At 34.8% G+C, this 70,137-nt stretch overlaps 1 protein-coding gene across 1 annotated transcript; it reads left to right on the plus strand.

Annotated features, from left to right (window-relative positions):
* Nucleotides 1–5,925: 5,925 nt before the first annotated feature.
* SRFBP1 (serum response factor binding protein 1) lies at nt 5,926–58,999 on the plus strand. The gene is made up of 8 exons (XM_045566520.1): nt 5,926–6,029; nt 17,365–17,453; nt 18,415–18,487; nt 38,391–38,462; nt 52,987–53,068; nt 53,842–54,556; nt 55,814–55,851; nt 58,208–58,999. The coding sequence occupies exons 1-8, from the start codon at nt 5,994–5,996 to the stop codon at nt 58,390–58,392; spliced, it is 1,290 nt and encodes a 429-aa protein (XP_045422476.1). The 5' UTR covers nt 5,926–5,993; the 3' UTR covers nt 58,393–58,999.
* The last annotated feature ends 11,138 nt before the right edge of the window (nt 59,000–70,137 follow it).

Raw genomic sequence — 70,137 nt, forward strand, 5'->3', positions numbered from 1 at the left:
GGGCTACAAGCATGTTCTTCCCCCATACAGTGTGTTCCACTTCCATTAGCTGTGGGTTTGTCCCCCGACCCCCCTACCTGACCGGCACCCCAAGAGTATTACTACCATGTGAGCACCTTAGTGTTGATCAGTTAGTACCAATTTGATGGCAAGTACACGTGGTGAATGTTTTTCCATCCTTGTGATACCTCACTTCGAAGGATGGGCTCAATCTCTACCCAGGAAAATATAAGAGGAGCTAGTTCACCATTGTTTTTTGTAGTTGAGTAGTATTCCATGGTATACATATACCACATTTTATTAATCAACTCATGTATTGATGGGCACTTGTATTGTTTCCAGATCTTTGCAATTGTGAATTGTGCTGCTATAACCATTAGAGTGCAGATGTCTTTATTATAGAACGTCTGTTTTTCCTTTGGGTAGATGCCTAGTAGTGGGATTGCTGGATCAAATGGTATTTCCATTTTTAGCTCTTTGCGGTATCTCCAAATTACTTTCCACAAGGGTAGTACTAATTAAGGGTGTCCAGATAGGGGCAGAAGAGGTCAAACTCCCACTCTTTGCTGATGATATGCTATTATATCTAGAAAACCCCAAGGATTCAATCAAGAGACTCCTGGAATCGATAAACGAATTCAGTAAAGCCTCAGGATACAAAATTAAAGCACAGAAATCAGTGTCATTCATATACACCAATAACAGTTAAGCTGAAAATCAAATCAAAGATGCAACACCTTTCACAAGGGCACCAAATATCTTTTTTTTTTTTTTTTTTTTTTGAGACACAGTCTCGCTCTGTTCCCCCGGCTAGAGTGAGTGCCGTGGCATCAGCCTAGCTCACAGCAACCTCAAACTCCTGGGCTTCAGCGATCCTCCTGCCTCAGCCTCCCGAGTAGCTGGGACTACAGGCATGTGCCACCATGCCTGGCTAATTTTTTCTATATATATTTTTAGTTGGCCAGATAATTTCTTTCTATTTTTAGTAGAGACGGGGTCTTGGTCTTGCTCAGGCTGGTCTCGAACTCCTGACCTTGAGCGATTCACCTGCCTCGGCCTCCCAAAGTGCTAGGATTACAGGCGTGAGCCACTGCGCCCGGCCTCATTTTAAATTGTGAAATGTTAAAGCCATTCCCATTAACATAAGGAAAAAATAAAGGATACTTACTATCACTGTTATTAGTTAGCATTGTTTTGGAAGTTCTAGTAAATGTAATCATACAAAAGAAAAAAATAATTGTTATAAATACTGAAAAAAAGAGGTAATTATCTTTCCAATAATATGGGGCATACTTAAAAAATCCTCCTCCCCTCAAAAAAGAAAAACACTTGAAAAGTGATTGGATAACAAATATACAAAAAAATTCACAATCCATAGTTTGTATACATACTGGCAATAACTAGACAGAAATGAGAGAACATATTCCATTCACAATTGCAACAAAAATTATGAGAATATATATTAAATTTTATTTGATTTAAAAGTTAATAACACATGGTACAATATTCAAAAGGTACAAAATGAAACATGGTAGAAAGACTTTACCTGTGGCCCCTAGGCACTGACTTCTTCTCTAAGAAACAAAGATATTATTCAAACAAGCAAATGTGATCTGTGTATGTATATGTGTGTAAACATATCCTTTCTCCAAACACATACAAACACTACCATACTATAGGGCAGTGACACTTGATTTATTCATTATGTAATATATCATGAAAAGCCTCTCATTCCAGTAAATAAAGAGCTGATTATTCTTTTTAATGGCTCCTTAATCAGGTATGTGTTGATGGACAAGTTTCCTTCAACCTTTTATTATTGTAAACACTTATGTAATGAATAGCTTTGTGCATGCATCATCAATAATTTGTACTAGTATAACTGTAGCATATTTTTCTAGAAGTAGATTGCTAATTCAAGGGTAAGAGTATTTATTTTACAGCTTTATTGAGGTATAACTGACACAAAATAAACTTCATATATTTAAAGTATATACTTTAATAAGTCTTGACACATGTATACACTGTGATACCATCACCAAAATCAAGATGATGAACATATCAATCACCCCCATAAGCTTCCTCATTACACTTTATAATTTATCCCATCCTTCAGTCCCTCCTATCCCATTTCCCCCACAAAACTATCAATCTATTTTTTGTCACTATACATTAGTTTACATTTCCTAGAAGTTTCTATAAATTGAATGATGTAGTATGGACCTTTTTTGTCTGGATTCTTTCATTCAGTGTAATTATTTTGAAATTCATCCATGTTATAGTGTATCATTCTTTTTATTGCTGAATGGTGTTCATCTGTATGTGTATCTATATGCACACACATCCATGCAGTAAATTGTGATATACACACACACATATCACAATTTATTCACTTGCCTATTGAATGGAATTTTGCATTATTTCTATATTTGGGCTATTACAAGTAAAACTTCTCTGAATGTTCATGCACAAGTCTTCCATTTCTTTATTGATCTAGGAGGAGAAAGCCTATATTATATGGTGGATTTATAATTTCTTAAATAACTGCCAAACTTTTTCTAGAGTGGTCATACCATTTTACATTCCCACCAGAGACGACAGCCTAGCCAGCACTTGGTATAACTTTTTAATTGTAGCTATTTGAATAAGTGCATAATGAACTCCCATTGTGGTTTCAATTTATATTTCCCTGATGACTAATGACATTGAACATATTTTCATGTGCTTATTTGCTATCCACATATCTTTTTAAGTAAAATATTTAGATCATTTGCCCATTTTTTATTATTTATTTTTACTTATTGAGTGTGGTGTGTTCTTTATATATTCTAGATAAAAGTCCTTTATAAAATATGTAATTTAAAAAATTTTTCTTTTAATGTGTGGTTTCTCTTTTTACTATCCTCACAGTGTCTTTTGAAGAGTACAAGTTTTATTGTTGATTCAGTCCAATTTATCAAATATTTTTATACAGATTTTGTTTTTAGTCTGACATCAAGAAATCTTTGCCTAACCTAATGTCACAAAGTTTTTGTCCTATTTTTTGTTCCAGAGGTTTTAGATTTTACATTTAGATACATGAGCCACTTTGAGTTGGTTTTATATACGGTACTAGATATAGGTCTAAGTGGTATGTGAGTGTGTGTGTGTGTGTGTGTGTGTGTTGCATATAGATATCCAATTATACAGACACAATTTGTTGAGAAAATTACCTTTCCCTCACTGAAATGCCTTTGCAACTTTGTCAAAAATCATTTCTCCACATATGCGTGGGTCTATTTCTTAATTCTGTTCTGATTGCTAAACATCAACGTTTAGTTGTGATGTATAAATGTATGACTACAATTTAAGAAAAGTGCAAAACGAGAAAAATAGCAGTAATCAGGCATATTAGAAAAGGAAAATATTACTTTTGTTTGAGGTAACCATGGATAAATTCTCAAAGAAAGTGGGTGTTACAGACTGAATTGTGCCTCTCACCTCCAATTCATATGTTGAAGCTCTAACCCTCAATGTGATCCTATTTACAGATAAAGACTTTAGAGAGGTAATTAACATTAAAGAAGGTCATAATGGTGGAACCCTAATCTAATAGGAAGAGACACTGGAGAGCTCTCTCACACATGTGCAGAGGAAAGGCCATGTAAGATTGTAGCCACAAGAAGGAAGCCATACGTAAGCCTAGAAGAGAGCTGTCACTGGAAACTAATCCTGATGACACCTTGATCTTGGACTTCCAGGCTCCCAAACTGTGAGAAATAAATTTCTGTTGTGTAAGCTACCCAGAGCAGTATTTTGGTATGGTAACCCAAGCAGACTAATACAGTGGGGATTTGATAAACTCTTGAGGAACTTGTAACGGAAAAATCTGAGTCCCTCTTGACAGTGTTTGTGGATCCTTAGTTCCACTAATTGGACCACTGTACTAGACAGGAAAAGTGTCTCAAACTGGTTGCATTTAATGATAATAACTTTGTCATTTCATACACCAAATAGAATTTAATTGATCAGTCCTTCAGGAATAAAATGGGGAGGCGGTTTGATATATTGCTTTCTAGACAAGGTTACAGCCCAATTGATAGAATAAATTATTATCACTAGAGAAAACATGCATACCTAATGACAGCAATTTAGCAGAACCACCTTTGTAAACAAATAAAAATAATTTTTGAGATTGTAGAATCAAAAGAGGGAGGTAGGTTGAGTTGAAGGTGATATATCTGGGACAAATGATTTCACATTAATATTGTGAAAATGAAAAAAATACTAGTCTCTAAAAACAAGAGCATCTAAAATTGCTGAGAGATTTTCACATAAAAGAGTAGCCAAATTAAAGCAGATGATCATAAATACTATAAATATGAACTGCTGGTGAGAAAAAATTAACTTCTCTTCGGAGCTTTGGAAAGAATTCTTCAAAGGGATGGATGGAATTTGACCTGGTCTTGAGAAGCAGCACTTGAGAAAGCAGATGTGTCAGAGGAAGCATCACAGGCAAAGGAGAGAGCATAGGCTAAGAAAGGGAAGAAAACAAATCCTGGTCTTGAGGAGACTATAGTGGCTTGAGAACTGAGGTCTTGGGAAGCAAAAGGTATAGTCAAGAGCCTTTAAGAGCTATAGAGAAATTTTCTATTAATAATACATTTTATGAAGCTTTATGGGGTCATAATAACACTTTTCTCCTGAATTAGAACACACATTTTCCATAAAGCTCTACATTTAACTTTATTATTTGGCATTCTTTCCTATGTATCCATAGGAGAAGTGTCTATGACCCACCTGGAGCTGAAAAAGCTCCTACACTCCAGGGGCTCAATTTTAATGAGGGGAGGTAGACAAAGGAAAAAATTACAATTCAGTGTATGAGTTCGTAATGGCAAAACTATTTTCATGCAACACTAGTCAAATGGAAAGTCAGCAGTTAAATACATTTGTGGGCAAACCACATATCAAACTAAAAGAATACCAATCCAAATACAAGTCAGACCTATTCCAAGTGGAGGACGGTATCACAAGTTAAGAGCATTGCTCTGGACAGGGCTGGTTTCTTGAACAAATGCTCAGAAGTAGGCGGCCTTGGTTAAATGTGCTTTGATCACAGTCTCGAAATTATTAATAATCTTATTTTTGAATTTGAGTTTTGTAAGTGAAGTCCAGTGGGACAAGGGAACATGTGCCAAGCACTTAGTCTCAGGTCACGTGTGGTCTTGCCCCTGGACAGCCTCCTCAGATGTGTTCTCTGGCTTCCTGCTCCCCCTGGCCCCACTCATTTTAATGGTCAATACTAAAAGGTGTGAACTACAAATTAATGTATTATTTAATTCAGACTCACTGCCTTAGGTCTCTTCTGCTTGCAGGCCAATACTTAAAACAACCATTTCCACCGGCAGTAGCAAATGTGCATCCTGGTTTTCCTTCAAATGTTCATTATCTAAATTTAAACCTTTCCACAGTACGCAGGGAAAGACGTCCACGTATCAGCTGCAATGTGAGGCTGGAAAGAGAAGTTGAGAGGTTGTAAATAAGCCTGCTTCTTAGAAACGCAATCTTCACAAACACTGGATTTAAAACATCCGCCCGCCATTCGGGCTTTTGAACCTTTCACAAATTTTCACCCCCATTAGGAGACAAAAACCAAGGCCCCTACAATGCCAAACCCAGTACGTACAAATGAATATAATAAAAGCTACATCTTGAAAACCTAAATATTGCAACTAACATCAGCTAACACCTCGTCCTCTGGGCAACCCGCCCTCGCCTGGTTTCCATAGGAACGCGCAATTCCGGCGCGTCGCCCTCTGCGCCGGAAGTTGCTGTCCTTCATTTCCGTTCTTCCCCTGTAAGCGTCAGCGTCCCCCTTACTCAGGCGGCGGCTGAAGCAGACGACGGATGAGTTTTGGACTGAAGAGGCTGCCGTTGGGGGCGGGACGACGCAGCCGCGGTGTGACGCAGTTCCCGTGCCGGCAGCGGCGGCTCCTGTGCCTTGATCTACCATGGCCCAGCCCGGAACTCTGAACCTCAATAACGAGGTGAGCGCCGGGGGCTGAGGAGCCGGGGCGGCCCTGGAGGGCCCTCGGAACCGGCCTGTCCGCGCCTTTCCGACGGACGCGTGGTCTGGCCGGCGCGGGGCTGGAGGGTGCGGCCGGAGGAGCTGCTTTGTGGGCCCAGGCTGATTTTCCTAAGCTCGCAGTTTGGCAACGGGTAATTCCCCTTCTCGGGGTTTAGGTGACTGAAGCACGAGGCATGTGTCTGGTCCTTGGGCCCCACGAATTTTACGTGCGGAGACTTTGGGAAGACGATTTAATTTGTACGTACAGTGTTGTCGGCTGTAAAACAAAGCTATTGATAGTCGTCACAGGGTGGTTGTGAGAACTGAATTAACTGAGTTATGTAAAGAGTTTGCTTGCAAGTGCCTGACCCTTAATAAACTCTCTGTACACTTCACCTGCTTTTTATTGGCTGCCGAAAATGAAGGGATTAAGGGCTGTTGCTGAAATTGCTTACCTTGAATTAGACTGTGTACGCTCATTAACGCATTTCCTCCTGCAGTTACTGTCCTATTTCTCTGCTTCCATACGGCAAAACTTTAAGAAAGGGCTGTTTATACTGCTGTCCTCAATTCCTTTTTTTCTTAAATCCAGTCTTTCTTAAATTCAGTCTCATCAGATATTTGCCCTCGCCACCATCTCCTCAGTAACGTATTTATGTCACCAGGCTACCATTTCTGCCACTTACCCCTTTCCAGTTTCTGCTTCTGTTCAGCGAAATAATGCTATTCAAAGTGTTGAAGTAAGCTGGAAAAGCAAGGATCAAATGAGGCCTCACAGCTACATACAGCAAAGGAAGTTCTTTATCGTCCTCGTTCTGTGTATGAGCAAGTCACTGTTGAGATTTCATAGTTGTCTAAGATAGGCTTTCTTTATATCTTATAGTAACCTATGCTCAGGTAGGGAAGCTTAAACAACACCCATCTATGATACAGAAGGATGTATGAAAAATGCCCAAAAAACCTAATAGTGCAGAAAAGTTTCCAAAGAAGGCAAAATGAAGTGGGTGATGTTTGTCCTTGGTCTGCAGGAATCTTACACAGGCATTGCAGTCAGTGATTCGATAAAGGGACAAGAAGACGTTCCTGGCAGAGGGACTACTATAAGCAGAAAAGGGGTGATAGTAAGAAACTTTTTGGATGCTGTGGGGATAACTCTTCATTGATACAGGTTTCTGGTATGAAGTAGAAAGTAAAACTGAAATATGTTACTTGTTACTCCCTGATTGGGTCTGGATTTCAGTAGGCAGTGGAATACGGGATATATTGAAGAGGGAAATTGAAGACATTTATTATAATATTCATAAACATACCTTAAGCTTGTGCTTTGTGCCAGACAGCATTCGGTGGGCTATTAATATTTTCTATTTAGATTACCTGTGATGTATAAAAGATATTAACTCAATGATAAATTTGAGAATTCAATACTAGTGTGCTTCCTGTCCAATTTTGAAATGACTTTGATGGTGGAAATGGTAGGGAATCAGTCATTTAAGACTTGCTATTTTTCCACTTAGCTAACTTCCAGGCTTCTTCAAAACAGTTAAAATTTGACCTTTAGGAAGCTTTCACTAACTCACCTCAGTCTAGGTTAGGTGTCTATTCTTTGTGCAACCAAAGTGCTTTCTACTCTGGAAACACTTATTTACCTTTCTCTGTCTTCCTGTGTTTATGTGTCTATCACCTGCAACATATATGTTCTATAAATGTTTGTTGGATGACAGAATGAATTTATCAAATCAGGAAGTATACACATCCCACGCTAACATCCAATATGTTCTAATACAAAGGGGATGAAAAGGACAGAATAAAAGTAGAGCTGATGGAGGATGTTATAATTTAAAATATTAATATATGAGGAAAAAAGGCAAATTTATCTACATAAAAATGGAATAATATACCAAAGAAAAAGGGACAAGCAGCCAGGTGCAGTGGCTCACACCTATAATCCCAACACTTTTGGAGACCAAGGCACGAGGATTGCTGTGGCCAAGAGTTTGAGACAGCCTGGGCAACAGTGAGACCATGTCTTTACAAGAAATTTTAAAAATTAGCCAGGCATAGTGATCTGTGCCTGTGGTCCTAGCTACTCAGGAGGCTGAGGTGGGAGGATCACTTGAACCCAGGAGTTCAAGGCTGCAATGAGCTACGATCATGCCCCTGCACTGCAGCCTAGGCAACAGAGCAAGACCCCATCTTGGAAAAAGAAAAATTACCACCATCTAGGAAAAAAAATGACAAGATGACAAAGGGCTAATACCGGTACTATAAAATAGTTCATGGAAATTAAGAAAAACTGATTCATAGAAAATGGGCAGAAGATAGCTTCAAAGAGGAATATATCTGAGAAAGGGCATATGATAGCAAAAATTTAGTGTTCTTTCCATCACCATAGCTATCATAGTTCAAATTACATTTTCAACCTAGCTTCCCAACTACTTACGTTGACTCTTCTCAGACTTCAATCTGATCTCCATACTGCAGCTGGAGTGTTCTCTTCAAAATCTAAATCTAATTGTGTCACTCCCTTGCTTAAAATCCATATGGTGGCTTCTTGTTGATTTTGGTGAAGACCAATACAAACAAGGTCAGTCTCTCCACTTTATATTATCTCTTACACCTCAGTCTCTGTACTTGATCTGCCCTGGCTTTCCTCTGCTACCAGCATAGCCCTCTACAGATCTTTGGCACATGCTGTTCCTTTTACCTGAAACTCCTTTTTCTCTCAATAGTCCCATTTAATACCTACTCTTACTTCATTTGTCACTTTGTTAGGGAAACCATTCTTGCCTTTCATTTACCCGTTTTATAAGCTCTTGTAGCACCTTTTACTACTTTTTCTCAGCACTTGTAACAGTGCTTCGTGTGTTAGAGTTTATGTGTGTATGTGAGAGAGATTTCTTATCCCCTTCACCTGACTATAAATTTTTGCTCCCCATCATATCCCTGATACCTGTCTGTTAAATGAATAACATGAAGCATCATTTTTATGGTTCTTAATGTCTTAGATTAGCTCTTCTAAACTGGAATTTAGGGATGTGTTTCAGAGGTCCTATCCTGTAACTGCCTGAAATTAACATGTAAATTTGTGTTTTTAATTCTGTCTCTGTTGGGGAAAGAGTCCGTATGTTTCATCAGGTTTGCAAAGGTTTGTATATCTCTGGTACTGTCTTTAAGCTATTGGTACTCACACTTATGACTTTATTATATAGGAATCCTTGTTTCATAATTTTTACTGATAGCTTTTTCTTTTAAAAAGTTACATGATTTAATTTTATAACAATATTTTACAATGTATTTAATTTCACAGAACGTCTTCTGTCCTGAGGCACCCATTATATTATGCCAACTTTTAATGTTTTCTACCCTTAATAGTTCTATTCTTAGAAATAAACCATCACTTTTTGTTTCATCTTATGATTATTTATTGTATATTTTATCTTCCTCAGTACTTCATGTACATTTTGAAAGGAGAATTTTAACTGCTTTATTATAGCAACCTCTAGCATAGTACCTTGTCTGCAGATAATAATAAGTAGAGATATATTGGGTAGATGAAGGTATGGATAGCACAGCTGTGACAACTAATGTTCAAATGAGAGGGAAAAAAAATCTCCTAAATGTGAACTTGTTTTGTCCCTTTCCATTAGAACCAGAGAACGAAGGATGCATAATTGAAAACAACAGTGCCACAGCATTTAGTGAATTGCAAAACTAGAGCAAGATTTTCTCTACTCATTTGTATCTTTGGGCAGCGATCATATGTAAAATCAGAATTAAGAGGTGAAGCAATCTGATGGAGTACTTTAATTTCATAGGAGGGTCAGGGGCTTTGTATAAAACTGACATTATTTATTTTTTGATAGAAAATTAGCAATAAGCCCATTAGAAAATTGCTTTCCATTTCTTTCAAGACAGTAAAGGTGGAAACTGAAGTGCCAAAAAACAAAATGATTTTCTTCCACATATTATAAAAGATAAGAATGTCAAGAACCATGTTTGTATGTACTTAACGAAGTTATAAAACTTCTTTGTCATGATTGGGTGGTATAGTACTTTTTAATAATTTTTTTCTAAGTTAAAGTCCATAAGAAGATAACCAGTTTGTTTTTGGTTATTAAACTCTTCTGTAAAGTTTTGCTAGGTGGCAGCATATGCTCAATAATAGTTAAGTTGTAGATAATTACTAAGTACTCTAGATTTTTTAGATTGTTGCTCATCAGAAATAAAAAGTATAATTCAACAATAAGTGACACAAATGGCCAAATCAGAGTCCTCTTTATAAAACCATAATTAATTTTGTTATCTATGAAATACTTCAAATAGATGGAAAATAATATAACAAATGTCCTTGTGATCTACTTCCTATATTTAACAAATGTCAGTGTTTTGCCATCTCTTAATGTTTAATTCCACTGACCTTCTTTTCTACCTGTTACTCTTTTGGTATGTGTTTTTCTAATATTTTTCATAATTTTAATAACATATATATACATACATATACCCAGTGTATAGGATCATGTCATATATTTTTAAACTTTGCATATGTGGTCTCATACAGTATAAGTGTGATATCGTACATATCATTCTACAAGCCACAGTAGTCTCCCCTTATCTGTAGAGGATACATTCCAAGACCCCTGGTGCGTGCCTAAAGCCTCAGACAGTACCGAACCCTATATTCACTGTTTTTTCCTGTACACTAATAGGTAGCATTTACATCCTGGACACACTGGACAAAGGGATAATTCACATCCTTTGGGGATGAAGTCAGATAATGCAAGATTCCGTCGTGCTACTCAGAGTGGCTCACAATTTAAAATTTATAAATTATTTATTTCTGAAATTGTCCGTTTAATATTTTTGGACCACAGCTGACCATGGGTGACTGCAACCACTGAGAAAAACTGCAGATAAGGGGACTTATTTTTACCAAAACATTATTTTCAAAATTTATCCATGTTAATGTATGCAGATCTCCTGCACTGATTTAAAATACTACATTGCTATATGCTTTATACATAATATTTTATCTCATGCAACATTTTATAAGAATGCTGCAATGGATAATCTTGTGTGTAGCTTTTTCCTATTGTTAAAAGTGTTTCTTCTGGGTAGACTCCTAGAAGTTGGATTTGTCTTAAATATTGCCAAATTTTCTTCCAGAGGAGTGTACCAATGTGCATTTCTACCAGCAATATATGAAAGTGCCTGTTTCCTCACAGCCTTGTGAACAGAATATGCTATCTCATTTTTTTTTATTTACTAATCTGATGGGTAAGTAATAACCAGAAGTTTTAACATACGCTTAGAAACAGAGATATACTTAGATTTCTTTCTTACCACTGCAAGTTCTCCAAGAACAATGCTAGCTTATGGAATAATTGGTTTCTAATAACCACAGATTTTTGTCACAGGCTAATTCAAATACATGGCAAAGTCAGTGCATTACCAATCAAGGCTCATTAATTGACAAGCTAGCAGATTGCCACCCAAGAGTCAGTTCAAAGTAGCATTTAGTTTTGTCTACAAACCAAAGTCTGCCATTAGCATTGAACATCGGAAACTTGGCTATCATTGCCATCATTGTCATCCCAAAAACTCATTCTTTCAAAAGCAAATTCACATTAAACAAACTTTTAAGAGAGTGTGTAAATGAGAAACCTAGTTTATTAAGAAATATATCTAACATAGACAATGCTCATATTGTAGAACACGTTCTTTTCCTGACCATTGGTCATCAGCTGCTTGGAATGTAGAACTACAGAAAGGGGTTTTAGTTGCATGATTCAGTGTTGGGCTGTGATACATCTATCCCCATAATCGAGTTATTCCACAACAGATTGGATTTCTAAAGTCTCTGAGCTGGGCAACCCTTTATTTGGAATTTCCTTGAGTTGGGCAGTGCCAGCTTTTGCTTTCTGTGGTTCCCTTTCCTATGTTTATGTTGACTCTTCCCAATCTGCTCAAATAGTCTTTTCCCAAATAGCTATATTTGATTTCTACTTTATTTATGATCATATTTGTATACTGTCTACCCAAGAGGTTCCCTGTGTTCAGATTTTACCAGGTTAATTCTGCGAACATCTGTATGCCTAAATTCTAGGTGACAGCTCACTGTCATCATATGTGTATTCTGTGTGTAAGCCTTAACTCTATTCCTTCTGATCTTGTATGTTATCTTAAATACATTCTCTTGCTGTGTAGACACCCTCAGCTTGACTTTGTCAGTCTTGGTAGTGATAGCTTACAGATTTTTCCTTCAGTTTTTGTCTTCAGGCTCATCTACTTCTCTTTCATTTTCTTCTGTGTCAGGATATTTCATTTCCATTATTATGCCTCTGTTTTGTCCTTGCTCACAGTATTCATCTCTTCTTTCCCTCCCAACAATGATCACACTGTTTTCACAATTCTGACATTTATAGTTCTGCTTGCTTTTTATTGGAGAATTTGCCAAAGTATATTGCCAGTGCATTGGGCTTCTGACAGTATTGGATGTTTTAGGACTTCTTGTTGATTTCTGGGTTTTCTGTCAACCAACTTTATAATTCCTGGGTGACAAATGAATTGGCAACCTTATAAATCCTAACTAAAAGGCTATTGGTGGTCAGTTTTACAAAAATAATTCTAAATGTTTGAAGAAAGCTAAGTCCTTGGAGTGGACAGTTATGAGAAAAATAAAATTTTAATTTCAGTTTAACATAAAGTGAATATATATTTTTATACCCTAAACTTATTAAATCTCCTACCTATACACAAATACTGAAAAAGTTAATAAGCTAGAAAAATGTATTTTGGTATTGGCATGAAACTAAGTACGTGGAGCATTCCATTTGCTTTTAGAATTCCCTTTTCCAGTAATGACAAACATAGTACTTCTTAAATTGGAATTTTAAAATTGGAGACTAGCTTTCCCATGGTTGGAATGTAACCAAGGACCAACTCTGCCCGTTGCAACTTATTAGTTAAGTTTGGTTAACAGTGGTTAGCAAATGGTATATTATTATCTCACACACCTGCAAAGTTCAGCAATTAGAAACGTATTAATATATTTTAATGCATAGTTTATTGCTTGCTATTTATTTTATGAATGACTCAACTTTCAAAAAGTTAAGTCATTCTTACTATAATTTTGCTTATAAAATGTAGCAATTCTTTTTTCACTTAAACCTTGTCTAAAGGACTTTTCATTTATGCAAAGTATGATTTTTTTCCAAATGGATCTAAATTTGAAACAAATTTCAAAGAGGTTAACATATATAATGGGAAAGAAACTTGATTACTATACATTCTTTTAATATATTATGCATTGGGAACAGTGAATGAACAGTGCACATTGCCATATTTCTGGTCATTTATTTAACTAATATTTATTGAATACATACTGTGTGCCATGTACTGTGTTAGGTGTCAAGATGCAATGTTTAGTAAAACCACTAGGGGAAAGATGTGTTAAACATAATAAGGTTAAAAATAAAATATTAAGGGTCATGATAAGTTCCAGAGGTACTAGGTACCTAAGGTCCTTTTAGTGGGGAATTTGTGACCCTCTCAGGGAAGCCAGAAAAAACTTTCCTTGGAAATGACAGTTGATCCTAAATTCAATATGAACACATATTAGCAAGCTAACATGGGAAGAAAAAATATTACTATTAAAGGAAATGGCAGCTGGTAGATGTGAGCATAGTGAGGAAAAGGGATGAAAAGAAGGCCCATGTGGCCATCCCAAAAGCAATAAGTAACCATTAAAGAGAATTAAATAAAGGTGTGGCATTAGATCTATGCATTAAAAAAATTTATTCTGACTGCATTATGGATAAGTGATTGGAGAAGGACAAGAATAGGTGTAGAGAAACTAGTTAACAGTAACTCAGCCAAGCTTGCTAAAAGGTCAAGATAGAAAAAAAATGTACAATTTGAAAAGTAATTAGTAGATAAAATTAACATGTCTTGGTTATGGATTCATCATGAGAGATTTAGGAAAGCTACCTACAATGACTCCTAGGTTTGTAACTAAAAGGATCATTCCATTGCTTCAAATATGAAACACAAAAAAGGGGTGGGGGGCTCTAGTTGGGGATGAATAACATGAATTCAAGTATGAATTTGAGGTGATTTTGAGCATACTCAAAAAGAAATGTCAGGCAGTTGCACCTTTAGGTCTGCTAAAAGGTGAGATCTCAGCCAAAGGCAAAATTTTTGAGTCATCTTTGTTTAGGTGACAAATTAAACCGGTATGTGCATACAGGATCTCTTAAGGCTAGAAAATATATTTGTGAAAAGAAACACTGGCCGAAGACTGCCCCTTGAACTCTAACATTTCATGGCTGGGTAGATGGATAGTCTTCAAAGAAGACCAAGATAGAGTCTAAGAAAGGAAGGAAGAAAACCAGAAGATTCATGGAAAAACCAAGGGAAGAATATTTCAAGAAGGAAGAAGTGGTCAACAAAGTCAAATACTGCTGAGATTTTAAGTACAATGAAGCCGAAAAAAATCACTGGTGTCCTTAGTTCCTTAGATACAGCTCTTAGTATACTAATGAGAATGGAAATCAAACTGGAATTGTGTGGCATGTAGAAATGGAGATAGTGAATTCAGACATCTTTTTCTAAATGCTTAGCTCTCAGGGCAGTTAAAGAGAAGGTGCTTCTAGTGAACTATGTAGTATGGATGTTTTGTTTGTCTTCTATTTAATCAAAATGACTCAGACATGTTTAAAATCAGTGGGAAATGAATCCATTAAGAGGAGCAGAATGACAGTGCTAGAGTAAGAGGGATAATCCGTAGTAAAGGTTCTAGGAAGGCAGAAGAGGATGGATTCTTAAACACAACTAAGAGATTAACCTTAGATTATACGTAGGGATGTTTCTTATTGTAACTATTAATAGAGAAGCAGGGTGATGTAAGTAAATTGGCATTCATGGTAGTGGAAAGAGATGATATAGTTCCCAACTGGTACTTGTTTTTTCCATGAAGTTGAAAGAGAGGGGAGGAGAGAGACCAGAGGATTTCAGAGAGTGGGCAAAAGCTAAAAATAGTCATTGTAAAATAAATTGACTAAAAAATACAATAGGATTGCTATGAAGTGTTGGGGTCCATTTGAAGTTAGTTATGATGAATTTATAATAGACAGCATGTTGCAAGCATCTCCTGGCTATTGGTTTGCAATCATGAAGAACCCAGAATGTTACTTTCATTCAAGATTAATGTTTGGCTAACCAAAGGGATAGTGTTCATCATGTACCTAAACTGGATAAAAGGAAGAATATTAAAACGAAGAAGACTGATTATTTAAAAGAAAGTACGGGTGTCAGTGGACTGGTAGTCCCAAGAAGTCAAAGATGGTTGTGGTAGGTGGAGTTTAACAACCAACCTGATGGAAGAAGTTGTGATCACAATATGGAATATTTGAATTAATGGTTTTAGAAATGGAATAGTTATGAGTGATGGACGAGGTTTACAATGGAACTGTGGAAGTAGGTGGCTGAGATGTAATAGATTAGGTCATTAAAAAAGAAGTCAAGAAGTGAGGATATAATTTTTGAGTGGGCCATCAAGTGGACATGTAAGTCACTCAAAATGATGGCAGAACTTAGGATGGAAAGAAATTGTAAGTTGTTTGCCAATGTCTTCAATGAATAAGGGGGTGAATAACATTAATAAAGGGTAAGAGAAGATGTTACAGCCAAATGCAAGAGCCTTTAAGAAATAGGATGATGTTGGTGTTATTATTTTGACAAGAAGAATTTGGAGGATTGTGTATGCTAGGCACCCTTACAAGGCACAGAAAACACTGTAAGGATCCTGTTTTCTAGAAGCTCACAGTCTATAGAAAAAGACAGCCACCTGAGCAATTAATGAGATAAATGCTTTACTATCAGAGACTATAAAGTGCAGTGGGGACCCCAAGGGTAGAGTGATTATCTCTAACTGAAGAATTCATTGAAGATTTCACTGGAAAGACTGTATCAGAACTGAATTTTACGTAGTTCCTAAAGTGGAAAAGGGGAGGAAGGACATTCCAGGAGGAGTTATAAGATATATGACTCCCAACCATGGTAGACAAAACATAAACTTAGTGATAACATGCCATTTGTACTGAATGCTATTATAATGTGTAGTTGTTTGTAATTAGAATATTTCCATGTCTTGACCTATAGTTCTATTTTTTGTTCTTGGAGTTCAGCATTGTTCTCTGATAGGGTGATTTAAAGTGTGTACCTGTGTATATGTGTGCACTCCCATGTGTATGTGCACGCACATGTTCTTGCACATAATGTGTGCTTGTGTTTGTGGAGTTTGTTTTAAAGTTATGCTTGAAATAATTTATTACTAAAAAATAAGTGCAAAGGTTGCTTTATAAATAAATAAAAGCAGTCATGTCCTTACAGTTTCTTTTGTTAATTCTCAAACACTCATTCAGTAAATTAAATTCCTACCATTATGGGTAGGTTTTTTGAGGCTCTGTTTTAAACCTCAGGAAAAAAGTCATTTTATCAAAGAGACACTTGGACTCAAATGTTTCTCGCAGCACATTTCACAATCGCAAAGATGTGGAATCAACCCAAGTGCCCATCAGTGCACGAATGGATGAATAAAATGTGGTATATGTATACCATGGAATACTATTCAGCCATAAAAAATGGTCAACTAATACCTTTTGTAACAACCTGGATAGAACTGGAGACCATTCTTCTAAGTGAAGTATGGCAACAATGGAAAAACAAACAACACATGTACTCACTATTAAATTGGAACTAATCTATCAACACTCATGGACACATATGAAAGAAAAACTCAATGGAAACCAAGCAGGTGGTATGGGGGAGGAGGAGGTGGATAAATGCACACCTAACAGGTATAACGTGTGCTATCTGGGTGATGGGCATACTTACAACTTTAACTCAAACTACACAAAAGCAATTCATGTAACCAAAACATTGTACCCCCGTAATATTCTGAAATTAAAAAATAAAAATAAAACTCAGGAATACAAAGATGAATATGATAGTCTCTGATCTTAATGAACTCACAATTTATTATGTTCCAGGCTCACCAAGATGTAAATTTAACATTAAAATATTAATCATTGGAATGCTGTGACTTTTTAAGAAATCATAACCTGTTTCTTTTAAGCCCTCAGATTCATTTTTAGACTGTTATTCCTTCACTGTTTATGGAAAAAGTTTGATTTTGTCAAACTATAAATAAACAAAAACTTAAAGTGGTAGACCAAGTCTATAATATTAAGACTCAAAATAAAGTATATTTGTTCCTGAATTAAGTGCTTTTCTAATTTTGGCTTTACTTTTTAAAGGTTGTGAAGATGAGAAAAGAAGTGAAGAGAATCCGAGTTTTGGTTATCCGAAAACTTGTCAGAAGCGTTAGCAGACTGAAGTCAAAAAAGTTAGTCATTGAAAATAATGATCTTATGACTAATAAAATGTCAAAATTTGAGGTTTTTTTAATATTTACAATATTTGAGGGTGGAATATAGAGTAGTAATTAAATATCTTACTCATGCAGCACTTTGTTTTATATGTAGAGATGATCTGAGTTAGATAGAATGTGCTGTGTCAGCATGTCCTTGTATGGTTTGGACCATACTCAAGATGCACAAGGAATTCTTCTGCTTTTAGTCTTTTTGGAATGAAATTCCCTTGGGGTTAGGCGTTTTATGTTATTAGAAGTTATTTTAAGATGTTGATATAGTTTAACCTTGAATCAATTATGAAAATTTTCTGTCACTTTTTTCCTTGAATTGCTAAGTAATTTGAAATCTTCAGTACCTTGTATAAGTGTTAATCAGAACCTGTGTTCCGTGTAATTTTTTGAAAAAAGATAGTGTTTTGTATTTTCAGCATTACTAGCGTTAGTGAAAAAGTATTTTATAGTTCTTATGATTTAAGCATGAATACTTACAAAGTCTTGTTCCTGATTAACTTTCTGTTCTTTCATAAATGTTTCAGAAGATAGCTTTTTTTTCCTGTAATTCCACAGAATAAACTTTAATTTGATAAAATTATATCCAACCTTTAATTGTAGCTTATGATGTTTATATTACATTAAATACAATGTGCTATTGACTGATAGATAAAAAGTATTATTACTTTCCCATTAAGGAACTAGGGAAGGCAAACTATCAGTGGTAATAATAGTTAATACAATGCTAGGACAATGCTTATTTTTGTCAATTTCTAACACCTTAGGTTTGTAGATGAAATTGGAGTGAGTGTGTGTTGGGAAGAGGGGGGAATGGGCAGGACGATGGTGCTTTTCTAAAAGAAATGAAAAGACTTTCATTATGATATGAATCTAAAATTAATGCTTTGCCTGGCTACATATTGTAATATATTATTTTTTGCAGGGGTACTGAAGATGCACTGTTAAAAAACCAAAGACGGGCACAACGATTACTTGAAGAAATCCATGCAATGAAGGTAGGAGAGAGACTTACGTGGGTGTGTGTGTATATCTTTCTGTGTTAATTTTCTTAGCCTGCATTTTGTGTGTGTGGTATTACTTATTTGATTATTCTTGAGAGTTGCCTAAAACTTATTTTGTATGAGTCTGTTTGGTGAAGAATGTAGCACGTTTAGAAAATTGTACTGTGTTTAAGCTTGCATTTTTCCATGTTTTTAACTGAAATTGTTAAAGTGTTAGACTAATTTGAGTCAAAATTCTGCCAAACTAAACTCATCTATGTTTAATAATGCCTCATGCCTAAAATTTTTATTTTTACTGTAACTTTAGGCATGAAGTCAGTTCAAGAATTTAAGTGTTCATGCTATTTGGGAATGTGGATGGTGCTATTGGTGGCTGACATCATGCTTTGCCCATTGCCAACTCAATAAATTTTTATGTGGTTGTGTCAGCATTTTATTCAGTTCTGTAGTAACTTGAAATAAAATTAGTGTTGGATCAACATGATCCATATTTTTGTTTTTTTCAGCCAGACTCTTCACTAGTGTAATTTTTAGGTCTTCTTGCTGCTCTTACTTTGTGGACACTTTCATTTACCAAATGACATACCATTAAATGTCTGGGAGACTGTTTTATTGTAGAACTTAAAAACAGCATTTGGTACCAGCAATTATCTTAATTGCAGGGTCTTTTTGCATGCATATTTGACTATTATATTTTGGTATAACTTTCAAGTTTTGAGTTAGATAAAATAACAAGAAAATTCTCTAACAATATTTTAATTGAGTTCAGTTACCAAAGCTTCTCATCTTTACTTCCTTTTAATGGGATGGTAAAGTAAAGTAATCTCAGTTAATCTGAATAAAAATAGATGTAGGAAATGACTCTTTGATAGGAGGTATACTTGTTTCTTGTGTTTGTTCCTCTTCCCCTAACCCCCAGGACTGCAAAATTCATAGAATCTATTTGATGTATCTTTTCTTCTTCCAACTATTGTATATATAATCCCTTTTTTATCTTGTCATTAAGGAAAAAAATGCTGAGTTGATTCCTAATGATCATTTATGTTTCTTTGGTTTGCAGATCACTTAGGCTTTCTCATACACCTTTTTTTTTTCATAATATTCCTACTGGAAATAAAATCTTAACAGATTTTTGTTTTGAGGATAGCACTAATATAGGAGGTCGTGATTTCTCTCTCTTTCACTTTCTCTTAACCAAGGTCCTTACTAAATTACATTGCCTACCTAAATTTTTCCCTGTAATTTCTTCTGAATAGTCATCTTTGTAGTCCTAAATTATTCAGAGGCTTTGAGCTGCTATATAATTGCTGATTTTATTTTACCATGGAAAGAATGCATTATATATATATAAGCTTATATGCAGTATATGAAAATTTTGAGAACAAAAAATAATCTTTAAAATACTTCTCTTTTGTAACTCTTAGTAATGAATTTGATTTAATTAGAAAGAAAAGTCCTATTTGATCTATATTTGAAGCTTGTTTTCCGTTATTCTTAAATTTCATCAGCAAAAGAAAATCAGACTCAATGATAAAGTTCATAGGATTACAAGATTACTGTGTCACTAGCATAGTTTATATTGTTTTCTGTTTTTCCCTGTGATTATATATGACCACTATGGAATTGTTGCCTCATAGAAAGCCAAAATCTATAGCCTGTATAATTCTTGAACTCATATAGTATGTATATTCCTTGAATTTGTGGCAGTGGTTACAGTGGGCTGTGTTGGCTCTGTCCTCAGCTTCTTTTGTAATGCCCTTTAAAAACTAGATTAAATTTAAATATTAGAAAACCAGAATAAAAAGAATACTAGAAAGACTATATGTTTGCTTTTCTTAGGTATCAAATTTCATTCCTCATTTATGGTTCTTTTACAAACGTAGTCTTCTTTTCTAAAAGAAACAAATATATATAGCATTTTTCTTAATTGTAAGGCCGTTTTTAATTTGCTCAGGGAGTGTTTATCATATACTTGGGAGTATCAAAGAAATAGTGACAAAACAGTAAACTCACAGTCTCAATTAATTTGGGAGAAAAACTTCTACTTATTCATTTTTCCAGAGGAATTTTTTTCTTGGCTCATATACCACTACATTTTTATAATCTTATTCATGACATACTGTCCTATACTTACATTCTATGATAATAGGGTATTTTGTTGCCAGAGGACTTCCTCATGAAGAAAACCTGAGATATTTTTAGAAATGTGAGTTTGTTTTTTCTAGCCAAGGAAAAAAAGATGGCCTGATCTTTATGATGCTATAAAATCATAGGTTCTACTTTTATAGACTATGATGTATTAAATTCCAAGTCTTTGCTGCCTTTTCTAATAGGCTTCATGCTTTTAACTTTGATACTACTTTAAGTACTGGCTTCTAAAACAGTTCCTTTTTCTTTGGAAGTTAAAGTAGCTTATCAACACTTATATATATCCCTGTTATTTAGCTGGAGAACCAGATGGTAAAATTAAAGCATACGCTGGAAGTATTCAAAATGTTCAAGAAATCCCTTCCTCAATACTAAAAGTAATAACTAGCTTTTACTGAACATTTAATATGTTCCAGGTACTATATTATGTGTTTTTATATACTGTCTTACAGGATAGATAGAATTTTTAAATCCCTGTCTTACAGAATAAGAAACTGAAGGTTAGAGAAATTAGGTACCTTGCCCAACATCAAATGATAGTTAAGTGATGGAATACAAAATTAACTGTAAAGCTAATGGTGTTAGCCACTTTGCTATACTGCTTCAGTAAGATGAGAACTTCCTAAAATATATTGAGTCACTTCCTAGAGATTGGATGAGATAATTTAGTAAACATAATAACTTGCCCTGTAGAGAAAAAGGCCCAAAGATATGCAACATGTTTTCAGATTCTTTAATTCCTCACAGCTAAATATACACAGTTAGCTATGTCATCTGCATTTTTTTTACCTCTTCCTCTCTGAGACAATGACAACTTCTTATGCTGAATATTCTTAAGAGAATTTGTAAACTCTGTGAGACCTGCCTGCTGCCTCTTCTCTATTTTAAAACTCTCTCCTTTTGTTTTATTCTTTTCCTGTTTTTACACGATCAAGTCTATTATTAAAACCATCATTTGAGCTTATATCAGCAGTTAGGATCACCTTGTCTCATGCTTCTTAATAGCCTATTTCTAGATAGTTGTCGTATGTGGTCGTGGAAAAATATTGTAATCTGTAGAAGCATTATGTAAAATCAAGTAAAATGATACATCATCAAAATAATATAATAATTATATCATTTGAACCTCATCACAACTCTGTAAAATAGGGAGAATCCTATTTCAAAGGACATGTTCAAAAGTATTCTAGGCTCCATGTACCTCTAGATTAGAGGTTTTTCATCATATATATTCATATATTATTTAGAATTTTGTGATGTATCTAATTATGTATGCTTTTTAAAAATTTGAGGTTTTTTTCCTGTAATTTCACATACTATGATTTTGGTAAGTTTTTTCCTCTGATTACTTAAAAAAATTTCTCCATGGGGTAAAAGATGCCTTATTATGTTCTGTAAGTATACGGTACTGTGTTAATTAGCTGTGCCAAATTAACATTTAGTTCATTTATTCTACAAGAAATAATACTAAGATTATTATTGATCTTAGACTATAATTATTTTTGACAATTTATCTTTTATTTGTGAGCCAAGACAAAGTATACTGTCAAATCAGACTCGCGTTAGAGGTCTTATCTAGAATCCAGCTTTACTGATAATTTCAAGGATTTAACCAATCAGAAGGCACAGGTGAAGCAAGGATAGATCTGGGACTCTGTGCGATTCCATAAGTCCTTCCTTTCCGCATCAGATATGTAATTTCTAGCCAAGAAGAATCTTCGGATGAGGAAGTCTAATTACTAACACATAGCAGGAAACATTAAGATTTTGAAACTTCTCCACTTGACACCTCAAAGTTGTATAGCTTTTCTAGTGTGCCATGCCTCATAAATCCATAGATTCTAGGTTTGTTTATTGTAAGCATCCTTAACAAGGGATGTCCTACCAAGAGCATTCTTCAGATAAGGATCTTACTCCTAACAAAAATCATTAGCCTATTTACCAGGAGGACCGGTTATCAGCATATTAACAGGTAGAGTAAACTGCATCACCTTCCTTTCCTTTAGTTTCCTTCTAGCAAAGGAAGTGAATAGATTCCAGGACAATTACTCTAATTCTTTCCTTCCTGATTTATAATAATCTTTTATTTCTTTTTTTGATTTTGTGTTATATAAACTTTAATAATATCATATTTACACTTTCCCTCCAACTTTTTGGAAACTATTTCAAACCTATAGAAAACCTGGAATAATAGTGTCATAATAATAATACTATCATGTCCATATTTGTCCCTTTACTGTCAATGCTGAGTTTTAGTACTTGTTTTAGATGTTGTCTGCCAGATTTCTCTATTATAAAGGTACCTTTTTCTGTTTGCAATTATTAAGTAATCTGTGAAATGATACTTTGAGACTATGTGAATATCCTGTAGTCTTTCACCCATGGATTGGTGTTCTGTGGCTGAATCAATTAAAACTTTTTGTTTATATTTCTCTGCTGGGATAATTTATTTCTCTGTTAATATTTTTATTCCTTGAGAGGAGTTTTCTTTTTTGAGCATCATGGAGAATAATGATAAAAATAGCCGTTTTTTCCTATAGAGAAGAAAAACATTCTGTTTCCTTTGTTCTTCATATGCTGGGCAATTTTGGATTGTACCCTGGACATTATAAAGATTAAGTTGTAGAGATTCTGGATTTGGTTATTTTTCTTCAATAAGTGGTTATTTTAGTAGTTAATTTTCTTGGCTAGGCTTTAACTTTATGTTTCTTGAACAGTAGCTCCAGTCTCAGTTTAGATCTTTTCAGCAAGATGCTTTAATCTGTTCCTTGTGTGAGCAGTTTAGATTGAGAGATCCCTTCTTTCCTTCCCTTCTGGGTTCCTCCTGCTCTCTCAGTGGATAAGGTATCATAGATTCACATTTCCAGGGGTACCTTTGCCAATGCTCCTGAACCATGCAGATTGCAGTTAGCTTTAGGCTAAATTCTGAAGAGATGGTACTTTACTTGCACTATATAGTTTTCCATCTTCTCAACTCCAGGTGAGCATGGAGTCCCCATCAGAGTCCATCTGCTTCCATTTATTCTCTAATACCTTCTGATTGGGCTTTTTTGTAGTATGTCCAGGTTTGATGGTGGTTTTTAGGGTTGGGGGAGGGGCGATTAATCATGTTATCTGTTAGTCTCTTAGTCTGAGGGCCCCAAGATGCTCTAAAATTTTGACTTTAGGGAGGTGAACAAGAATAAAGAGACTGAAAAGTATAACCAGTGAAGGAGAAAGTGAACCAAGAGTATATTGCATCCAGGAAACCATGTGAAAAAACTATTACAAGGAGGGAATAATGAACTAGGTCATGTAGTTTTTAAGATTAGCAATATTATTTTCAAAGTATAAACTCATTTATTAGATCATAGTTATTGATGAGTTTGCCAAATTGTAGCTCCCCTATGGTCTAGACTATTTTGCAGAACTGCTTATATAACCAAAATGGTTTTTGTTGTTGCTCGTGTGACTTCAGCAATTCAAGCTCGCCTTCCCTTCTCCTCCCCACATCCTGTTTCTTATCTGTAAAAAGATCTTTAACTAAATCTTTAAAGTCTGAGATTGTTTCCAGAGTCATATTTTCTTTCTTCATTTCTGAAACCTGGAAACTGCAAATTGTGGTCCAGGTATGGAAGAGATGTAATGTTTCTTTCTTTCTTGTTTACTTCCCATACTTCTTAAACATACCCACATCGTGACCTGTTATGGCTATAGGATTTGCAAAAAGCAGTTCTATGACCTCTAAGTCCCTTTGATAATTCTGTACTTTTTACTTAGATTTATTTTTCTCTAATGTATTATAGAAACCAGATAATAAATAATTTGTTGAAACCTATAGGTAACATTAAAGATTCCCAATAAATACTTTCAGCTTCGGATAGTATTTGTACCAAGAGGTTGACAAATAATTCCACTTCTCCAAAAGTGGTTAAGCAGTGCAGTTTCCAATGAGAGTGGCTCCATCTGCATGAGTATTTGATTTTTTTTCCCTGTCCCATCACATTTTCTCTTACTTTCTTTTTCTCCTTTTGTTTGCTTTTCTTTTACTGTAGTTACTGGCAATATCTTTTCTGGTAGACATTTGATTAAATAGATAACTTATATCATGGATAATTTGGAAAACTGAACTCTGTGTTTGATGGTTGTTGTGTTAAAGTGAATCAGAAAAATACCTATTGTTAGAGAGGATGTGGGTACATGGACAGGCAGTCTTATTTATTGTTGGTGGGCATTAAAAGTAATACAACCTTTTGACACAGCCATTTGGCGACATATATTAAAATTACTTACTGAGCATTTCTACTTTTAAAATATATAGCCTACAAAATATTTCTTAGTTCAGGTTTTTCTCTAAATGCACTTTGTCTTAGTGCATTTAGTGTTACTGAAACAGAATGCCTGAAACTAGGTAATTTATAAAGGAAAGAAGTTTCTTTGGCTCAGGATACTAGAGACTGAGTCCAAGAAGCATGGTGCCAGCATCTGGCCAGCTTCTAGTGAGGGCCTTATGCTGCTTTACAACGTGGTGGAGAAGTGCAAGGGGAGCAGGTGTGTGCAAAGAGGGACCAGACACAAGGAGCAGCCTCGCTTTATGACAACCCACTTTTGTGTTAACTAATTCCTTCCCACTAGAGTGAGAACTTATTCCCGAGAGACTGCATTAATTCCTTCCTAAAGAAGGATCCGTCATGATCCAAATGTCTCTTAAAGGTCCTATCACCTCTTAGTACCACTACGCTGGGGACCAACCCTCAACTTGAGTTTTTTTGGGGACAAACCATATTCAGATCGTGACAGACTTCCTGCCTCTGGTTTTACTTCCTTCAAATCATACTCTGCACTGTAACCAGTGACCTTTCTAAATTACAGACTTAATTAAGATTCTTTCTTTGCTACGTGAAATATGAGACCCTTTGCGATCTGTACACTAGCGACTTCTCTGTTGCTCTTATGTTTTCTACCTACCCTGTACTTTTTGTGCCAGCTAGACTGAACCCAAACATACAAATAGATTTCATGCCTTTTTGCCTATGATGAGGCTTTTTAAATGTAGCACATCTCTCCCACCCAAACAAAGACTTACTCTTCTTTAACACCTAATTTTTATGTTACTATTTAATAGCTCTAGAAAACTTTCCCTGGCACCATTATTCTTACCCAAGAGAAATTGCTCAAAGGGGCTCAGTAGCCCCTTTTACCTTGTGTATGTTTCTGCCCTTGTATTGTGTAACAGTCTACTTTAATGCCATTCCTACTGCTTAGAACTTGTCTCAAGTAAATAAGTTGTTTTACTCAATTCATTGTCCCCAACACCTAGTAATGTGTCTGGTACATAGTGGATGCTGTCTGGCTAACTGACTGGGTGACTTTGAATGCACTTTTTTTTACACATGTTGTCATGTTTCCAGTATTGAGGTGGTTCTAAGTCTCTGAATACTACTGAACTCTTACTAAGAAGAGTCTGTAACCAAAGACTTTTGTTTTATGTTGTTTTTAATGTTAAGTATCAGAAACAGAAGAATAAAAAGGCTCTTCATTTTACAGAGTCACCTTAGCCAGTGCCCTAAGGCCATATAACTTCAAATTTAATTTTTAAGAGGCAGAACTTTTCTTGCTTCTTAAAGCGGAGCAAGATGCCCTGATTTAATAGCCTTCTGCACTCAATTTGTGACCTTTGAAATGATAAACAGGAAATCATAGTGGTATTTTAAAAGATCAGTATATACTGCTCTCTTCATGTTCATGCAACAACATTTAGAAACACGTCATCACATTGAAATCCCAGTTTGCTTTCTGGCATGTGGTTTCTACGGCTTTAAGTCAGTATTTTCAGTAGGTCGTATTCCTGAAACCCTTAACACCGTTGCATTTTTAGTATTTAGGAGTCATGATTTTCATTGTAGGTCATGCTGATATAAAGATATTATATCAAGTCTGTGATGGGCTTACAATATTCTTGCTTTCTAAATAGGAGCAGATGTGGAAAATAAAAGTGGTGTCTGTCTTCTGTTTTTGAACCTGCTTGCTTCTATTTGAAAGCAAAAAACAAGTTGCCGGCTTTTGTGGGCAAAAGTGATGAAAATGCTATTGCCGTTTACTGAGTCATAATATACAGCTAATTTTTGAATAAATAACATTCTGGAATTCTTCATCTGAATAAGCCTACTTCAAAGGCTACTGAGTGTGAAGCAAGATTTAGGAATAGGAAGTAAGAAAGCAGTGTCACATGAGCTATTTTTTTAAAAATGTTTATTTATTTTTATTTTGTTTTGATTTCATTTTTTAAGTTTTGTAATTCTGGAAATTTGAACTTAAACCTTGGCAGAACATTTCCTAATAACTGAAAGTATCCAAAGTACTTTTAAACTATTAATTCAAAAATTTTGGACAACCAGTACAACTATCATAATTCCAGTCTGAAATAATGTGGTGCTTGAGAAAAAGGGGTAAATATTACAACATGTTTTGTTGGAAACACAATGGGAGACAAAGGACCCTAGAGAAAAGCAGCAATAAGATCAGTAAATAATTGGTCTTACAAAAGGGGGTTTTCTTTTCTTTTCAACTAGATGTCACCTCAGTTTGGGGTTAAGTGGAGACAAGTTATTTTCAAACATTTATACTCATTAACTTGAACACATCTTATGTTGTTAGATTTCTATTTTAATTGAAACCATGTGTTTTTGTTTTTTCTATATGTTAGAACTAACGTTAGTGTCTTGGCTTCTCAAAGAATTAATATTTTATGATAACAAGGAAAACTGAGTAATGTTCTGTTTTTTTCTTTAGCATGAAGAGTTTTATTCCATTTCTCTACTTGTCACTAAATTATGTAAGTTATGTAGTCTTCTAAGAAATATAAATAATTCCATTGGGAATGCTTCTTAGCAATTTACAGTGAACCTGTGCAGTTCACTTTTATTCTCCATTTTTCCTCCCTAAAGCCTAACCAAACCCTTACAAGATATATCAATTTTATACATGAGTAGAGTAGGGAGAAAAATACTCACTTTTTAAATTCCTGATGTCTGTTGAAATTCAGTATGTTAAAATAGAAGTTAACAGATTTTGGTTGTACTTAATTAATAACAATTGTTCTGCCTGTCACAAGATAACATCCCAGTTTATTAATGTTTGTATATCTTGTTATTACTTATAAAATCTGTAGCCATAAAAGAAAAATAAAAAATATGAATGAAAAAGATTAGGAATTTCCAGAACAGCTATTATAAATTCCATATTATATACTCAGGTTAGTTAAATACATTTTAATTTACAACCTGCTGCATATATAGATGAATAGATTTCTATTCTTCCTGTTGAAGAATGTACTGTTCTGTTGGAAACAAGCATATGAGTCTTTCTATAGTATCCACTATACCAGTGTTATAATCAAAGTTGTAACCTGGACAAAGGGTCTATTAATTTAATTTAATTCCTTATATGATTTAGGAAGGCTTCACAGTGGGGGACATTGAGTTGGAACTTGAAGAATAAATATGATTCTGCATGGAAGCAGGCATTCTAGATAAATAGAGCACACCGAAAACAAAGTATACAAGTTTGTAAATACATGGCTTGATTTGGAAGGGCTGCTCAGTACTCTGTATTTCTGTTATAGTATGTAGCACATTGAACTGTAACTATTTCTTTTCCTGTCTCTCCTTCTTTGAGAATGGAATGTGGTCTTTCTGTCTTGGTGCTTAGTGCATTAATTGTAGTATAAGCACTCAGCATGCACTTCTTCAGTGAATTAATGTCATAGCTGAAACATGGAATGAATGGAGAAATAAAATATTAAAGATAGTGGTAAATGGTAAGGGAGGTTACATTTTAAAGCCTTTGAGAAAATGTGAACACATCAAATGTATTTTGAGTAATATGTATTTTCTAGAAAAATAAAGCTGAAAGCAGACTGGAGGATTGATTAGAAGGAAAAGAGATTGGAGGCAGATAACTAGAGTGGGCAGTGGCTTGTAGATCTACCTTACTGACTTAATTTTTTTCATATTTTAAGCAGACATTTATTAAGCCTATCCTTTTGGAAGGTAGTGTACCACGTAATTCATTGCTCTTGTTCTGCAAAATCGCACAGTACAGGTTGAGTATCCCTTATCTGAAATGCTTGGGACCCAGAAGTATTTTGGATTTCACATTTTTTCAGATGTTATCATATTTGCATTATATAATACTTACCAACTGAGCATCACAAATCCAAAAATTCAAAATTCAAAATGCTTCAATGAGCATTTTCTGTAAGTGTCATGTTGGCACTCACAAAGTTTTGGATTTTTGAGCAAAATCACAGAAGGAGCTGGTATGCACAGTTTTAAAAACAAGATAAGTTATAACAGATGCTTTGAAAATTTTAAAAGAACAAGAGATGACTTCTACCTAGTAATCAGTGAAGGCTTCATGGGGAAAGTGATAATTTAATCACAAATATTAATGTCACTGATTATGATTCCCTTGATATTCTTTAATTGAATTCCAGTTAAATAGCAAGGATACTGTTTTATGCAACAGACTTTACACCTTAGACTTATATATTATTTATAGCACTAGGCAGTTCAACTTCATATGTAAAAGCATGACATGTAAACAGAGTAATGATTTTAGTTATTAATTATTGTCCGAGGCTCTTTGCTGGAGCCTACATATATTATCTCTAATCCCCTTTTTACTGATATGGAAACTGGGAATTTAAGGGTTAATTGCTTTGCCCAAAGTCACACTATTAGAGCACTGGCAAAGCCAGGATTTAGTCCAAATCTATCTAATTTCATAGCCCATGTTTTTAACAGTCTAGTAACCTCTCTTACATTAATTATTAAATATAAAATTTTATTGGGAATAGATATTATAAAGTATTGGTGTGCATTTACATTATAATTGTAACTATCACTTTAATTCAAAAGTGAAAGTAATAATGAAGTATATCAACATTGCCTCTTGCGCAAAATAAGACATGTTTATAATTTGGTATAATTGGAATAGTTGAGCCTTTCTAAAGATAGTATGTAGTTATGCATAAAGGATTTTCTATGTGTATTTAACATTTAGAAATAATATCTAGAAGCTGAATATCAAAATAATCAGTTACCTTGGGACCAAGAATTAGTAGCAGTGTTAGGTTTCAAATAATATCATTTCTTGCCAAATTTGGCACTATGTTTTAAATAAATTTGAATGTAACATGGTGCTAGATTAATTGATGTAGGCTTGTTGGACTGTTAACACATGGGTGTATAATTAAGAAGGAACTATGGATTTTATTAATCATATGAGTCCTTAGAAAAGATTACTGGAAACTGAAAGGTTCTAAAGAAACTACTTTGAATTAGAACTTGTAATAACAATATTAGCTTGAGTTCCTACAGGTTTTGAAAGACTATGTCTTATTCTTTTACTTAAAGACCACTTTCTTTTAACATTTCCTTTTATCCTTTTTGGTACATCCATGTATCTCTTTCAGTATATCCCTGCATCTTGACTGTGATTCCAAACTTACAGGGAAAGATTTACTCAGTCACCTAATGTAATTTCCCTAAAGCCTTTTGATGAATTTCCTAGGTGATTCACTGTTGAGGGGAAAATGGGCTATGGGCTTTGGTAATTATTTATTAAGTTTAAAATTTTGTTTGTTTATTTGTTTTTTCTTTAACTCTTTGTGGTTGGGCAAGGAAAACTAAACTTGCAAAAGGACGTAGATTAAAAACTTCTAAGAGCAAATATGCTAATATAAGTAGTTCATACCAAGCTGAAATTTTGCACTCTTATGTGTACCATAATAACAAATAATACATATTTCTCACCACCATTATTTTTATTATTAACATTCTATCCTAAAAAGTGGTTTTAAATAATTTATTTACTCCTTTTAACTTTTCTACAAAATTAGGCCTTTTTAAAACTCATGTTTGGATTCTACTTCAAAACAATGAACTTTTCTCCCCAAGGCTAGCTAGCCATTTTGTAAGAAGGGAATCTCCAGAATGAAAAAGTCTGTCTACACTGACTCATTCCATAGAACGCAAAAGTGTTCTGCATAGAATCTTCTGACTGATGTAATTGCTGGATCTCATTTTCTCTGCCTACCTCTTTGAGTATGATAGAAGCAAGTAATTTTATGTGCCAAGAATAGTTTAGATGTTTTATTTGGCATAAAAAAATGTGATCATATTTAATTCCTTGCATTAAGTAAGCTACTTTGCCCTATTTTCTAAAAGATATTTCTACTGTGAGATAGGACTATATAGTATAAAGAAAGTTTTGGAGCTTCATTTGACTAAATTGTTTGCTAATGTTTACGCTTAATTAATATCCATTTTTAAATGAAATGCAACTGTTTGGGCTATTGAATTATGCTAGTTTTTCCAACTTTTGCACACTGAAATAATTATTTTCATATATTGAAATAATTTATAGTTGAAAAATGCATTCAGTTTAGATTTCAGTATATGAAAATCCAACTTTTGACATGAAATTCAACTTGGAACTAAAGTGAGACAGTACTATTTGTAGACATTTAGTAATTCTTTAACTGGCTGCCAGCAAAAACCTGACACTAGTAAAATTTCTTAGTAGTAAACTTTCTTTATTATATCACTCTCCTATTCAAGAACCTAAATTAGCTTCCTATTGTCTGCCAGATGAAGTCTAATTCCTCATGAATATTAAAAGCTTTTTTCATCAGTTGGCCCCCCTTCCTGAGCAGCTATATCTCACATTCTTATTTCTGTCCACAGACTATAGTCAACATTGTATCCCCTACATATACTTTGTACATTCTTGTTTTTTAAGTTTCTATAGTTTTATCTGGTAACAGGACAGTATTTTCCACTGTCTCACACATACTGTCACAAAACCAGAGTGAATCATTTTCACAGCCCCAGCCTTTACTAACAGTGGTTTCATTGAGGAAGATGGGAATACATGCATGAGGATTCATGCCTGGGGGCATATATCATAATGGATGGGAGTTTTGTGCAATTGGAGAAAGTTCCCCCAGTTATTTGGTTGTCCTTAAATAGATTTTTTAAGAGGTTATAGAAAAATGCCATTAAACTTTTTCTAATCGAAATGAAGAGAAATCTCTATCAGAGTTGTTTGTGAATTTGTTAGTTTTTCTTACACTCTGTCTAATCACAACACTTGCGACTTTGCTATTAGCACATTTTTCATTTCATGTTTAAGAATTTGAATTAAATATCAATGAGTTTGAAGTAAAATCAGCAATGTGTTAATGACTTTTAATTTGTAGAAGGATGTCCTTACAAAAGCAAAGAATAAAGCTTGTGACTTGTATCACATTTCCTGAAATTTGAACAAGTTGCACTGATACTGAATTTGTATCATGAACTAATTGTGTGCCCTTGAGTTTGTTTCTTCATCTTACAACCGGAAATAATTCCTGTTTGACTTATTTGCTGTGGTGATTAAATAAAATATATAATATCAACATTCCTAGCATAGTACTGTTTGAATAAATTTTTTAAGAACTTAAATTTCTCTAGTTTTTTATTCCATATAAATGGCATAGATGAAATATTATTTAAGATAGTCATTGCCTTCAACACCATTTTGAAAAGTTATGCTAAAACTATTCAATGACACAGAGATCCAGAATAGAGATCTTTTGAAGATCTTCTATACCGCACAATCCATCGTGATTGCCCAGGCTGTATTATGAGTTTAGACCGGAAGCTGAAATAATTCTTTTTATTTCAGTTACTACTGTAGAATTCAAAAAACTAAAGGTTGTGTTTTTGTTTTTTTTCTTGAGACAGAATCTCACTCTGTCACCCTGAGTAGAGTGCAGTGGCATCATCATAGCTCACTGCAACCTCAAACTCCTGGGCTCAAGCGATCCTCCTTTGACCTCCTAGAGTGCTAGGATTACAGGTGTGAGCCACCATGCTGGCCAAAAAAACAAAAGTTTTACCTGATACTATTTGTTCTGTACTTTGCCAGAAAAGTTCACACACTTTTATAATAATATCATCTTAGAGCCATCCTCATGACCAAAGCACTTTATTTCAGCTCAGCAAAACTATATTATGTCTATACTTTGTGTGCAACATTATACTGCTAATTTATAGAAATACAGAAATTAATATGGTACCTGTCCTTGAAAAGCTTACGGTCTAATGAGAGAGAACCACATATGAACAGAGAGCTTCAATGTGATGTGTTAAAAAAACACGGATAAACACCATCAAGGAAGGACACTTTGCACTGCTTGAGAGGATTTAAGAAAGGCTTCCTATAGTAGGAAGATGAGTCTTAAAAGCTAAGTAGAACTTTACTAAAGTTGTGGGAGGTGAAACTTAAATTTATATTGCTTTATTGTTTTGGGTTTTGGTTTTTTGTTTTAATTGTAAAGGAAGTATCTGTAGAATCAAGAAATATAAAGTTTTTAGATTATTTTACTAGTTTCTCTACATAAAGTCTTTGTTAGTAGGGATGGTGATTTATTAGTAGATTCAAATCTCAACATGGACAAGAATAAAGATTAACTGATGTGTTCTTATTTATTAAAAAATAATAAACTTGAATGAAAGACATAGCTATGAAATGTACTCTCTGCCATAGTGCCTGAACAGGGGCAGTATTTAGTGGCAGGTCTCACTTATGTTATATCCAATACTGAGATAGCCAAGGTGTTCAGTATAACAATGTATAATGCTTACCAAGTAAAAATTATTTCATTATCCATTCTTTCAGTAAGTATTTATTGAGCATTTACCAAATGCCATATACTTTTCTAGGTACTTAGGATACACATGAGGAAAAGAGTAGACAAAGATACCTATCTTTTGTATTTTTTTGTGGGGGGGAAGAGTTGGGGAGACAGCATAATATATAATTATATACTATATTAGTAGGTGACATACTATGTAACAGATCAGAGTAGGAAAGATTAGGAGTGATGATGTGAATTAAACAGTTGGATACATAGGTCTGGAGTTCAGAGGAATGATCTGGGCTAGATATAGAGATTTGGGGAATTTTTCACATCTATACAGGCGCGCGCGCACACACACACACACACACACACACACACACACGATATTTCACCATGCAACTAAATAAAATCACTAAGGTAGTGTTAGGTAATATTAATAGTAGAGGAAGAATACCAAGAGAGACCTGTTCCATTCTTAAGTTAGAAGAGAAAGAACTATTAAAAGCAAAGGAGAATAAGAAAGAATAACCAAGAATATGGGTCCTGTAAGTCACATGAAGAAAGTATATCAAGGGGAAAAGAAGAATTAACTTATCAGAAGTTGATGATAGGCCAGGAAGGGGAAACGTCAGATGCTGCTGATGTATCAAGAGGAATATCTGTTCATTAAATTCAGCACTGTGGAGATCACTGGGGACTTGAAAGAATATGAGATTGGAGTAATTGGGACAAAACTGAATGAGGTGGGATTAAGAGAAAATAGAGAGCCTTTGGAGACAGCAAGTATTGCTTAGTGTTATAATTAGGGTGACCATATGACCAAATTTCCCTGGGACTGTATTATTATTCACCACATGTTCCAGCATATTAATTAATAGTGCTGTATTTTATTTTCAGATGGGTCCAAGTTTGAACAGTACATGGTTATGACTCATTGCGGTCCATATTCTTTTTGATACCCCAATTTGGCCAGTGGTAGCCCCTTTAAACCAGCTTATGGCTTATGACATTTTTGAGACCTCATTTTGAACCCCATTTATCCTTCCTTTTTTAGTATAAGAAACTGTGGCAGGACTTACACTTTTCCTTCCTCATATCTATAATCAGTAATTTTTGTAAGAAGCTCTGCTTCATGTTAGTGGCATTTAGAAACCAATACTTGAACATGGACAGATTTTCATTGAAGGGAAAGGGAGTAAGAAGGGTAGGTGTCCAGTTAGAGGAAGGTATTCTAAAGACAGAAATTTTAAAAAGTATATAGTTTACCAAAGATATCGAGATTGGAAAACAAAATTTATTCAGGGGATTCTATGTAAAACTGAATTGATGGAGTATAAGACTCCTACAAAGAGTGCATTATAAAATTAGAACAGAAAGATACATTGAGGCTAGATAATGAAAGGATTTGAATGTCAGACTGAAGTCTTTGTCTTCGTTCTGTATTCAGGATGGGTGACATAAATAAAGGCCTTGGAGTTACTGATCAGAAAAACCAGTAAGACTAGTATTAGGTCATTAAATATGAAATGTCCGATTTTGAATCAAAAGTTTATTGTGTCTCAGACAAGAAGCAGTACAGTCTTAAACTATCAACACAGTTTTGCCATCTCAGTGGTAGCTTGTTAATGCCAACAGCAAAGAAGCCTGGAGTGCGAGTGGCAATGAAATCACAAGAGGCCATTTTCCACAGCTTGTTGAGAATTGAGTATTTTTCCTTGCAAGAAGTCGTCCAAAGCCTGGAAGAAGTGGTAGTCAGTTGGTGCAACATCTGCTGAATACGGTGGATGACAGGGATGACAGGGAGTTTCCAAGTCCAGCTGCTGTAGTTTGAGCAGCGTTGTTTGTGTAACATGTGGTCGAGCGTTGTCTTGCAAGAGGCTTGGCCTGTCTCTTTATTGCCCAATCTCAGCTGCTTAATCTCAAGCATCCTCATCATTTCATCCAGTTGGTTGCAGTAGACATCCACTAATTGATTGACCAGGTTTCATGAAGCTATAATAGAAAATACCTGTGCTGGACCCACAAGACACCATTAGCTTTTTTAATGAATATTGGGTTTGGGACTGTTTTTTGGCACTTCATCTTTATCCAACCATTGTGCTAAACTTAGTTTGTGATTATCAAAAAGAATCCATTTTTCATCACACATAACAATATGGTGTAGAAATGGTTTGCCTTTATGTTGTGACAGCAAAGAAAGGCAAACTTCAAGACGATTTCTCTTCTGACGTTTGTTTAATTAATGTGGAACCCATCTATCCAGCTTCTTTACCTTGCTGATTTGTTTCAAATGGTCCAGTATTGTTGGAATAGTAACGTCAAATCTTGCTAATTCACGTGTACGTTGAGATGGATTCACTTCCACCTTGGTCTCAGGTTGCCCACGTGGCTCATTTTCAAGATTAACATCACCAGAACAGCACTTCTCAAAACATCGAAGTACTGTGCATTCATTAACCACATCCTTCCCAAACACTTTGTTGATATTTCAAGCTGTCTGCTCTGCATTAGGTTCACAACAGAACTCATATTTGAAAATAACACGAATTTTTGACAGATTTATCTATGGTTTTTCAAAAATTGCTCTAAAAAAATTGAAAGATAATCACAAGCCAAACGTGCATTTGAAAAACTGAGAATGTACCTTCACCAAAAAAATAAAAACATGAGATGTCAAAGTGAAATGTCAGAGATATCAACTGTCAAACTTACTGCTTAAGGAAATAGGACATTTCATACTTAATAACCTAATATAATCCAGCAATCCATAATGAAGTCCTGAACCTGGGGATAGGACTATTGTAATCCAAAGGAGGGAACAAATATAACAGACAATACAGAAGACACAGCAGAAAGGGGGGTGGTAGCATAACATAAGCATAATGAAAAGTTGCACAGTGTCAGGTGATTAAACTGCCTAACCTGAACCACAGAGGACTGAAATGCCTTTGACTGCAATAAAGAACACAGAATAGGTGTAGGAGGGAAACAGTGATACTGTATTTGGAAAAATTCCTTGGCAATATGATAGAGTATAACTATCAAAGTTTCATCTGGTAGAGCTGTATTTAAGAAACAGTACAACAGTATTTAGGAAATAAAGTATTTGTTGTTACTGAAGGGTAACCATAATGAAATTCCCATCTGTAGAAAAGCATGAAGATCTAGATGTCGATAGCTCTCTCACAAATTATTTCAGACTCTTTATTTCAGAGAAATGCATGGTTTGCCTCATTTTCAAATAGATCAGAATCTAAAAACCATACTTTTCTTGGCACCTTTGCATTTCTTATATTGAAGATTAACCCTTCATAACCTAAACATTGGGTTCCAGTTTTAATGATAGTTTTGAAAACACAAAAGTATTTAATATTTTATTAAGTTAAAAGCCCAACCCTAATGAGATCCTCTTGGAATTAAAAATGTCAACATGGTTACTGCCTCCAAGGTACTTTTTGTATTGACCCACCCAATCTCTTTCCCCATAGCCTGACACAGAATAGTGTGGTTGCAGACATACTTTCCCCTTTCACCTAGAGGCAATAGTACACTGATTATATAGTGGTGAATTAGTCTATTAGATTTTTCAGACAAAGATCTCTGGAGGGAAGAAAGACAATCAATTCCCATCGTCCCCTACAGTTTGAACTACTAATCTTGTGGATCCTAGTAAGTTTTGCTCCGATGACTAGCTTTCATAGTCAATTTGAGGGGTAATTTATATATTCTTAAAACATGAAGCTAGACGTGGTGGCTCACGCCTGTAATCCTAACACTCTTGGAGGCTGAGGCAGGCGGATCGCTCGAGGTCGGGAGTTCGAGACCAGCCTGAGCAAGAGCGAGACCCCATCTCTACTAAAAATAGAAAGAAATTATCTGGCTAACTAAAAATATATATAGAAAAAATTAGCTGGGTGTGGTGGCACATGCCTGTAGTCCCAGCTACTCGGGAGGCTGAGGCAGTAGGATCGCTTAAGTCCAGGGGTTTGAGGTTGCTGTGAGCTAGGCTGACGCCACGGTACTCACTCTAGCCGGGGCAACAGAGCAAGACTCTGTCTCAAAAAAAAAAAAAACATGAGTAAATTAAATTTTGTGGCCAAATTATAATCTATCGTTGAAACTATAAACTCAATCCTAGAATAATAAAAGTAGTTGTTTAAAACTTCTCCCTTTAAAAATATATTAGATATTCTGAGTCAGAATGCATGTAAATCAAGTTTCAGAGCAGTTTATAAGTCACGGCAGTTTAGCATGAATTTAAACTCTATAGCAGACTCTTAGCAGAGGATTCAGAAAGGCTTTGGGTGAAATTTTCACTTGGAGGAATACTAATATTTAAGGTGCTTGCTATCTGTCCAGTTGTAATAACACATCAAAAGGAGCCTTATTCTGAAAGTCAATACCTGATCTCTTCTGAATAAAAGTATAGGGAGGGATGAATAACCTCATAATATATTATTTATTATAATTTTTGTATTTAAAAAGCCATCTGACATATTATTTTGATGTCTACTTAAAATAGCACTTGAACAAAAATTCCAGTTATAGCACAACGTTCCTATCCACATGTGTTTACTAAACACAATTTTTAAATTTCATATGAACTGTGTTTTAGGAGATAGTATTCCCTTTTAACTACACATACGGTTCTATTTAAAACTGAGGCAATAAATGAGTTAGCTCCCCAATACTCAAACATGAGTGGTGTAATACGGAAAGTTTAAGCCATCCAAATGCATCTAGATTTTACTTAGTTTTAAGGTAAATATTTCATAATTGAAGAGCCTCTTGACTAGGTATAAAATCCCTTGTTACAGTTGCTTTTATTGAATTCCTTGAAACCACTGCTTCACACTTGCTTAGGATGTTCTTAGGATGATTAGCTCTTAAAGTCATTGTGCTGTGACTTTTTTAGTAGCATGATAATTTCTTACTGTTAAGAAATGTAGGGGTTATTTTCTAAAAATTAAGATTTTATTTAACGTCAAGTTTCTTAAAGCAAGACATGGGAAGGGGTTTAACTCAATAATAACAATTTAAAATCAGACTCATAACTAAAATTATTTTGTTCTTTTACAGGAATTAAGACCTGATCTAGTGACTAAAACTGCTCTTGGTGATGATATCAACTTTGAAAAAATCTGTAAAAAGGTATGTGTAATGAATTATAATTGTTTTATGAAAAGTTCCTTATTTATATTGCTTACATTTTTCTTATCACATTTTTTCTTGAAGAGAAAACTTACTGAGGCCAGTTACCATTAGTGTGTAATGACTTTTCCTCACTGAGCTCCAATCTTGCCACCAAAAAAACATTTTATAGCAATTTATTCATTTTGCTTTATTGTAATACCATAGCTTACAAGGTCCTTAAAGGTGTGTTGAACTTAATACAGCATTTCGTATGTCATATAACAATTATTCTGATAAGCTTACTAGTTGGAGCTAAGAATGTGTAGTATTCTTTCCAAATCAATTTCATGAATATCTTCTTTCATCTCTGCATTCACCCTGCAAAAGATTTAATTTTTACTCCCTTTTTACAAATGAGGGAACTGGGGCCCCAAAAGCATTAAATTAGCTGATTAAGACTATACCACTATTATGTGGAGTGGTCAGTATGTTTATCTAATCTTCCGCTCTTTGGATTTATTACTCCTGCTTCTTCCTTGCTATTTCCCCTTTTTCATTTCTACCCACTTTGCTAATGCTGCCTACACAAGACACTTTCACTTGATAACAGATTTTGTATTCATTTATTTTTCTCTGTTGCTTTTCTATTTTCACTTTCATTGATCTTTGCTCTAATCTACATTATTTCTTTCAATCTTCTTGCTTTGTGTTTAATTTACTTTTTTTCTAGTTTCTTAATGTGGAAGCTTAAATTACTAATTTTAAACCTTTCTTTTCTAAAGTAAGCATTTAATGCTATAAATTTCCCTCTAAGCACTACTTCAGCTACATCACCTAAATTTTCATTTTTTTTTTTTAGTTTAAAATGCTTTTAATTTCCCTTGATATTTCCTTTCTATGGTTTGATTAGAAATGTGTTGTTTAATTTCCAAATAGTTGGGAGTTTTCCAGGTATCTTTTTGTTATTTTTTTGTTTAATTCCTTTATGATCCATGAACATACTATTTAGGATTTCTGTTGTTTCTAATTGCTTAATATTTGTGTTATAGTCTAGAGTATGGCATATCTCGGTGAATATTCCATGTGCATTTGAAACATATTCTCTTGGCAGAGGTGTCCTATAAATATCAGTTAGGTGAAAATGTCAGTTGGGTCAAAGTAGTTGATGATGATGTTCTGATGATCCATTTCTTTCCTTATTTTTCTGCCTGCTTTATTATTAAGGGAGGTATGTTGGGCTCTCCAACTATAAGTGTCAGTGTGCCTATTTGATATTTCCATTTTATCAGTTTTTGCTGTGTGCATTTTGAAGCATGTATGTTAGGCACATAAACTTTTAGGATTCTTCTGTCTTCTTGGGGAGTTGACCTTTATCATTATCCTTGATAATATTTCTTGTGCTGAAGTTTATTTTGTTTGAAATTAGTATATCCGGTACAGCTTTCTTTTGGTGAGTGTTTACATGATATATCTTTTCCCATCAATTTACTTTTAACCTATATATGTCTGTATACTTAAAGTGGTTTTTTTAAATCAATAGCATATATTTAGATCTTACACTTTTTATTGTTATCTATGATTATTTTTTTAATTTCACCATATTACGGGGGTACAAATGTTTAGTTTACATATAAACGTGTCCCTCCACCAGACGGTGGGCACTGCACCCATTAGGTATGAATATACCCATCCCCTTCTCCCCCCCTCACCTGCCCTACACTCGATAAATGTTACTGCTATATGTGCACATAGTGTTGATCAATTAGTGCCAATTTGATGGTAAGTATGTGTGGTGCTTGTTTTTCCATTTTTGTGATACTTCACTCAGTAGAATGGGCTCTAGCTCTATCCAGGATAATACAAGAGGTGCTAGATCACCATTGTTTTTTGTAGCTGAGTAGAACTCCATGGTATACTATACCACATTTTATTAATCCAGTCATGTATTAATGGGCACTTGGGTTGTTTCCACATCTTTGTAACTGTGAATCGTGCTGCTATAAACATTCTAGTTCAGATATCTTTTTTATAGAATATCTTTTTTTCCCTTCCTGGGACTATGGAGACCAGCCTAGATTCTCTATTTGCTTGTGCTGGCCTCAAGGCTGAGTGTGCAAGCGCTGGCCTAGAAGCTAGGTCTGTGACAGCTGACCCTGGATCCTGGAGCTTCAAAGACTAGCCCAGAACCTGGTTACACAGGAGTTGTCCTAGAACCTGGGGCTATAGGATCCTGCCTGGTGCAAGAGTGGGCTTGGGGGATCAGTCCAGATGTACCAGCCTGCAGTCTGGGACCACAGGGGATGACCATGATTCTGGGGCCATGGAAGTCAGCCCCTGCTAAGGGTGGTCCAGAGGCTAGGGCCACTAAAGTTGGCCTGGCATCGGGGCAACCCAGAACACAGTCTGCTGTGCTGGCCTAGAGCCTGAGGCTGCAGGATCCAGCCTGGTGCTGAGCTGGGCTTGGAGGTAGGCTCAGTCCTTGGGTACCAGTTTGAAGTCTGGAGCTATGGGGGAGCCTTTCTGATGCTGGGTTTAACTGGGGTAGGCCCTGTTTGGGGCTCCCAGGCAAAGTCTGGTGCCCACCTCCTCTTTTTCCGCCACACAGAAGGTACCTCTCTCCATGCTCTGCTGCCTCGGGTTTGTGGAGGGGTAACATGGATAATATAAAATTATCCTTTCTACCCTCTTCAGTGCAACTTATTTCTGTACTATACCCAGGTGCTATAATCTTTCATCTGATATCATTAGCTCTTATAAAGGTATTTTCGCGTGTGGATAATTGGTCAAACTGATGTTTCTAAAAGGGAATGATCATTGGAAAGTCTTATTTTGCCATCTTGCTGGCATACATCCCTTATTATCAACAGTCTTATACATGTCTTTTGGGGCACTAACACCCTCTTGGGCATATACCTAAAAGTGGAATGGCTTGGTTATGGAATATGACATTCAGGACTGGGAACAAAAAACAAGTGTTATAACAATAGATGCTTCCCTTTCCCTTTATCACTCTTATTACTTAAGGAAATTACATGAGATTTAGGTGCTCTGGCCAGGAACCAGGGTAAAAACCAAATATATATTTCTTATTTTATCACAGTATTACACATATGTTCAAATTAGTAGATAAACAATAGTTTTCTAAAGTAGATATACCAATTTACACCCCCATCTGCAATGTATGAGCATTCTGTTAATAATTAAAGTTGATATTGCTGATTCTTTTCATTTTAGACATTCTAGTGCATGTATAATAATACCTAATTTTAGTTTGCATTTCTTCATTGACAATGCCATCATTTTGTTTGGTAATTTACATACCTCTTTTGTGAAGTGCCTATTCCTGTCTTTTCCCAAATCTTTAGTTTGTTTTCTTAATGATTTGTAAGAGTTCTTTAAGACTCACAGGAAGCATTCTTTCTTCAAATGGATGGATGGACAGATGCATACATAGTTCTTGGTAAGCTTTCTGAATAGGTAGCCACACATGGTTAAAATGAGCATGCTTGTGTATGTGCTTCTCTTTGTAATAATGTAGATGATCATAGTCCTAAAAGGATTGCCTTATGTATTTCTTGTCCATTTACCATTCTTTAAGGAAAGTCAAGTTGATGGAAGTGGTCCATGATCTGCAATAATGGCAGTAATAATTCTCATAATCTCTCAAGGGAGGATGTACTGGACAAGTTTGTCTTTGGAGCTTTTGCTTTCTATTATATATATCCTCAGCCTTTTCCATTTTTCTTCTAGAAAGTGAGTGTCAATGTGGAATACCCCATCCTGGCCTCTTCACCTGTTCATTCTCTCCTGGCACTCAGCTTCATCCTCTCCTTCCACTGCCTTCCTTCCCACTAACACCACCACCAATACCAAATTATAATATCCAAAGACCCATAAAATAATGATAAATGTTATAAAAGCTGTTTACTTGTATCACTACTAGAAAACTTTTTTTATTATTTTCTACCCTTTTGGTTTTCTCCAGCATTTATTTCTTCCTGTCATATTATTGACTCCTGTAACTTTGCAATATTGAAAGGGAAGATTGTTTTTAACTGCTTTTCCTATTAGCAGTTCATTTTGGCCTCTGCTTGCCTACAATTCATTATAAGTACATGGAGTTCAGTGTTATTTTTCTTTTTTTTTTGTTCTGTTTTATTTTTATGTGGTTGTTCTTCTTTAGTTGACTATAGGACATATGTATTCTGTTGTGGGACCAATAAATTTAAAGATTGATCCACTCCTGGAAATACAACCCAAGGAGGGGTGTAATTGGGATTTGATATAAGCTGTAGCTGAAGATAAACACCATTGTCCCCTAAAAACAGACCCAGTGACTTAGAGGAAATAGAGCATCGGTGGGGTCCTCCCTCCTTTCAAGCAAAAAAGGAATGATAATAGCTACAAATACCACAAAGCTATTACTTTCTCCAGTTGATTGAGAAATGGTTAGCTTGAATGATTAAGATTTCTGTTAACATTTAAAATTTATGCTTATTTGTATATGCCTCACAGTAGTGTTCACAAAACATTTTATCTGTGTGTATTAAATTTGTCATCAAACTTTTTTAATCGTCACATAAAACTGTATTCATATATGCCCGGGGTTTTTTTTTTATTTCATCTAACATAGGAACTTTCAGTAGTTCTTTCTCCTTCCTATGGAAAATACTTCATTTATCTATTTCCAGCATTTAATTTAAAAATCTTAGTTGAGTTTACATACGCTAATATAATTGTGGCTTGAAAATGTTTTTTATCACCTCTAAATATCCATGCCTACTTTGCCATAAGTCTTATAATCCAGCCAAATGGACTTTCCTGTTATCTCACTAAATGTTTTTAATAAATACAAATATTAATTTATGGATTTACATCACTAGATAAAACCTCGAATTGAAATTAAGTACAATTAATAATAAATGTACTGCTTTTAACATTCTACCTCTCCTAGTTCATTTAGAGTCAGTTTATTTTAGGCAGCATTTCACCTTGAAATGCTTATTAACATTGCATATAAAAGATCCTCTTTATTTTTAGATCATTGTTTACATTCAAAGGTACCTCCTCAGAATTCTTTTCAGAATTGAACAACAAATGCTTTTGTGTTCAGAATAAATACCCATATGTTAAAATAAAATTTTTCCATTAAAAGATGAGGTATTTTCCCTTTTTTATTTAATTTATTTGAAATGGAAGAAACTGGAGGTGTGTGAAAACCACAGTTTCCTGAGAATTTTCTGTGGCAAACATTGTGTCAACTTTAAATAAGGAAAGCTGTGGTTTCCTTCATACCTCCCAATATTGTGAAGACTTTCATGCAGGTGTAAAAACTGTTTGTTCATAGACTACTTGGTAGACTTTTAAGCTTCAAAATAAGTTTATTTGAGATGTGTCACTATATTTGTATTCCTTCTATAAATCTCCATAACATTTTCTATCTCTCTTATGAAGTTTATCACATTCTGCCTTGAATTAGTTATTTGTGAATTTGTCTTAGCCTTTTAAATTAGAGCAACATTGTGAGCCTCAAAAGATGATCTTTATGTCTTCCTGTGTAAAATGATGCCTTCACATAGTAAGAGCTCAGTAAATATAAAGGGGAGAGAAATAAGTGAGGACGGAAGGTGGGCAGAAGAGAAATAAGGAGGGAAAAAGAAATTAAAGTCTCTTGGGGCAGAGGTTGCCTTACTCATTCTTGTGAGTTTTTAACCTGGTGCAGTAATAAGCAAGATGCAGACATTACCATATAGTGTTTTGGAATACTACCAAAGGAATCAATCTGAGCCCACTTATTTCGCAAGCCTCTTTTTTTAATATTTTATTTCGTTTCAAAAAGATTTGAAGGTGGCTTTATACAATTTGTGATGTAAAAAACATCTGGAGCTGGGTCACAAAATGAGAAAGTTATCACAAATATTTTGGAAGAAAATGTGTTAAGAACACTAAACTGAATTCAGAAACCTGATTTTAAGTTCTAGCTTATTTCTAACTAGCTAGGTAATCTTGAGGTCAGGTAATCTTGTTAGTCTAATTAATTGATAAAATCTTTGGTCTATTTCCCCTTAAGTTCTGGTTAAAATTTAAAGTTAGAGTTAAATGAAGGATTTTCCTTTCTTAGGAATAAAATTAAAGAAAAGCTTAAAATGTTCAATTTGCTTTCTGAATAAAATTAAAGAATGGCTTAAAATGTTAAGTGTGACATTTTTTCCTTAGGAAAAATAAAAAATATATTTAAATAATTGCTATAAATTATAAAATTGATATTTTTAATAAGACTTTCCTTAAAAAAACATTTTAAGAAGTACATGTGTAATATTTTTTATTGGTCTTTTAAGAAAGGAAAATTAAACTTAGTATTTATAAAGCATATAACCAATGTATATATCAGTGACAGTTTTTCCAATTGCAGTTTTTTCCCCATTAGAATAATTTTTATTCTTCCAAAATTGTAAGCAGTTGAGATTTGCAAATCAGTAACATGCTATTAAGAAGAAAAATGAATTAATTAAAAATAGCAGCTAAATATAAAGAATTTTGAAGGACCAGATATATCCTAAGGAGGTAGATGAGGGCTGTTCGGAAAGTATCCAGCCATTGTTGATACAATGAGGATGGTCAATGGCTGGATACTTTCCGTTTACACATGCCTTGATTAAATAATACTCAATTCAATGAAAGCCTCAATTTCTCATTGTTATACTTTATTATAGTATTAGCGTAATAATATTATAATTAGTACTTGAGCATAACTTGTGCCTTTTCCTTCTAGGCTGACAATTTGGATACACTTTTAGGAAGTAACTGATAGTATCTTTGGTATCAGTTGTGAACTCACCTTCTGCAAAACTTCCTGTTTAACAAAGAAAAAGAGGCTTACATGTTGAGGAATTTCTACATTTCAACCAGTGTTACCTTGTTAGTAGCTTTGTGAATTCAGGCAGGTTACTTACGATTTCTGTCTCTTGCTTTTCTCATTTCTGTAATAAAGAGCTCTTCCATAGCAAATATTCCGGTAATGCATTTTAGTCCCCCTTCAAAGTCATTTTTGCCTCAGATATAAATGATAGAGCTCATCCTCTCAGTGTTTACATTTACTTTGCCCAAAAAAATTAAGTGTTTCATGTACCTTCTCCCATTCAGCAATATTTTATGCTTTATCTGTGTTATATTATTTTTTGATATTTTGTTACATATTTTTAACTCTGATGTTTTTCATATTTCAATATAACAAGAGTGGTTCATTCTCTAAGATGTTTGGGCATGGGTTAGGTAGCTGACTTTATCAAAATTTCCAGTTTATAAAAGGAGAAACAGTAAGTACATTTTCAAATGTATATACACAAATTATCATTATGGTACAAAGTAGATATGGTGCATACCTGAAAGAAAACATTTTTGTTAAATACATTCCCAGCTAAAGGAATTAGAACTTGGGAAGGCATTTTGGACCCATTGTTCTTCAACAGAATTGTATCCCTACCTATGAAGCAGTGTTTACTTAGCCACTGTTGAGGACATGGATACTGCCTCAGAGTATCAACTGGATTTTGTATTTGTAGCTGTTTAAAATTTGCTTGTAAGTATAAAATGTGTTCTCTGGTGTAAAGTGATTATAGGAAATCAAATAGCCACATTTCATTCTTTTCCTGAGTAAGCCATATTCTTACCAAATATTAGCAGCTAAGCTAGGAAGCATAAAGCACTAGAATATGTTTTATATCTTCCTTAGAAGTAACTACCCTTATTAACAAAATACTTATTAATAGGAAAATATATTTTAGAGGAAAAGGTTTTTTATTCATAATCTAAAACTTACTAATTGAAACTATAAAAGTTTTACTCTCATGAAAATTTTAAATTTCTCACCTATAAAAATTTTCTTAAAAAAAAAAAGAAAATACTAATATTGCAAATACATACAAGCCAAGGCTAATTTTCTAAATACATAAAGATTAACTTACAGTCAACAAACTGGCAGGAAAAATAGGCAACATATATGAACAAACGTTCACAAAAAGGGCATACAAGTGGTTTAATAACAATAAAAATTAACTTCACTCACGGTAAAGTGAATAAAAAATAACTTTATAATGACGTACTGTTTTCAACTCAGGATCACAAAGATCAAAAAGTCTGATAACATATTGCATGGGGAAAAGGCATAAAAAAACATACTTTCATATATTGCTAATGGAAGTACAATTTGGTAGCTCTCACTTACATGTGGAAGTTAGAAAAGTAGAATTCACAGAAGCTGGAGTCTGGGGGTAGTGAAACTGGAAAGGGGAGACTTGGTTAATGGAGACAAAGTTACAGTTAGAAAAGAGGAATAAGTTCTGGTGTTCTGTTGCATAGACTGGTGACTATAGTTAATATATTCTGTATTTCAAAATAGTTAAAAGAAAGGCTTCTAAATATTTTAACCACAAAGAAATGATAAATATTTGAGTTCACGGATATGCTAATTACTCTGATCATTTCACAATGTATATTTATCAAAATACCACTTTGTATACATGTAACAAATAATCATATGTACATAAATATGTACATATATACATAAATATATACAATTATTTGTCAATTAAAAATAAATACATCATACAGTTCTATACCAATATTTATATATTTATAATATATAATTTTTATTTGATGATAGCATTAACTTATTTTTCTTTAAAAACATGAATTGCATAAATTACAGAACCTAAAGTTCTGGTATGCATAATTTGGTGTAACTACTCAGTATATATATCTGCATATGAAGTCGACTCAAGCTTATATAGTCTTCTTTGAACTCACCACTGCTGCATAGGGCTGCAGAGCCCCAGTCTGACAACTGCACTGTGAGTGGCACCCTGGGACTATGCAACACAGTGGCCCTTTTCAAATCAGTCGCACTTTTTAACCTGATATTCTCCCCAGGTCAGTCCTCCACAAATATTGCAACATAAAAACACAGTTATAGAAGAAGACGTGTATAACAAATTAGAAGAAGAACTTTATTCATTGGGTTGATAAGTAATTGTAGAATTGTAAGTCTTACTCTAGAGCCTTTTTTAAAAATAGAATTTTCTGAAATCAGATTATTAAATCTGAGTTACTCTGTGATACCTTCCAGGGCAGAGAAATAGCATTGCTAAATAAATTCAATGATAAATTAATTCTTATTAACAAAATAGTATAATATTTACCCAGAGTCAACTGTAGGCATGCAGTTATTACCACTGGTCTTCTAAAACTTTTTATAAGATGGAAAGAGACACCTCGCTCTGGGAAGAAATACCCAATTCAGCAAAGAGTTTAGGAAATTGTCAGAGCAGGAATTTGGAAACAATAGTATCCAACAGCAGTTTCCAAATCCCTGCTTTGATTTTGAACAATTGTGTATGAACAATTATGTATGGATATACTTCAGTTAAAATCTGGTTAGGATTACCAGCATTTCTTACCTGAAATACATGAGATTACTCATGTGATGAGAACGATTACTTTCTAATTTATCTGTTTTACAAATGCAGATTTCATATATTAGATATTACCTTTGAAGTGAATTTTTAGTAGCTACAAGGGGGAAATACACTGTAAATGAAGCAGTTTAAAGATAAATAGGTGCTTCTGGAGTATCCTTTTTTCTCTTTTAACCTTAAGGGCAGTTTCCTGCGGAGTGCATAACATTTGTCAAGACTAGTTGTTTTTGTTGTAGTTGTTTTTAAGTATAAATCTTTTGGGGCTAATCCTGAGGATTATTCATATACTTCCGCATTGAATACCAAATTATTTCTACTAACTAAGGCCAGAATCTCAAATTCTGCCACCATTATGGAAGCACATTTAGTGCTATAACCTGTTGCCTTGATTTGGCAACAGAACTCTGTCATGGCAATATTTTTGTTTGTAAACATCATGGGCCTACTAAAAATTTGTTTTTTCTTCCTAATTTTTTAGTTTTTCCCCACCAAGAATTCTACTAACATGTAATTTAGAGCAGGCATCACTCTTTTTCTGTAAAGGTACAGATAGTTATATTTTAGGCTTTGTAAGACATAAGGTCTGTGTCACTACCACTGAGCTCTGCCATTGTGGCATGAGTGTAGCCATAGACAGTATATAAATGAATGAGTTTGGCTGTGTTCCCATAAAACTTTATTTTTAAAACAAAAACAGAAACAGACTGCAGCCTGAAACTGGCCCATGGACCAGTTTGCCAATCTCTGGTGTTGAAAATCAAATACTACTAAAAGATTTTTTTGTGAAAATGGCAGTCCTCTATTATTCCTTCCCTGCTTTCAACTTTAGTTGAGTCTTACAGAATTTACTCCCTCATCAATATGTTTATATTAGTACTGTATTGACTCTTTCATTTAAGTACTAGCTGTTAACTTCATGCTGTGGTAAATAAGGATTTAGATCTCTTTCCTCCTCCAACTTCTAAGTCATATCCTTATCCCCTCTATCCTCATATACTTGAGTCAAATTTAGCTCAGGGCTGGGCATGGTGGCTCATGCCTGAAATCCCAGCACTTTGGGGGGCTAAGGCAGGAGGATTGCTTGAGGCTAGGAGTTGGAGACCAGCCTGGACAACCTAGCAGTACCCCGTCTCTACAAAACATTTTAAAATAGCCAGCTGTGGTGGCGTGGACTGTAGTCCTAGCTCAGAGGTGGAGGGAACCTTTTCATGTTGGAAGGCCACATTAATTTAGTTGTAATCAAATAAGCCCGCATTCAAGAAACTTCAATTATATATACTTAAAAATTATTACATTATTTTATAAAAATCTAACTATTGTGTACTTAATAATTTCAAAAAATGAAAACATTTGTTAATTTCAAAGTTAACTGATCCTTTAATGACCTTGTTGTGTCAGCTTTTTGATGGAAAAGCATTTGAATATTTGGTTGTAGCATAGAGGTCCACAGTTTCAGTTGATCCTCTAGGTGGGTGTCAGTCATTTGTGATCTTAAAGGCATCTCGATTTGGGTTAGGTAGGAGAATGTAGATTCATAGCAATAAGTGGTTGAAAAGCAAGAAAGCAATTTTTGGGCATGTTGCTGAAGGCATGGGTATTCTACTACAGTTTTCCATATTTCAATTGGATCTTTCCTAGTTCCTTAGGTGCCTTGGTGATATCAACTTAGGTGAGGCTGAAATGCTAATTTGAGTGTGATGTCATGATTCTCAAAGTCAGTGAACCTTTCATTGTATTCTCCAATTAGTAGGTCTGTAACAGCCACGTATTCTTCAAATGATTCACATATATCATCCTGCTCATCAGTGACCTTTGCTAACTGGAGAAAAAGTTCATCCAAAATTTCCTTTTGAAGACGTGTTTTGAAAAAAGATAGCTTTTTTGAAATGCTTGAATTTTGCCACATATCATATATAGACTTAGTTTTACCTTGCAAAGAAATATTGAAGTTACTTTGATTTGACATGATGTCACACAGAAATGCTGCATTCCTACAGAAATCTTCTTTCAATAATTCCCATTGCTGATTCTGTTCTTCATAAAATTCAACTATCTGTTCTCACAGAGATAAAATTTTGGCTAATACCTGTCCCTGTGATAACCAACATACTTTAGAATGATACGGCAGATCCACGCTGAATACCTCATCGTTCAACTTTAGCATGTTACAAAACTGATGATTTGCACAAATATAATTAACAATACTTACAACTTGTTGCAAAGTGTCACTTAAAATAGTAGCTCTAGCACACAGATTTTGCTGCTGCAGGATACAATGAAAAGAAATGAGAGCATCCAGGTCTGTTAATATTTTTTTTATCTGCAATAAACCCTTCATGTTTTCCTGTCATGGAAGGTACACTGTCTGTACATACACTCGGTAAATTTATCAAATTCAGTCCAACTTCATGACATTTATCTTGGAAGTTGTTGAAGATATTTATTCCCCGTGTTCTGTTTGCAAGAATGCCCAAAGCGAGTAACTCTTTGTAGCAAAGAAAATCTTCTGTTATGACCAGAATGAAGTATTACTATAAAACCTGCACCAAGTTAGTAGTATCCGATCATCCAAAGCAATTGAATATTATGTATTTTCCTTTTGAAATGTTACACGAAAATACTGTTGAGCTGTGCAGCTACTCACAAATTCCACTTTAAACAGAAACACAGTGCACCGTTGTCAAAAGCTGATAACGGACTGGCATCCTGGACCACCATAAATTCTCGCCAGCCAGGCTTGTGCGGTAATGGTGCCAGTCAGGCGGGGGAAGTTAGAACTAAATCATGAGAATAGCAGCCTTCAAAATTTAGCCCTTAAGGCCTACTAATGTTCTAATTGTGCCGGTCAATCTGGGATGATTATTCCATTGAAGCTTATTTTATTCTTTAATGTTTTAAATACATTCATTTTTAAAATAAAATATAAATATAAAAGATGAACAAAAATGTGTTAATAAAAATAAAAGTATTTGTTCTGTAATATTTGGATTCAGTCAAAAGGCCACACTTAATTACCTAGAAGGCCACAGGTTCCCTACTCCTGTCCTCGCTGCTCAAAAGGCTGAGACAGGAGTATCACTTGAGCTCAGGAGTTCAAGGCTACAGTGAGCTATGAATGTGCCCCTGCACTCCAGCCTAGGTGACAGACCACGACCTATCTCTTAAAAAAAATAAGATTAAATGGACATTTAGTGATTGCTATTATGACTAAAAGTCACATAGTATTACTTTCCCTTTCCTGCATAATATTTCTGTTTTCTATAGTTTATAATTGTATTTATTTTGTTAGTTTTCTGTCTTATCTCTAGCATTGCACTGAGCTCTCCACTAGTTATTAAAATGTCCTCTCAAGATGTTCAACGTGCCTGATACTCTAAACCTAAGTCTCCTGTTACCATCATTGTGGGAATTCCTTTTGCCTGCGTCTCTTGTTTCTTGTGTCCCATGCCTTTCTCATTATTTGTATCCTTCCTCATCTTAGTGGAGCTAGTAGCTTTGAAGGCAGAAAGGTACAAGGGATGTAACTTTTTTTAAAAAAACATAGCATGTCTGAAAGTTTCTTCTTCTCTAGGTTGAAAATTATTTTTCTTCAGAATTTTAGAAGGATTAGGTGCTCTCTAGTTTTTTGACCTCAGAGTTACTGTTGTAATTGCTTTATGAAATGTGTTTTGGGTACCTACTATTACGTATCAGTTAGTACCTACTTATTCTAGGCACTGAATCTACAGCAGTGAGATAGTCGCTTGCATGCAGTACTAAGTGATGTGAAGTAAATAAAGAGTGATGGGAAATGTTATGCTAGTTGAGATGACATTGGAGCAGAAACATGAATATAGTGAAATGATCAATCAATGTATGTATTTGGGAGTAGAGTGTTCCAGGTAGAGAAGAGATTGCAATGAAATGACCTAAACATCAGAGGCAATAAAGCTTAAAGAACAGATGTGTAAATAGCATGGTCTGATTATATTTTTAAACATCACCGTGACTGCTGTGTGAAAATTGACTGTGAGAGAGCAAAATGCAAAAGGGTAGTGACCAGCTATGAGCTTATTATATTGGTCCAGGTATTGGTAATTTGGTTAAAGGTGTTAAGACTAGAAATGGTGAGAAATGGTAACTAGTTCTAGATATATTTTGCAGATGGAACCATAGGATTTACTGAGGGATTTATTATGAGATGTGAGGGAAAGAGAAATATGGTGGAAAACTCCTTAGAGTTTTAGGACTGAGCAAACAGAAGAATGGACATTACATACAATAAGATGGGAAAGACTATAGGAGAAGCGGCTTTGAGAGGAAAATAAAATAATTGTTTTATTTATCTATTTTATGTCAAATAGATGTCAAGTAAGTGATTGGATCTATGAGTCTACAGCTCAAGTTAGAGCCAGAGGTAGAAATTTAGAAGTTGTCAGCCTACATGTGGCATTTAAAACAATTAGCCTGCTTTATGAAGTTTCAAAAATCATAAATACATTAAATATTATATATAATCTGTTCCCCTTCAGTCACCAAATGTTTATAAAGTTTTGGCTATGATCCAAGCACTGTGTTAGGTCCTGAGAATATGGCAGTGATAGTACACATTTGAAATATAAATATATAGCATTAGATAATTTCTAGGTCTCCATTAAATGGGACTTTATATATTAAAGTAGTCATAAATTGTATAACCCAGCTTAGCACTAATGTTATTTGATTCTTATTAATTTGATCTTACTATCATTTAAATTCTTTGAACACAGAAGCTATGTTACTTTTTTTTTTAAATATCACACATGATACCTAGCACAGTTCTGGAAATATATTAAGTTTACAAAGAATATTCCTTAATTGAATATAAAATCATTTCAATTGTCCAAAGGCAATAATACTTTTATCAGCATCATCTTTATCTTTAGCATGAATTATACTGATAACTTATCTAATGAGAATATTAACAAATTCTGTTCCCTAACTTTAATTTTTTTAAAAGATTTTGATAGATTTTATTTTATTCACTTCCAATGGTGCCAAGTTATTTGTATTTATTTTATTTCCATACATTTATTTTTTTCAATTTGCAGCCAGATTCTACTGCAACTGAAAGAGCAATTGCCAGACTAGCAGTACACCCTCTTCTGAAGAAAAAAATAGATGTGCTAAAAGGTATGAATTAAATGACTTTTAATATTAAAAGTAGCTATGTACTTAATGCAATTGTATATATGATTTTGGATAGTGGCTATTCATTTATTTTAAATATGTTTATAGTTCTTCAGGATTTTTTTATATTATAAATGTAAATTTCTTTCAAATATTTACAAATGTAGAAAGGTGCCTGAAATTATGGAATTTGCTGATGTGTGAAGAAAAACTAAATCTGTATTTTTTTCCTAAATCCTAATATATTGAATATATATTTTATATATAATACATACATTATAAAGTTGAATACAATTTTCTAAATATTGCTGTAGCTTATATTACTTTTGGTTTTGCCATTTAGCCAAATAATTCTCATTTATATATGTATATTATAAAATATATTTATAGATTAAATACTTTTGTCAAAGATTAGATGATATTTATTTTTATGTCTAAAAGCATAATTTATAATATTCTATACATTATTACAGAAATTAAAGTTTCCATTTTATTGTATTAAATGACTCTTTACTGTTCTTCATAACTCTAAGACATGAACGAAGGATAATTTTCTTTTCACTTAAAATGGATACATCTGAGCATGTCTCACAAGTTTGGTTTTTAAGAAGTCAGAAGATTTCAGTGTGATTTCAAATCTATTATACATATTTAATATAAGTTCCAATTGCCCTCTTAAATTAATGTTTCCAAATAATTGTTAAAATACTCTACTAAAACAGTGATAGTTTATATGTTTCAATACTAAAACAAGTCATGTACTGTCTTTCTTGCAGCTGCTGTCCAAGCCTTTAAAGATGCAAGACAATATGTTACTGAAGTTGATTCATCAAAGAATGCTTCAGAAGAAAATCATTCTAAGGATGCTTTGTGTTCAAATGATGATTCAAGTAAGTTACGGCATCGAGGAACTATTATCAATGAGCAAAAAGTGAAAGAAGCCAAAATCCTGGCAAAGAAACCAATAAATAATTCAAAGAAAAAAATGGCCAAGATGGAAAATGAACCAAAAGCAGTGAACATTCCAAATTCTCCATCAAAGCCTTCAGGAAAGGATTCTATAGTTCCCTCTGAACCCCAGAAGATAGCTGCTTACCCAAAAATGAAAACACCAAGTCAAACCAAAGAACAGAAAAGATCCAATAGCTTGCTTTGTGGTAACAGTGATGATGAAGAAGAATTATCTGAAGAGGAGAAGGAGTATTTTGATGATAGCACAGAAGAAAGGTTTTACAAACAGTCTTCCATGTCTGAGGATAGTGATAGTGATGATGATTTCTTCATTGGAAAAGTCAGGCGAACACGAAAGAAGGAAAGTAGTTGTCATTCTTCAGATAAGGAACAAAAACCCCTTCAAAAAGTGTTACCCAAAGAAGATACACATGAAACTCATTGGGATATAAGAAATGACAAAAACAAGCCCAGTACAGAAGCCAGGAGGTTAGAATCAGTGTTTTTCCACTCTTTATCTGGATCTAAAGACTCTAGAAGGTAAGGATATTTTCTTATTCTGAAATAATTATTAGTTCTTACTTTTTTCAAAAGATATGAAAAATCTGCGTTTCTTTCGTGAGGGAAGAGACTATCTCCCATCCAGGATTCTACTTTGTATAACTCATCCTGATGTAGACTTGTCCCTCTCCAACTTTATAATGGGATAATATATACAAATACGCATGTGGCAATGCCACATTTATCCATCTTCATCAGAAAATGTGATGTTATATTCAAATAATATGCCTAGTTAATTTGTTTTATTGTTTCAATTATCAGAGTTTTGAAACTTTAGGTTAGTTTCTGATGAAAACCTTCTGAAAATGTTTCACACATCTCTCTTTTCAAACAGAACTCTCTGAAAAGAATATATTTTTTCTTGATGACCCAAGACCATTATTGTAAACATCAATCATTTTCCTGTCTAATCCCATTTCAGTATATAAGGCTACTTGCCCTAACACTGAGTTTCCCCAGACTGCTTTATGTTTGGTGGTGTTGCTGTCTCTATCCTTGTTGTTAACCACCGCTTTTCACAGCTGCTCTGTGATAATAAATTATAGATTATAAATCAATAAGTTTAACTTCATTTGTAATTCTAATCTGGTAGAGGACATCTTCACATTTTAAAGATCATAGTTAGTTAATTTCTTCAATAATAGCTGTTTTCTTCAGTAATCTGTTTTTCTGTATACTTATAAGTCAGGGATATTCTTTAATGGAACAGAAAAATGTGATGTAGCAATTTTCCCAAAAAGTTGTAGAAAAGACATAAAAGCATCTTTGAAGCCTTCAAAATAATTAAATTATTCCTTATATCTCCCAAACCTGTCTCAAAAGACTACATTTTTATCCTTGTTTGAAAATAACACACCACTATCCTTTTTCCTTCTTACAAAATGTAAAATCTTAATTTTTGTTACATATGACTCATTCTCCCTGGGAGAAAGCTTTAAATTCTTTATCTAGATAATCCCCAAGAGTAGAGACAAGTTAACCAAGACAGGATATTTTTCAGTTATGAATAGAAATCTCTGTAAGTGTGGTGAGAGGAAAAGTACCTCATGTGTCTATAGGAATGTTGGAGTGTAACCTTTGATGTATCTAAAACCAAGGGTTTCATAATTATTTTATTGATTGCTGGTGGGATGAGGGAGTGTGACAGTCCTTTGAATGAGTTTTATTATGTTATGTTAAAATCAGAGTATTTATTTATCTTTTAAAAGTCATAATGATATTTTTTTTTTCTTTTAGAAATTACAGAGAACAGGCTCCAAAAAGCAAAACCCTAGGTATGTATTGATGGCTGCCTGACCTTCAGATGCAATTGAGCTAGTTTTGCCAAAATGGAAGGATGAAAAATCATAATTGCTTAATAGCCTAAATGAATTTGTACCCACAGAAAGGGAAATAGAACATCTTATAATTAGGAATATAATTTTTTAATTTTATTGGGTTTTTTTCTTGAGTTCCACCAGTAGCAAAAATATAGACAAAATTTATCAGAAAAAATTATGTCTATTTAATTTTTCTTGAATTAAATCAATATATTTTTAACTAAGTTATTATATAAATTATGTCTCAATTACTCAATACCATGCCATTTAAGCATTCAGTAACAAATATATTACTTTCTGGGTTAAGAGTAAAATCACAGTATTTCCAGATTAATTCATAGCACATCAAAGTTTAATATATTTGGGTAGGCTGACTTATACTATCCTAGACTTTCACTGTCTTAGCAAAATAAAAATTGGTTTCTCACTCCCATCACAATCCACTGTGAATCAGCAGAGAGGCTCTGTCCACATAGTCATTCAAGGTTCAGGCTCCATCTATCTGTTGGCTTCTTCCTCCTCCAGGTTCCAAATAGTCTCCATTTGCCAATAGAAGGGAATGGAGTACACAGAGAATTTTGCAACAGTTTTACCTATTTGTTTAGCACATAGGTAGCTTACCTCCCAATCTCATTTATCCATTTCCTCACCACCTACCACCAAACCACTAAGCCAGTGCCAAATTGTGTTGTTATAATGGCGGTACACTACTTCAGGGTACCAATTTCAGTATTATTCATAGTGTTACCTGCTGTAACAAATAACTACCAAGTCTTAGTGGTTTCTTCTCATCCATCAGTCTGTGTTCTTCTCGTAGTCTCATTCCATCTTGTGCCCCTCCCCTCCAGATCCTAGGAATTCTCTTCATTCATTGGAGATAGAGAGAGAAATAATGGAAGATTGAATTTAGGTTTTTATGGTCTGGGCTTTTACTAACATTTCCTTGGCCATAACTCAGTGATATGGCCTCACCTAACTGCAGTGGGAATGGGAACTGTATTCTGGTTATATGCCTAAAAGGAAAAGAAAATAGGGTTTGCAAAAACATGGCAATGTGCCTCATTTACCATATATTCACAAACGTAGGATAAGTATAAGGCACTCTCACATTTTCCCAAAGAGAAGATCCAAGTAAAAGGGGGGTTTTTTTGTTTTTTGTTTTTATTTGCTTAGCTTGTATATTTAAAATATTTATGCTTATTTACAACTTTAATTTACATAACATAAAATAATACGTTAGTTTAGAAATGCTGCCTTATTTAAATCCTTTTTTATTAAGTAGTTTCATTAAATTTTTCATCACTAGAGCCACTCTTTGAATATTATAACAGGTTTCTAGAGCACATGTGATTTGCACAAGATACAGGATGTTTTGATTTCTGTTTATATGACGTTTTGGAAATGTTATCCCAAACTGTACACTCACTTGTAATACATTATGACATTTGCTTTTTAGAGGTCTTTTAAAAGCTTTGATAATAATGTCTAACTTGAAATGGAGAAATTATGCATCCCTAGGACTGATTAATCTATATGAAATTTTTTGCCTCCAAAAAATTTTTTTTGTGCCATCAACTAAACTCTGTAAACATCCAAGTGTGCATTGATTCATGTCTTTTCATGCTAGTATGTCTTCCCCAAAGAGTACTTTTTTGTTCTAAATTATGTAAAGTACCTCATAGTAAAAGACACTATAAGGACAAGAAAACAAGTTTCCACCTTCATATTTGGAGGATAACATTACAACTAAAAAAGAACTTTGTCTTATATTTTTGAGTAAACTTAGTAATTTGTCTTGTAATAACAATTTTTGGTTCAATAATAGAAGGAAGTGGAATCAATTAATAGCCCTTTAAACATAAATACATCTGTCTCATCAGCATTGTCAGACCCAGTGTCTTAGCTAAGATATGAATTTTCTGGCTACATCTGTTCCATGTGCAGATTTAATAAGCCAATGATGTTCCTTTGAAAATATGATATCCCCATTTTTGGCTTTCTGTGTCAGCTGGACTGTGATTTCTCTCTTTATGTCATTGTAAATAAGACAGCACAGCATATATTGGAAGGCACTCCGTAAACATCTATTTACAAGGGTTAGAAAGTATGTGTCCCACAGTTGTCTACTTGTGTATCAATTTTCAACTTCAAGCTGTTCCTGTTTGGAATTTTAAATTGTGAGGTATTCCATTTAAGTAAACAAAATATCTTTCCTTAATGTTGGTTTGAAGATGAAATCTGTTTCTCTTGTCCAGCTGTATCCTCTGTAGGTATATAATTAGTTTGCATTATTTTTGCTTTCTCTTCCCAGATTTTCCACAAAGTGAACCTCAAATCAAGAAGTCGCTTAATAAGAATGCACAAAGAGGACTTACAAATGCAAAACAGCAATTGCAACAGCCTCTTCATCCTTCATGGGAAGCAAGCAGAAGGCGAAAAGAGCAGCAATCTAAAATTGCTGTGTTTCAGGGGAAAAAAATTACATTTGATGATTGATTAGCATCTCTTTTTGTGAAATTCTTCAACTAAAATTTATTTTCATTTTTTTTTTAATCAGCCTATTTAAAATTGTGTTTGAATAAGTTTCTTTATAGGGGTTATAGAATATTTGTTTTTGTCTTTCATTTTCTAAATAAGTTCAAGTTATGTTTACATAAGCCTTTCACAAATTAAGTATGTACTTAAATTGATTTTTAATAATATCCCCCAGACTTTTTTCTATAAAAGTGTTCTCAGATTTTCTCATTTATGCTTATCATGAAGTGTATTTTACTGGTTCAGCTGTGGGCTTTGCCTTGGAAATAAATGTCGATATATATTTAAAATAGTGGACAAATATGAGGAAATTTTAACTATTTAAAATAGATCACTTTTGTTAAAACTTGTAATATTATAAATAAATATTAATTTTTATTATACTTTCAATTACTTGTGATCATGTACTTTTCGACTATTCTAAAATAGTTTTCCAAGATAGTTTCAAATTTCTTATGTATATTTCAGTTACTTGGGCAAATTGTTTAAATGTAGCAACACAACCAAAAATCAATTTTATATCACTGTATATAAATATTTCCGTTAAATAAAGAAGTATACCTACTTATTTGACCATGTACTCTTTAAAAAAACAGTTTTTTAGAAGTCGTAGATTATAATTTATAAGAACAAATTCTGAAGGAGGTAGGATTGAAAGAGCATTTCTGCTGACGGCCAAGCAGAGAGATAATAAGATGACTCACTGGAGGGATTGCTTTATACACCACAGTACTTACTGTTATTTAAAAGGAAAACAGGATTTTAAAAATCCTTTCAAATGTTTCCCTTCTGCTACTCTGAAAGAAAGTAAAGACTCTTGTTTAACTAAATAATGCTAACTAAATTTCATGTTTCCTGCACATTAGTGCTGTTAGTGGCAAGGAAGGCCATCTAGTTAGCCTGAATTCACAAGCTCTCGAGTCATTTCTATTTCAAAAACTTAAGAATTTAGATGACTAGAACAATGAAATTCAAGAGAGTATACAGAAAGGAAATTATTTTGGCTATGTTGAATGAAAAATTTGTTTTTGTACTTTTTTTTCTTTTTCTTTTGACATATTTTCATACTGGTGAAAAAAAAGTGAAAGAAAAATGTCTCTGTGGCTACCAAATGTTTACCAAACTGTGAGACTGGGGACACTTGTCCCTTTATTAAAAGGATTTGTTCTCTAAAATTTGGACTCAGTCAAAAGGCCAAACTCAAGGATCCAGAAGGCCACATGTGGCCCCAAGGCCACAGGTTCCCATCCCTCATTTGTTCTCAACTTAGGACCTTTTTCCCGTAGGAGTCATTTGGCAATGTCTGGAGATATTTTGAGTTGTCACAAGGGCAAGGGGCCCTACATCTAGCAGATAACATCCAGGGATGCTGCTAAATTTTCTACAGTACATCCCAAACGAAGAATTTTCCACCCCAAAAGGTTAACAGTGTTGAGGTTGAGAAACCCTGGCTTAAGACTCATTTGGCCTCACTACTGAGGCATTACCATTCTAAGAACTCTACATGATACTTTGTCTATTAGGAAATCTTTCTGTTGTGGCTGATAAGAACACAGACTATACCTGAGGCTTATGTAAGATATAGTTCCAGTTACTCCTTTCAAATGGCTTTTGCCCCTGGCCTTGATAAATTCTTCATGCACATTACACAGATCAGTTTTCTACCAAAGACTTGAGGGGACCCTTCTACAGATCTCCAGACACTTTCTCTCTTTCTGTATGTCTCCTTCCTCTCTCATATTTTGCCTCACAAATTCAAATCACATTAGCCTGCTTAAACTCTGAAGTCTATTTCTTCAATTCAGTAAGGCCACTGAGCTCTTTTGAGATTTCTTCCCCTTGCATTAGAGTTTGGAAACTCTTAAGGCAGTGAGCTGGTGTACTTATAGCACTCATTTATTTGCCTTTCAGATATTGCTATCCTATGCCATCTATTGTCCATGGTCCAAAACGGTTGTTTAATGTGGAAGGACAAATCCTTGATATTTCATAGTGGTCAGAAGTAGAAGTCCTTCATTATTTATTTTGATGCTCAAATTGTGCATAATTTGGCCAGCTGGGGCCTCCTCAAGCTGTCTCCTGTGTCCTTGTAACATATAAATCATTTCTTTAATAATGAGAAAGTTGGTTCCCATTATCCACAATATATTTATGTATTTGCCTAGAATACACAGAAGTTAGTTTCAGAATTGCTGTGATGCCTCTGCAAAACAGAAGTCTACTAGCCAAAGTTCAGTGTTTGTTTAGAGTTCTTTTTTTTCTTTAGCCAGAGGGCATATGGTTTTAAAACTATGTTTGGAAGTTACCTAGGGTAATAACAGCTAAAATGGCATGGCGGGGTAAGGACATGCAAAAATTCTTCTCTCCATAAAAGCAATAAAAAAAATCTATCCAAACTGTCAGAAACAACTTTTTCAGAACTCTGGAATTAACCAAAGGCTTGCAGCAATCCAGGGAGTATTTTTTCAAGAAAAATGCCTGAATCCTGAATCTTGACAAAAGCAGTGATCATTGTGAGATCTTAACTTGCCCTGTTCCCATCCTCTACTTCCCAGTCCATGGTAGCCTTGAAAACCAATAACCCACAATCAGTGCAAACCAGCAGCCTGCCAGCCACTGGAGGAAGTTCAGAACAGGGCTGGAGTTTCTTCAAAGACACATTCCCTGAGGACTGTCATTATCTGACCTGTGTGATGATTCACTGGAAGACCCCACTTGCAAGGCTGACTTTATTTGACCTGAGTGAGAGCTTGCCCTGTGTGATAAGCCTTTTCCCTGAGATTGCTTTTCAAAAACAATTAGAGGAAATTGTTTAACATCAAGGCTGCCTTAGGCAATGAATAACAGTTGGGGTGAACAATAAGTAAAAAAGCTTAAAAGGAAATCTGGAGAACTTAATATTCATAGGGACTTTGTTAAGTTCTGACATGATTTCTTGGGATCAAGGAGATCCAGCACATGCTTTGAGCTGTGCACGCGCTCAGGAAAAAGCTGAGAAGGCCCTAAACTCTCATCTCCGGCTGACTTTGAGGTGCTGCACAAGTAACAAGTGAAGACTAGGGGGGTTATCAACTTCCTGGTCAAGTGTTGAAGGTGAGCCCCAACCCACAGAGCCCCTCAGCAAAGAGAACTATTGATTCCAAGCATTTGAGGGAGTCTCTGTCCAGTTATTAGCACACCGCTACACTAAATGAATCAGAGTCTTCCATGGCCATACGCAACAAAGAATATAGACTTCACAAAAGTAGTTCAGAAAAATTACTAAATAAACAACGAAAAATAACAACACACCCTGGGGAAGAAGGAGATCTGATTCACAGAGTTGCAGCATTATAGTATTTAAAATGTCCAATTTCCAATAAAATTATGAGACATGCACAAAAACAAGAAAGTATGGCCCATGCACTGGCAGGGAGAAAAAGCAATCAGTAGAAACTCCCTGAGGAAGCCCAGACTTCGGGCTTAACAAAGACATTAGATATTTAAAATATGTTCAAAGAACAAAAAGAAACTGTCTAAAGAGCTAAAAGAAAGTCAGAACAATGTCATAGCAAATAGAGGGTACCAATATTGAGACAGAAATTATGAAGAAGAGCCAAAAAAATTCTGGAGTTGAAAAATACAATTATTAAAATGGAAAATTCAACAGAATGACTCAACGGTAGATCTGAGCAGGCAGATAAAAGATTTTGTGAACTGAAAGGTCAATTGAGATTATCCAATTTGAGGAACAGGAAAAAAAAACGAACAGATCCTCAGAGACTTGTGAGATACTATCAAATGTACCAACATAGGCATAATGGGCATCTCGTGACCCAGAATTTCCACTCATAGCTGTCTATACCCAAGAGAATTGAAAACATGTTCACATAAACACTCGAACATGAATGCTTATAGTAGTATTATTCATAATAGCTAAAAAGAGGAAACAACCCAAATGTCCATCAACTGATGATGGGTAAACAAAGTGTGATTAAATACATGCTTATTATTCAGGCATAAAAAGCAAAGAAGTATTAATACACATTACAACATGGATGAGCCTTGAGAACATCGTGCTAACTGAAAAGAGCCAAACACAAAATACACTTCCACTTGCATGCAAATGCCCTAAATAGATAAATCCATACGGACTGAAAGTAGATTAGTGATTGCCAGGAGCTGGGAGAGGGGGGATAGTGAGTGTCTGTTAATGGGTCTGTCATTCCCTTTTTGGAAAGATGAATGTGTTCTCGGATTGGATAGTAGTGTTGGTTGTACAGCCTTGTGCATATGCAAGTTCTACTGAACTGTGCACTGTAAAGGGTATTATGGTATGTGAATTATGTCTCAATTTAAAAAAATAATAAAAAGTTCCCAAGGTGAGTGGGGTTTTTTTTCCCCTCCTCCCTTCATTGTATGTAGTAATTCATTTGAAATGCTATGTAGTTCATATGTTTCTGATGGTATTTTAATGATTTTTCCTCCATCCTTGGTAGTTTTGTTTATTTTCTTCTTTTGTATATATGTGAAACATTAACACTGTTCCGTAGTCAGAGCTACACAAAACAGAATACTCAGAGGAGTGGCAACTCCCCTTCCCACTGTGTCTGTTTTCTATACTCCATTCCCACCCACTCTGCTATAGTTAATCTCATTACTCCCTGCTAAATCCTTCCTGTGTTTCTGTTTGCATAGATGAACTAAGATATGTCTGTTTTCTAATTTATCCTTCTTTCTTACACAAAAATTAGCATTTTCTAGATGTTTAGGTGAACTTGGCTTTTTTCATTTAAAAATGTATCCTGGTAATCACTGCAAATTTATTCATTGAGATCTCCCTCATTTAAAAAAATTTGTAGTATTCCATTGGGTAAATGTATAAGAATTTATTTAACCATTCCTCTATGTATGGGTATATAAATTATTTTCCATGTTTTACAATTATAAACAATATTGCAAAGAAGACATGAAAAAAACAGTACGTATTTTCATATTGTTGGAAGTATATCTTTGTAGTAAATTCCTAGAAGGGGGATGTTGTGGCAGAAAGCAAATGCATATGAAGTTTTGTTAAAATTGCCAAAATCCCCTCCATGAAGGTTGTACCTATTTGTATTTCCACCATAGTACATGACAGAAGCTTATTCCTCCCAATCTCTTCAACAGAATATGGTGTTTTACATTTTGGTTTTTGACAATAGAATGAGTGAGAAATGTTACCTCAGTGTAATTTGACAATGCATTTCTCTTATTATTGGTGTAGTTGAATATTTTTTAATGTTTAAGTACCATTTTTGTACCAATTTTTGTGAATTGTTTTTTCACATCTTTTGCCCATTTTTTCATTGGTGAGAGTTTTTTTCTTTTTTCCCCTAATTTTTAAGATTTCTTTACATATTAAGGATACTAGCTCTTTATCTGTTAAATGTATTGCAACCATTTTTCTCAATTTGTCAGTTGTCTTTTGATTTGTTGTTTATTTTTCTATCATGTTGTTTATTTTCTGCCATTTATTTCTGCCATGTAGTCATGTGCACCAGTTTTCTCTTTTTATTTCCTTTTATTTCATTTTTGCAAATGGATTGACAATAATAGTTAGAAAATCTTTCCCTACTATGGTTTGCCTGCTACTTTATCTGCTCTCAGTATCACTGCGTCTACCTTCATATTGTTTCCATTTGCCTGGAATATCTTTGACTATTCCTCCATTTTTAGCCTTTCTGAATCATTCTGTTTTAGGTGTATCTCTTTAATAAAGCATATAATTGGTACTTAATGAGGCAAAATGAAAATCTTTTCGATTCAATAAGTATATTAAGCCCTTTCACTTTTGTTAAGATGAATGTTTTTTTTAAATTAAATCTTAAATTTGGTATTTAGGAAGGTTTATATTTCTATTGTAGTGGTTATCTTTGTGCTTATACCTTTTTTGAAAGCCCTTAGTACCCCCTAATTTTTTTTATTTAGAATCTATATTGCCCCTCTTTAATGACATCCTTTAACTTTGACTTGTTGCCTAAATAGCAGTTAATGAGTTTATTCTACTTTCCTCTCTCCATCTCTTTTCTCCTCCCATTTTTAGTTGCATTGTTTTTATTCGTCAGAATATGCAGCACATAACAGAGCATTCTCACATAAAATATTATTCTTCTATCCTGTGCCCACCTTAATTTTAATCTTAGATTTGCAATTAATCATATTAAATACTAAATTTTCCCATTTATTTATTTGGATTAAGTTTATTTTCTAGCAGATTTTTCACAGAATACTCATGGGAAGAATTTTTTGAGCTCTTAGTGTATAAAAATTTTTCTGTGGTTTTGATACTTAATCATGGCTGGTTCTTGGGACTGTGGCTTTCTCAGGGATCCTGCTCCTCTTCTTTGTGGCAGCTAAAACCATTATTGTATCTTTGATGAATCTTTTCTGGGAGTCTCTTGCTCCTCTCCCCGTTAGGAGGTCTATCACAGTCAAGGCCAGGGATACAGGGTTTTGTTTTTGTTTTTTTTTTTGTTTGTTTTCCCCTTCCTCACAAGCCACAGTGAATCTTCACCTGTGTCCCAGTGGCAGCATTTGATGCCCTTCCAGTGGCTTAAGCCTTTCTTTTTAAGTAGAGAAGAAGAGTCCTGGAGGGGTTTGCATCCTTCCTTCAGCTGCAGCCCCTCCTCTTCAGGCCTGCACCGTCAAGGGAAGTTTTCTCTTACCTCTGTTCTGTCTCTGTCTCCTGAGCGTCCAGTGTAGGCTCATCTCCATGAGCCTGGGAGTGGATGCAAACTCGCCTTATGTCTGCAGCTCCCAGGGCTTTACAGTCCCAAACTAGCCCACACTCAGCTGTAGCAATTCATGGAAAAGTCTAGCCAAACCCCATCATCTTTCTGTGCTCTGTGACAAATGAACCGGTGCTCACATCTTGTCACTCCTGGGAGGCGCCTGTGCTTCCCTAGATCTCTGGCTGCCTGGTTTTCCCACCGCCTCTTCTCTCTGATGGGTTCAACAAAAGTTATAATTTTGTAATTTATCCAGTTAGACTTTTTAGAGTGGGAGTAATGATCTTTCCAGCTTCCTATATTCTATGCCCTGTTTCATTTTTATAATCTTTTATGCTATAGAAGTGGTTTTATGTAATCAAGTGCATCAGTCACTTCAATTTGCCATCTGTGCTTTGCATCTTGCTTAAGAGAGCTTCCCCTTGTTGGAAAAGGCAATCTGTCATAAGCCTTGAGCATTCCTGCAGGTTCTTGCTAAGTATGCCAAGAATGCAAAGCCCTGTTTGCTCTTTACCCCAGGTCATTTTCAAGGTTGTGTTTGCACTGAGCAACCTTGAGGGATGAGTAACATTTCCCCCAGGACAAAAAATCAGTCAAGCTCAGTGTCCCTTTCCTACAATGCAATCTACAAGTATCCAATCATGGTCCTTTGTGTTGACCCCATAGGACTTGGGAGAACATGAGTATGCAGGACAGGGTTAACTCAGCAGACCTGGGTGGCTCAGACTCTGTACACTACCAAAACATGCCTGTCTTTTGAACTGGCCCTTAGTCAACTCCTGGGAAAAGAGCACTGAACTAACAATTCTACCTGATATGAATGTCTTTGTATATGAAAGGCCTTGGGCCATCTGATGCCATTTGAATCAGATAGTTTTATCTAGCAAAGTGATTCATGGTGAGTGCCTGTCTGTGCTCTGGGGGACTGGAGTCTGAGTAGCTGAGGTCAGCCATACAGATGATTCATGCCATGAGACTGACTCCCAGTAAAAACCATAGATACTAAGGCTCAGCAGAGAATCCCGGTCAGCAATACTTCCACAGGTTGTCACACATCACTGCTGAGAGAATTAAGCATGTGCTGACAAAGGCCTGTCTTTAGAAGTGGCTACTGGCCAGCTCTTGGGAGATGACCTCTGAACTTTTGGGCCACATGGTACCAATTCGATCAGGGACTTTATATTAACAATGTGATCTATGGCAAACATTGCTCTGAGAAGCTAAAGTATGAGTAGCTGAGGTTATTTATGTAAGCTTTTCGTGCCTATGTGTCTGACTCCCTATAAAAACCTGGGGCACCAAGGATCAGGTGAGCTTTCCTGGTTGGCAACATTTAGTAGATATCGTCACACATCATTGCTGGGAGTGTGTCCATATGACTCCACTGGGAGAGGACACTTGGAAACTTTCACCTGTTCTCTCCTAGACTTTGCCCCATGTACCTTTTCCCTTTGTTGATTATAATCTGTATCCTTTCACTGTAATAAACCATAACTATGAGTATTACAGCATTTTCTGACTCCTGTTAGTTTTTCTAGTGAATCATTGAACCTTGGGGTAATCTTAGGGACCCCCAAGGCAATGGGGAAATGGCCAAACATCATGCTCATGCTCTGGCTATTGTTTTTGCCGTGAGTAATGAAATTCTTTGTCTCTGATCCAGGATCTCATGTCTTCTGTAAGCACCCACGAAACTGAGGCAGGCTATCTTATTAGCTTGCAAGTAGGGAAAACTCCCATGCTCTGTAGAGTTCGTGACATCCCCAAGTAGTTCTACTATGTTTTCCTCTAGCACTTTAATAGGTTTATGTTTAAATTTAGCTCTTAATCCATCTGGGATTTACCCCTGTGCATTCTGGCAGAGATTGGCAAACTGCTTAATCAAATCAATTACTGTACAACTAATCTATATGTCCCAACACCCTGAAGTTAGGTTTGGGTCATCTGACTTAAGAATTGCTTAATTTTTAAGTAAAAAATGTGTGAAAACTATATAAACCACTTCTAGGTCTAGCCCATAAAATCTCATATATATCTCTCACTCTTCCTTTATCCCTCAGCTAGACACCAATTCCTATGGACACATTAGATATCTACCATCTTTTTAAGATGAAAGAAAAACTATCAGCCTAAATAACTGTGAAACTCTTTCCTCCACTCAAGCCATTTGAATTAAGTGATCATCAAGCAAACATCTGTTGTGTTAAGCCAATGAGAATTTGGAAATTTTTTTATAGTACAGGTAGCACTATTCTGATGCAGAAATTAGTGCTAGAGGAAGGATGCTGTTGTGAAACAAACAAACAAAAAAAAGCACAAAATACATGGTCTAGCAGAGAATCAGGATGAAAATTACTATCCCGGGTGAAAAAACTGGAGATTCATGTCATGCAGTGTCAAAACAATTGTTAAAATGGCCATTTGCAATTCTTGGAAGGTGGACCACATGCCTGCTGACCTTGTATCTCTAGCAAAAGAGATTGGAAAACAGAATGTTGATAGAGTGTTGGTTGCTAATGTCTGCATTTTTCAAGGTGATAGAAAAAAAGATATGGGCTATGGCAATCATTTGCTAGTTTGCAAACAAAACAAAAATGAAAGGCAAAAGAGTGGAAAGCCCACTGCTTCCTGTCCGAAATGATAAGAGATTGTGTCCAAAGGTCTAGTAAGACTTCTGGTTCCAACACAGAACTGAGTAAGAGTGTGGAATTTCCTGCTAAACATTATAGCCTTAAGGTACAGGGGCAAAGGAAAAATACAAGTTAGGCTTGAGAATTATATTTAGAAAAGAACTTTGGGAGATGCTATTATCATCTGTAATTGAATAGATACCTTTCTCTCAAAAACTATAATCTTTTGCTTATTTTTAATGCCAAAGAAATTGCAAAATTGGACTTCAATAGCCTTTGAACGTTCTACCATTAAAAACATTTTGGGGCTCCCAAACTTGCTCCAGGAAGAGGCACATTACAAAAACTATAAAGACCCGCAAAATGGTACACTCTCCATCACTTATTTCAAATGTGACTTAGGGTGATAATGGACCGGGGAGAATTTCAAAGAGGTTGGATCTAGTGCTATGAAGTACAGTGAACAAGTAGTTCCTTCCAGATAGCAAAACTGAAATCAAGGAAATGCCCTCATTTCCAAGTACAGGACTTTAAAATGCCTGCCAGAGGGATATCATAATGATGACGGACTTGTACCTTCTCTGTGTCTCCCATGTTCCCTTTACTAGATGGCAGTTTTTATTATAAATCTTCTGCCCTTGCTCACCCTACCTAGTACATTTGCCCGGTGGCAGTGGAGAGACTTCTATAACTTGTGTTTTTAGTGCAAGAGCCGCTGGACCTCAAGGAGCCATGTCCAGAGCTGATGGAAAGAACCATGCATCATTTAGAGATCTTGGACTTTGAGCTGGTTGCAATAATTGGATAAAACTTTGGATTGTCTCACTCAAGGAAGGAGGGAGTATGTTCTAGGTATGGTGGGATATTTAATAACCAGAAGGACATACTATGTTAGACACTGGCTAAGTGTTCCCTGAATCTATTTCTTCTTTTCCTGAGGCACCTGGCTCAATCACATTTCCCAGCCTTCTTGAAGTTAGGCAAATGCTGGCCAATGGAATATGGGCAAAAATGATAACATGATTTTCACCTGCCTCACAAAATTTTCCAGGAAATCTTCCACATTTCTCCCCTTGTTTCCCAACTAAACATTGACATTCTGGAAAAGCTTTAAGATAGAGATTGAAAATGGTGAAGTTTCTCTTTGCCAGAGTGCCTGAATGACTGGATGGAGCAGATCCTCCCAAACCTATCCAGCCACCTACAGAACTTTACATGAGCAAGAAATAAGTATTAGCAATATTAGGTTGAGGCACTGAGATTTAGGGGGGTTATTTTTTATTGTAGTTAGAATTATTCTAATACATATATGGTACATGGTTAGGACCTATTCTATTTTTTCCAAAATGAATATTATTGTAATGCTATTTTTGATTAGTTGGGTCATCCTTTCTTATTTGAAATGTCACTGTATAATCATGGGAATGTTCCTAGACTCTCTATCTCTTTGCTTATCTCTTTATCTGATCCAATATTACATTTTAAATTTTTATAGTTTTATATTGTATTAAGATAACATGGTTTGCCCATAAATATTTTTTCCCCAAAAAATTTTTTTTTCTTTTTATGCACGTTTTATTTTTATAAAATTTATAAAAGGAAGCAAAGGAAACCATGTACTAGAAATGTAGGAAGAACCAGGTAGAAGAAATAGATAAGATACTTCAGAAAGAAAAGAAAAGAGATAACTGCACCATTCTCCACCCCTGTTTCCCAAACAACATATGTTTTGGTATTAACTGTTGCTTTGGAAAGGTACCCCACCATCATGCCCAGGGGTACATGGGCCTGGCTCTGATGGACTAGAGTTGGCACTGGTGGCCATTGTGGTAATGGCGGAGGTTAGCCCTGGATTTAAGGCCAGCTGCCTAGTGTCTTGAGTTTCACTTTTGCTTGAAGTTCTTGTAGAAAGATACCACTCAGATATTAAACATTTTTCATGAAAATATTTTCTTTAGAGTACACAAATTATTTTGTGTTGGACACAGGGTTTTTATTGCCCCTGTTTTCATTTAATGTAACCCACTTTTCTTTGTATTCTGACACAAGATGTTTGAGCTAATCTTCCATGTTTTCTTCTGCAGCTATTGCTCCAAGAGCTGCTCCTTATAGTGGTGAAAGGCATTTAGAGTACTCACAATCCACATGTCAGTTAGTTGTCAGTACTTCGTGGCCTTCACAGGGAACAGAATAGGTAAAAAATGTATTTTAGAAACAAAACAAATGTATGAGTTCTTGATGTATTTTCAATTCAAATTTACTACCACCAGATTTTTTATCTAATCTATTTTATTTTATGCTTATGTTTATTTTCTCATATAGAGAAA

Source organism: Lemur catta, chromosome 12 (assembly GCF_020740605.2).
Source record: "Lemur catta isolate mLemCat1 chromosome 12, mLemCat1.pri, whole genome shotgun sequence".
In the NCBI taxonomy this organism is placed as follows: Eukaryota; Metazoa; Chordata; class Mammalia; order Primates; family Lemuridae; genus Lemur; species Lemur catta.

Coding starts and splice junctions, on each gene's coding strand:
- SRFBP1 (XM_045566520.1), top strand. CDS start 5,994: ATGGCCCAGCCCGGAACTCTGAACCTCAATAACGAG. Junction 53,069..53,841: donor AAAAATAGATGTGCTAAAAG/GTATGAATTAAA, acceptor TCTTTCTTGCAG/CTGCTGTCCAAGCCTTTAAA. Junction 55,852..58,207: donor TCCAAAAAGCAAAACCCTAG/GTATGTATTGAT, acceptor TTCTCTTCCCAG/ATTTTCCACAAAGTGAACCT.